Genomic DNA, 72,089 nt, shown 5'->3' on the forward strand with positions numbered 1-72,089 from the left:
GCTTGCAAAGTATGGTGTCAACTACAAAGTTTCTTCTCCCTATCATCCTCAAGCAAGTGGCCAAGTTGAAGTCTCAAACAGGGAAATCAAGAGTATATTGTCAAAGATGGTCAATGCAAATATGACTGATTGGTCAAAGAAGTTGGATGATGCTCTATGGGCTTATAGGACTGCTTACAAGACTCCGTTAGTATGTCTCCGTATCGGTTGGTGTTCAGGAAAGCTTGCCATCTACCAGTTGAGTTAGAGCACAAGGCCATGTGGGCTTTGGGAAAGTTAAATCTTGAATGGGATGTGGCAGCAAATCTTCGTGTGGAGCAGCTTAATGAACTTGATGAATTCTGATTCCATGCCTACTCCAGTTCATCCTTGTACAAGCACAAGATGAAGAACCTTCATAATAAATATGCTCGTAGCAAGGAGTTCAAAGTGGGTGATTTGGTTATGTTGTTCAACTTTTGGTTACGTCTGTTTTGGGGAAAGCTTAAGTCAAAATGGAGTGGACCTTTTGAAGTGGTATTGGTGACCGCGTTTGGTGCACTTGACTTGAAGAACAAAAATGGGGAAGATTTTAGAGTGAATGGGCATAGGGTCAAGCACTACTTGGGAAATATTGATGACAGCCACGTGGTGGCACTTCTTCACCTCAAATGATTTGATGGTAACCTGCGTCGTGCCGCGACGTCAAATCAGGAGCTTCTTGGGAGGCAACCCATGTGTTTTTCTTCTTGTTTTTCTTTGGTTTTTATTGTAGTGTAGGATTTATTTTTGGACCGACTGGTTGTGAGATGATGTAGGATTGTGTTGATGCAGTGCAGGAAAAAGTTGGGAAATAATCACTCTGTAAAGTTGTCAATGCGGACCACACTCATTCTATGCGGCCGCAAAGACCCTTGTACGGGGGCAATAAATCAATGCGGACCGCATTGGTGATTTGACAAAAGTTGGGGTTCTCTGAAGTTTACCACCGTGGCCACATTGCATTTGTGCGGTCTGCGGTGGTCGACTGCGGCCGCATTGCACTTTGTGCGATTCACAGTGGTCAATTTGTCAGTGCCCTTTGGTTTCGAGCACCGCGGACTGCGGTGCCATTTTTTACGGTCCGCGGTGGGTAGGTGAACTGGGGCCCAGGACCTTTTTCTATAAAAAGGACCTGAGGCCCTCCTTTTGAACTTTTCGAACTTTCTACTCTCAGAACACAAAAAATTCACTGTTCATCTCTCTAATCTGCACGTTTCTAATTGCTCAAGTTCATTACTCAGCATTTCATCTATTTTCTGGTAACATTAACTTCTTCTTAGTGGTTTAATGTATTTATTTTCTTTGAATTTTTATTTTTCTTAGTTCTTCTTCTCTACCTGTCCGTATTTCTTTCAATTTTGTGGCTTAGGTTAGTTAATTTTTGTTTAAAGTAGGACTAGGTAGTTAAAACACTGAACCAACACTTAGGGACTCATCAATAGGTGTAAAATTGGACTAAAATTGAACAAATCAGGAACCCTAGGTTGGTGTTACTGTTGGGCATTCAGTGCAGACCGCGGTGGATTTTGCGCGGTACGCGATGCCTCTGTGGGGTCCGCAAAGGTATTTGTGCAGACCACAATGACAAAGTCTTGAAAGCTGAACAATTGAGGACCGCAACCGCATTGGATTGTGTTCGGACTGCGGTGTCTCAATGCGGACCGCATTGCCATTTTGTGCGGTCCGCAGTGCATAGATTCAGAAAGTGGGTATTCTGAACCGCACCTCTGTGTTTACCGCAATGGTTTTGTGCGGTCTGCAGTGCATAGATTCAGAGAGTGGGTAGTGTGAACCCCACCTCTGTGCGGACCGCAATGGCTTTTGTGCGGTCCGCAATGGCTTCTTTGTGGTCGCACTGCATTTTGTGCAGTCCGCGCTCTGCAATAAAACTGTCTGCAACTTTCTTTTTCTGCAACTTTGAAATTCAGTGTTCCTATTGATACTAACAAAGCATGAATGAATGTTATTTGCAGATAATGGTGAGATCAAGAGGAAAAAGTGGTAAACAAACAGGAAGAGGAGAGTCCTCCTGGGGTGGGAAGCAAGGAATGATAAAATTAACCCCACAAGCCCGACAAAACATAAAAAACACAAGGAAGATTATAAAAGCTGCAGACATGGCCATTGACCAGTTGGGGAGTGCCAGAGTTTGTTCCTGATTGGCCGGAGAGGAACCGATTGAGAGATACACCTCCAACATCCCCCACTGCCCAAGCCTCAGTTCATATATCTTCTAAGTCGTCTAAAGGCTCAACTGAAGGCAGTGGGGATGAGTACTCCACCTCTCTTATAGCTTTATTATCCGGAGAGGATGCAGTAGCAGAAAAAGGGGAAGAAGCAGAAGGGGGTGAGCCTCATGTTTGTGGGGTAGAGCAGACTAGGAACCCGGAGGCATGGGAGGACCGGTTTGTCAGTGAGATTACCTACCACAAATTCAGAGAGTGGTGGCCAAAAAAGAGGTTAATACTTGAGAGAAAAATTATCACCCGGGATCTTTTGCCTCACAATCCCAATGTGCTGAGGCAATTCAGAGAAAGATCTGGATGGGTCTACTTCATAGGGCAGGTGGATAACGCTAATAAGCACTTGGTGAAAGAATTCTACACCAACGTGGCCCACATCAAAAAGGGTACCACGGTCACCGAAGTGCAAAATCTGAAAATGAAGTTTGATGGCAAGACCATCAATGACTATTTGGGCTTCATGGAGGAGGATGAGTCCGTGTACTTGGACAAAATGAAGTTGGGTGAAGAAGCTCGTTCGTGGTTGGCGGAGTACTTGGCAATCCCAGGTGCCACCCCCGAGTGGTTGACTGTGGGGGTGAAGATATTGAGGAGGACATTGAACTTCGAGGCGAAGGGGCGAGAGATATTTGTGTACAGTAGGCTAGATCCTACCACCCATAACAACTCTCTCCCAATTCACCGGGCGATCATAGTGGCATCTATCATGGCGGGGTACCTAATTAATGTCGGGAATGTGATGTTCCGGGTCATTACACGGGTAGTGAATGAGGGTGATAGGTCTTACCCATTCCCCAACTTCCTAACCATGTACCTGAGGACCAAAATGTGGAGAAGCGCAGATTTGACGTGAAAGTAAAGGCAAAGGCACCCTTCTCGTGGTATAGCCTACAAGGTGATGACAACCCTAAGGGGAAGCACTTCAAGGGAAAATCCACTACTTCAATTGGCCAGTCTGAAGAGCCAGTAGTGGTAGTGACTACTTCGCAGCCTTCCTCCACTTCAGCAGACATGGCCCTAGGCCCATCCACTTTAGCAGATCCAGAGATATCCTCCACCACTGCCTATCCATTGACTGCCCACTATTTGAGCCAGGCCCTCACCAGCATCAACAACTGGATGCAGACAGCTACTTCTAAGCTGTCTGTATTATCTACTACTATGGCAGCTCAGTCAGCACCTTCTCCTCCACAGGTCCTACAGTCCATTGAGGACACTCTCAAGGATCTTCTGGACAACCAGAATAAGACCATTGAGAACTAGAAATTGCTCATGAACGCTGTTGATTCACATGAAAAGGCTCTCAAGGAGCTTGTTAGGGAGACAAAGAAGTTGAGGAAGACTCGGGCTTCCAAAGAGTCAGTGAAGGAGTTACGGGTCGAGGTTGAGAGATTGAAGGCGGATCACCTGCCTTTAGATTTGCTACTCCATGACCAGCACCAGCAGCCCATCCCCAGCCAGAGCAGTCCGAGAGGCTTCCTAAGAGGAAGAGGGTGATCCCCCAGTCCGATGATGTAGTCATTCAGTTGGCAGACCCACTGGAGACTTCCTCCAGTCAGCCTCAGGATGTAGCCCAGGAGCCAGTCCAGGCCCAGGTCCCAGCAGTAGAGCCACATATCATAGGATCTAGTCTCAGGTTCCCGAGCATAGATAGGACCCCATGCAGACGGACGACCCATAGGGAGTTCCTTTTTCCTCTTTACTCTATTTTTGTGCTTATTTTGCTTAGTTGGCATTGAGGACAATGACAGCTTTCATTTGAGGGGGTATGCCCTATTTGGATTTGGATGACTGTATATATATGACAGATTTTATGATTTCTTTCTTTCCTTTTTATCTTTGGTACGTATATAATTTCAGCATTTCATTACATTTTTTGTACTTTTTTTCCTTGGGTCTGTATATAAAAGTTACATTTCATTGTATATATTCATCTCCCCTATTGTATATTCGATTAAATCCCTTCTTTTACATATTCATTATACTTTCCACATTTTTCTATTTCTTAACTTCTTAATTTATATTCGTAGCTTCTTGTTTTGAGTTTTTGCAAAAAACCTTTGGTTTTCTTAATGTCACGATTCTTTCCAAAGGTGGAATATGTGTGAACCGGGTGGCTCTTCCCGATGATGGATGGCATGAAAACCTTCTTAACGGTTTGAGTCTATTTTTTTTTATTTTTAGTGGTTAGTGGTAGGGGTGCCTTAAGCAAAGCTTCACTTGGGCCTAACACATTTGCCTTTGATCCTATGGTCAAAAACAAATAGTTGTGTTTTGGATGGTGAAAGTTGTGACCTTGAGACTCTTGTGTTGGCCGATAATCATCAAGTGGTTTTTCAGGACCATTGTGTTCTCAAATCTTATCTAAGGTTGTTGTGGGCCCCCGACTCTGTGTCTTTAGCGATCTCATAGCTTGTGTGGTGAGAAATTGCATTGCAAGACCAAGTCCCGATCCATTGGTCTAGAACTTGCCCTGAATGTTTGTCTATGCGAAATCCTAAGTGTAATTTGACTTGAGACATGATTATAGGCTCTCCTTGATCCAAATGATATCTTGAACACTTCTATATCCTACCAATGATAAAATCCCTAGCCAACCCTTTTGAGCCTTAGACCTTTTTCCTTCAAGAACCATGATACAAGCCTTTACCCGTTCTAAAGATACCCTCTCTTGGCACTCGATCTTTCCTTAGCACATGGAAAAAATATAAGTTTGGGGGGAGAGACGAGGATTGCAACAAAGTGGTAAAAGGGTACAAAATGAAGAAAATGAAGGCAATGAAAAAGAAAGAAAAGCAAAAAGGCAAAAAGAATGTTCAATGTAGAAATGAATAAAGGGATTCAATGAAAGCAAAGAATGAAAGGTGTGGAAAGTTGAGGAAGGAGAAAAGATTTGAAATGAACAAAAAAAAAAGAGTGACAGTGTGTCTCTCTAACCCCTTAGAAAGAAGTGAATTGACTTAAAAAGGCAAGTGAATGTGCACCAAAATGAAGCAAAAGAAGTGCTAAAGGGAAGATGGAACCTACTTAGACCAAACATTTCCTACCCTGAACCAAAAGCCTTTACCATGTCTCCACAAAAGCCCTATATGGTCTTGAGTTGAATGAAACTTTCATTAGTGGTGACTTACATAAGGGGAAAGCATATGGTACTTAGAGCAGGACTTGTGACTTTTCCTTGAGAGAGATGAGTGTAGTTCCATTAACCCCGTTCTGAGTGCCACTATCCTAAAGGTGAGGTCTGCTTAGGGAAAGTTGAGGATGTGTGAGTTTGGGTTCCACAATGACCAAAGTAATAGAAAGAGTTTCTTTGATATGTTGAGTCAACTCTTAATGCTCTTGTATCTCACTAAATCCATGGTGTTTAAAAAAAAGTGAATGTTGTTAATGATTCATTTGAATTGAGGGTATTGTTAGTCCAAATTGATGCTAGATGTGGTCACTTTAGGTCGGCTAAATTTTCTTGGATTGACTCTTAAAGGGTGGGTCTTATTTTGTTTGCTTGAGGACAAGAAAAAGCTTTAGTTTGGGGGAGTTGATAACGAGGGATTATGATGCATTTTACACTCCTTCTTGCTTAGGTTTTGATTAGAAATGTGTACAAAATAGTCCCAAAAGCTCACAAGTTGTATTTGATTGCAGGTAGCTGACAAGGTGTCAAATACCCGCTCAAAAAGGAGTGAAACTTGTACAAGTACCAAGACCAAGCTCAGTCCGCAAAGATGAAGATCAGAGAGTAGGCTTCTCAGTCATGTTGATACCCAATTTTTTCCTATATATTTTTTAATATACAAAATAACTTCAGTCCAAGTGTTTTATTATTTTTCCCATAATTTTAAAGGTTTAAATTGATTTATTTTCTCCATTTTATCCGTAAAATCCTCAATAATTATTTCCAAAATTATTGTTTTGATAATTCATCTATGGTATTTCTTTATTTATGCTAAAATATGGCTAAAGTAATTTTGTTTTTACACATTTGTACAATTATATTTAGTATTTTTAAAGCTAAATTGCACATAATTGCAATATTAGCCCTTTTAAGATTTAATTATATTTTTATACGCACAAAATTGGATCCGGTATTTTTAAATTGTTAATTATGTATTTTAAATTATTTTTGCCCTTTAAATTAGTTTTCAGAAACTATTTACTATTTTTTATAAATTAACTATGAAAAAATGGCTATTTAAATTATAGCCAAATTTGGCTTTTAATTATAGCCAAATCAAGACCTAATTCCCAGCCCAATTTTAATTAAAAACCAGACCCCAACCCAATTGAAAACCCACCGGACCCAAACCGAAACCCAGAACCCCACCTACCCTATTCGATCTTGACCGTTGATCATTTAGATCAACGATCCCCATTCCCCTTTCCTAAATTAAACCCAAACGACCCCCTAACCTAATTCATTTCCTACCAATTCACCGCCCTTGAATCCCCTTTCCTCTCCAATTCTCTCTGAAACCTAACTCAAACCCTAGCCGCCGCCACCCAAACTAACCCTAATCCCCTTTGATCCTCACTCAATCCATGGACTCCCACGGCTGTTTGAGACATGTACTTGTTTCCTACGTCTCCTGGTGGCCCGCTTTTGTGATTTCATGGAAAGATTTCGAAGAGATCTAGTCCAGACCTTGTTCAACTTCTATCTATGGTCTTTTTCCGGCCATCCATGGTCGTTCGAGTCAGATCCATGGCTATTCCGGCTAAAACCGGTAACGATCTAATGTTTTCTCATCTTTCTTAGTTTCTCTGAAACCCTAGCTCTTGAGACTTGTTATTTCTCTTTAGATCTGCCTTCGACCTAGGTGTATCCATGGGTTTTAACCGATCTTTTCTTCCTCTCTTTTATTTTTCTGAAAAAACCTAGTTAAAAATCCTCTGATCTTTTTAGATCTATGATGGATCTATGGGTTTCATAAGGTTTTCACTTGTTTTCCTAAAAATGTTTCTCCGATTTCAAAGAGTTTCTTCATTTTCCAAACTAGGGTTTCAAAACCTTTTTGCAAAAATGATTTCTTTCTGATTACTGTGATTTTTAGCATGTTTAAACATTACCTGAGTCTTTCCTTTTGGCTCGATTCATTTTTTTGTCAAGAAGCCCTAATAATTCTGGGTTCGATTCGAAGTTTGAATTTGTTTGCGGTGTGTTTGCATGACTATCATGAATATTCTGGGCTTTATGTGTGTTCTATATGCTCTTGTGCTTCTTGTTTTAATTTGTTCTTAGGGTTTCTTTGATTTCGTCCAAACCCGTGTCATTTATGGGTCCGACCATTTATTTTACTGATTGTTTACATAATTTATAGTGATTCTGTGTTATCTCCTTAAACTTACAGCTTTGATTTTGTGTATTTTCTTTGTTATTTTGTGTTGATTTTTTCGAAATTGCTTCCTCACTTTTGTGATACTTTCCTTAGTTAGAATTGATTCCCTATGATTTTCAATCTCATCCGTGATTCTTTGAACTAATTTTCAGAATCAATTTGTACTCTGCCTTGTTTATGTGCACAAGTATGCTGTTAGTTAACGTGTACCTTCCTTATGTTGAAACTATTCTATACTTAGTCCCTATTACATGCTGCATGCTTTTACTATTCCTATTATGGTAAAATCAATCTTACAAGTAGTTCTTTTCCTTATTTTGATACAACTTGTACCCGTTTGAACTATGACTCTCTAATTGAAGGAAGTCCGAGTCTTTAATTGATTCTGATTTGTATTATTTCTATAATTGTGCTAGGTCAGTACTTATTACCTTATTTTCCTGCCTGTTTTCAAAACTATAAATACTCTACCCTCTCTGTAGCATGACACACCAACATAAAGTTCAAAACACACATATACACACTCAAACTCTCTCTCCTTTCCCTACTACTTATGCTACTGCTTTGCCTAGACGGCTGAAAGCCAAGGCTAGACTGTGGAATTCTACTTGCTTTACTTTTTTGCTCTTTGCTTCTTTTAACTGGTATGTCCTAGTTTAATTTCAAAGCTTCAACAACAACATGTTTCTCTTATTGTTTCAGTTTCTCTCATTTCTGGTCTACTTCTACTTGTGGTTCTGTTGTGGAACCTGTAGTTGAGTTACATTACTAGCATGCTATAATGTCTCCCCTTCCCCTTTAGATTAATGCACTCCCCTATGTGTGTTTCAAATCATGCATTGTCAATCACTTACTGTGTACTTATCATCTTATGAATCCCAAATCCCTATCCCCTCCATGTGCTTATGTTCTTTCTAACTGGTTTGTGATCATGCCAGTATCAACCATTACTGAGCATGTCCAAACCAGTCCTAAGACCCTTGATGGGGTTATGTGTTTACAGTCAAATGTCTGTGTATCCCAAATCCCTTGACCCCCCGTGTGACTACTGATTCTGTGGGTGTTTGAGTTTTGTTTACTACTACAATTGCTTTCAATCATCTCTGTTACTTATTGCTTTCAAAATGGACTTGTCAGTCCAATTTTTTTTTTTTAAAGAAACTTCTTTCAAACTATGTCAAGCACTCTCATATACTCTTAGGTTACTAGGTTCTGCCTCTTTTGTGTGAGCCTTGCTTTGGGACTCTTGATCTCCCTCTAAACCTGGACACATAAGAGTCGGCCCTTCCATACTGCACTTACTCTTGGTTAAGCAATCTGGGTGTGAGCACTGTCCGGGATCCCTTAAGGTCCTTAGGGAACTCTGAAATATCCAGATATGAGAAAGGTTATGGAACAATATTGACATTTGAGGTGGTTTATTACATAACTCGGAAAGGAAGTCCTAATCAGGCTTCCTATAGTGTAGCTTCTTATTTTTTCACTTTTATTTGTGTAATTCATTCGCATGGCCTGTAATAATTTGTGAACAAGTATTGGGGTGGCTAGTGAAAAAGGATGGGGTAAATATTCATGCTATAGTCTGTTAAGGGCAGAAACCTGTCATTAAGTTTATATTCCTAATTGTGCAATAGAAACCATGTTTAGGATTCATACATGCATTAGAAATCATGTTCTTAGGACCTATGTCTCTTGCTTCAGCACCTCATTCGTTAATCTCTGCTTTATGTCTATCACTTAGAAATCCTGCCCCTAGGACAAATAACAACATTGGCATAAAAATTGTTACTCATGAAGTCGTATTTCAATAATTCTACAACTCTTGTGTGCATTTAGAAATCATGACTTAGAGGCTCTATTTTTCAATAACCCTGCCATTCGCATGTGCATATTAGATATCATGTTCTAAGATCCTATTTGCATTCTGTTTAAAACGCCTAGTTAATTACTGATTCATGAAAAGGTAGTAAAGTAATAATTTTCACCTTGTGAAGTTTCTGAATACATTTGGCAACAATCTCTGCAACTAGGACAACATGTTTTAGGTAAAAAATAATCTCCAAACTGTCTTAATAACTTGGAATAACTACTGTATATTGCTTTACGCCTAGGCCAACCTTAGGTAATGACTTAAATAAAACTGGAACTGCATTTGTTTAATTATCAACTGTCAAAATCTGTAGGCAAACCTAATTCAGACTTCTTTTTTGAGTCATGTAATAAATCTGGTTTTGATGTTATAACTTAAACACCTTGCTTTAGGATTTTAAATTCAGACCTTAACTGTGTATAAGTAATGTTGTCTATGTGCATTATTTGTGGAGGTATATCTGAACCTTCTGCTTGTTTCTGTGTTTTCCCCTTTTAAATGCAGTCCTACCTGTTTTGTATGCCGCCTTAGTATTTTGCCTTTAAACCTAATGGTCTGCCTAGAACATCCCTCTTATAGGATAAGAGTCCTAAATTCCTCCAAGACTGATAGGAAGGGATGGGTAACAGCATGCAAAAGGGGTCGAGACCAACCTTCGCTCTAATTACCTTCACAGGGTGGAAAATTGTAGATATGGATATGATGAACAGTGCGCTAATATGACGTGTAGCCCCTCTTTTGAGGAGTGTCATACCGGGCATTGCATCGATGTGATCCATATTACCAAAAAACCTAGGACACACCCTTTACATTCATAAGCCTGTTTAGATTGTAACTCTTTTCAAAACTTCGCTTTTGTTAATCGTTTTCAAACACTTGTGTATTTAAATCCTCTATTATTTGACCCCTACTTGTTTATTTGCTACTTGCATAAATTCACAAAAACTGTCTGGCCGGGAACCACACTAGTGGATCCTGATAGGTTCCTAACACCTTCCCATTAGGATAATTTCAAGCCCTTACCCTATCTCTTGTTATCAAACGTAGTTGTAGATGAACCTTATGGGTACCCTAACGCACCCTAAAATCGATAGGTGGCCACTCTTCAAAAAATGCAAACCCCGTTCCCAAAAGGAATGAGTTGTCCCATACTAAAAATGTCATGAACCTGATTTCTGTGGAGGGAAAAGGGGGGTGCAACAACATGGCGACTCTGCTGGGGATTTTTAGGCTTTTACCATTTCAGATTGTTCTTATAAATTTGTACCTCCCTATGAGTAATTACTTGTTCAAATTTCTTTAAGCATTTAATTTCTTCTTCAAAAGCAAAACTGACATATCCTTTCTTGTTTTCTTCCTTTATAACTGCTTTAAATTTATGAAACTACTGTATTTATCGCTTTCTTACCGTGCAAATACATGTCAACATGCTTTTAATTATTGCATAATCATACTCAACATCATACTCCACTCATGCCAAACAAATACTATAGCAACGCTTGATGAGTGGTTGCGCTCTTCCTATATCATTACCCCTAAATTCGGAAAGGCATATTTGCGGTAAAACTAGTCGATCAGCAGTGCAGTCAACGGTTCCATGCCTCCCCCTTGAGTTGTCCTCTTAATGGTACCAGTCTAAAACCCTATAGATACCTTACTCTATTTAAATTATGCATGCTTCATGGTCAAATCTAGCCGGGTCAGTTATGTTATCCGCATAATGATCCTTTAAGATAGCCTTGTCTAAAGTCCACTGGGTTTCCCTAAACCCAAACAGACATCATCACATTCTGTGCATTTATTTGGAGAACTAAATGCTTCATGCTAATTGTTGATGTTAAATAGTCGGGTCTAGTAGGGGTAAGGGCCTAACCTTGTTTGTCTTGCAGAAATATGAGGCACGAAGTCCCCAGATTCGGCATGGTCACCAACATCCACCCAAGATTGCTATGCTTGTGGAAAGATTTATATTCTAGTGACCAAACCCTCGTCAGAAAATATCTGGGCAATCTACCATCCCTCCTAGAGGTCCAGCCTAACAATATGATAATAAAAGCTGATACCTTATTTTGGGATTATGAAAGGGTCGTGTTCCGCTTTGGGGACATCGAAATGACACCTTTGCTAGAGGAGATAGGAGGACTGGCCAGTCTAGTATGGAAAACTCTGGGTTTTCTAATCCCTGAGAATCGCAAAGGCAAGGGTTTCCTTAAAAGGCTGTTCGACATAGCCAAGGAGGCCAAATCTGGGGAAGGTCCTTCTGGGACCAAGTAGATAGGAGTTTATCTTTTTCTCTTTATAAATATAATAAGGCCAATGGCCATTAGTGACCTTTATTCCTTGCTTATTTAGTGTCGTTTTGGGATTCGTCTATTTTATCAATAAAATGAGGCATTTAGCATTCTAAGTTCTCCAAATCAATTTGTCGCTAGGCCTACCTCGGGCACAAAGAGGTTCCCAAATTAGAACATGCTTTACATTCCTGCACTATGTATTTAAATATTGCAGTACTTTTTATAATCCTTACTGACTCGATTACCTTTTGTTTTTATTTTTGTTTTTTATTATTCCTCCCCTAAAGGTTAGTTCGTGCACTCTGGCATCATCATCTTATTTCACAAGATCCAAGGGCTCTCCACCCACTCCTCCTCTTAGTCCTATCAAAGGCAAGAACAAAGGCAAAATAGAAGATTGAAGTAACATTAGGAAAGAGAACGCAGCTGAACGGGTTGAGGCCACTGATGGCCAGGGTATTTGGGTTCCAAACTAGAATGTGTCACAACTTGAACAGAAATTGTTGAAGTTCCAAGAAGAGCTCGATCAGGTTCGTAATCTGGCAAGCCTATCATTTTCCCTCAGCACCCCAGATGTAAACTTCCCCAACACTCAATACCCTACACCTCCTCAAAATATCGCAAAATAACAGAATCATTCCGCTCATCAACATCATATTGCTCCATCAAAGAGCCAATGTAACACCTGTCATACCCCAAACAACACTCCACTACTCATCCCAGAACCTCAGAACCCCACAAACGACCATTTCCACACCCATACACCAGGCCACCATAACACTCATATCTACGTGGAGACCATGCCACACTCCACCCAACCTATCTCATTCACACCTGAGTCTAATGAGAAGGATCTTCTTATCAGGAACTTAGCCGAGGAACTTAAGAAACTGACCAGCCAGATTCAGGGCATTGAGGGAAGCAAAGGAATCGAGGGGCTGAACTGTGAGGATATTTGCATACAACCTGATGTCGAACTGCCTGAGGGGTACAAACCTCCTAAGTTCGAGATGTTTGATGGTACAGGTGATCCACGGGTCCATCTGAGGACATATTGCGACAAGCTGGTTGGAGTAGGGAAGCATGAAAGGATCCGCATGAAGCTGTTCATAAGGAGTCTGAAAGGAGATGCATTATCTTGGTACATCAGCCAAGATCCCAAGAAGTGGTCAAACTGGGTAGGTATGGCATCTCACTTTATGGATAGATTCAAGTTTAATACAGAGAATGCACCATACGTGTTCTATATTCAGGATTTGAAGAAGAAGCCCACTGAGACATTTTGCGTCCAAAGCTGCTAAGGCCAGACCTGCCTTAGAAGAGGAGCAAATGAACAAGTTCTTTGTCCGGGCCCAGGACCCGCAGTACTATGAGCGGCTGATGATGATTGAGAACCACAAGTTCTCCAACATTATCAAATTGGGTGAAAGAATTGAAGAAGGTATCAAAAGCGGTATGGTTACAAACTTCGAGGCCTTGCAAGCTACAAATAATGCTTTACAGTCTGGTGGTGTGTCCAAGAAAAAGGACGTAGGGGCCGTGATGGTTGCATAGAGGACCAAATCTCCCCTCAAATACCAAACTTACGCAATACCTCCACTCACATACCAGCCAACCCCAAATTACCAAGCACCCTAACCCTCACACCAAGCTCCGCCACCAACTTATCAGTCATCTCCACCTCCTACATATCAACCTACTTCACCTAGATACTCCCAATACGCTCATGTCTACCAAACTTACAATGCTCAACCATCCCATTATCAATCACCCCCTGCACGCCAAAATTTCTCTAGACCCCGACCGAACTTTGATCGTAGACCTCAAATAAAATATACAACCATCGGTGAACCCATCAACCAGCTGTATGAGAGGCTCAAAGCTGCTGGTTATGTAACCCCCATCCCTACTGCAACCCTTGAGAATCCTTCTCAGTGGGTTAACCCAAATAAATCCTGTGCATACTACTCTGGCATGAACGAGCACACAATCGATGGGTACCATTCCTTGAAAGACAAGATACAGTCTTTGATTGATAACAAGATCATTGTGGCAAAAGAACCCGCTCTAAACGTCCACAACAACCCTTTTCCAGACCATAAAGGTAGAGGTATCCACATGATTGAAATAGAAGATGACTGGGATCCCGAGGGATCAATCGGGTTGATCGCAGAAGGTGATGACCCTAATAAGCCAACAATTACTCTCAATCCAATCATAGTCCAGATGCAACCGTCTGATGACACTGAGGTGAATATGTCTGTACCACTAGAGTTTGAAGCAACACCATCCGCAAAGATACCAGCACCAATTGAGGTTGAATTTGTGTCACCGGCAGATGCACCCGCACCATTTGAGGTTGCAGTCTTGCCACCCAAGGCACATGTTCCGTTCGGAGTGAGGATAGCTGTGCCGATCCCAGTGGCGATGTAAACCATGATACCATTATATAAAAATGTTGTACCATGGGACTACATAGCCAAGGCAAGAAGGAAGGGCAAGGTCAAAATTGAAGAAACTATCGCAGCACAGGGTATGACAAGAACTGGTAGAGTCTATACCCCTGAGCATCTAGCTGAATCAAGCAAGCAGGCCTCCAATCGGCCACCCCTCATTGAGATAGGTTCGAACGGCTTTTGTAGGAAAATACAGGCTAAGGAATATTCGGTCATCGACCAGTTAAACAAAACGCCAGCACAAATATCCATTCTCTCTTTGCTGCAAAATTTTGAGGCGCACAAAAATGCTTTATTAAAGGTGCTGAATGAGGCATACACACCAAGTAACATCACTAGCGGGGAAGTGGATAATATGGTAGGACATGTTCTAGAAAGCCATAAGATCACCTTTCATGAGGACGAGCTGCCACCTGAAGGGCTGGGGCACAACAAGGCACTGCACATCACCGTGCAATGTGAAGATTATTTCATCACCAGAACCCAAATCGATGGAGGTTCCAGTCTTAACATTTGTCCACTGGTAACACTCAAGAAGTTGGGTAAAAGGCTGCATAAGATAAAGGATAGAGCGATCGATGTGAAAGCCTTCGACGGTCCTCAGAGGTCCACCATTGGTGAGATTAGTCTGTGCTTGCAGATGGGACCGACTTGGCTCGAGGTTGATTTCCAGGTAATAGATGTACCAGCATCTTACAACCTGCTATTGGGACGACCATGGATTCATGCTGCTGGGGTCGTAACATCAATGCCACATCAGGCAATAAAGTTCGAACGGAATCACCAGGAAGTGATCATTCATGGTGATGGTAGCAGTCCTATATACAGTCGCCAGACCATTCTGACAATCGAGGGAAGAAGGAAGCTGGGTGGAGAAACTTACCACCACATTGAACTGGTCAGTGCTATCGACAAAGACAAATAGTGGGATAGCAAAATCGAGAGTATACTAAGTTGGAGTGGGTACAAACCTGGCAAAGGGCTCGGCAAGCACCTCCAAGGAATCTCTAAACCTATAAAACTCAAGAAACATGGCACTACCTTCGGTTTGGGATATGAATACACCTGGGAAGAATTCAACAACTTGTCGCCACTATGGTGCTGTCCTTACTATCCACTAGAGCAGTCAATACCGCATTTGGAGCAGACTTTCCAATAGGCGGACATTATTTATGGGTTAGACTAAGAAGAAGTACTTGCAGCGGTAAAGAACTTGTTTCTAGAGTACAATGATATGGACTGTTGTGTTATTCTCAAGGAGGAGGGGGAGGAAGGCCCTTCCATATAGGCTGTGAGTAGAGGGGACCATCTCAAGAATTGGACCATCAGGACAAACAAAGCCTGACGTGCCTTGGGGTAGCAAGGCTAAAACAAGCATTATTTATTGTATTTACTAAATGATTTTCTTTTCACATTTTCAATTCCCGCAATAAGATTTTCAATGTTCAAAACAGTTATTCAACTTATCAAAAGCATTTTGATTTTCTTATTAATTAATATTTATTGCTATCATTTTCTCTCCTTACTTTACCAATTCATCCTTACTATTACTTATCTTGATGAACCGATGACTGTGACATGCAATGAGACAACACAACAAACAAACATTGATTCATAGGAAGATGACATACCTGACGAGATTGTCAAAGAAGTTGAGAACTTTGAGAATAGACCTAAGTCCAACCTAGACGATATCGAAATTGTCAACCTAGGAGATGCAGAAAACATCAAGGAAATGTGAAGAAGCATTCACCTATCGCCATCAGAGAAGGCAGAATACACAGAATTTCTAAAAGAGTATAAGGATATATTCGCCTGGTCGTATGATGACATGATTGGTCTGAGTACGTCTATTGTGGCTCACAAACTCTCAACCATTCCAATATGCCCACCGGTAAAGCAAAAGCTCAGAAAGTTCAAGCCTGATATGAGTTTGAAAATCAAGGAAAAAGTCAACAAGCAGTAAGATTCTCAGGGTAGTTGAATACCCAACACGGTTAGCCAACATTGTGCCTATGCCAAAAAAGGATGGGAAGGTCAGAGTCTGTGTCGACTATCGGGATCTCAACCGGGCCAGTCCGAAAGACAACTTCCCTTTTCCAAATATACACATCCTGATTGACAATTGCGCCAAGCATGAGCTATAGTCATTCGTAGATTGCTTTGCTGGTTATCATCAGAACTGGATGGATGAGGAAGATGCTGAGAAAAAGGCTTTCATTATTCTGTGAGGAGTGTACTATTACAAGATGATGCCATTTGTCTTGAAGAATGCAGGGGCCACCTACATAAGGGCCATGACTACCATTTTCCATAATATAATACACAAGGAGATAGAGGTATATGTAGACAATGTTATTATCAAATCCAAGAAGGCCACTTACAACATGGAAGGTCTGAGGAAGTTCTTCAATAGACTACGGAGATACAACCTAAAACTAAACCCCGCAAAGTACACATTTGGGGTTCCTACTGGGAAATTGCTTGGGTTCATTGTGAGCCGCCGAGGAATAGAACTGGATCCATCGAAAGTTAAAGCCATTTAGGAACTACCACTGCCAAAGAACAAGAAGGATGTGATGAGTTTCTTGGGAAGGCTTAACTACATCAGCCGATTCATAGCACAGTCTACAGTTATCTGTGAGCCAATCTTTAAGATGTTAAAGAAGGACTCCGCTACCAAATGGACTGATGACTGCCAAAAGGCCTTCGACAGAATCAAGGAGTACCTGTCAACACCACCAGTCTTAGTCCCTCCCAAGCCAGGTAGACCCTTACTACTCTACTTTGCAGTGTTAGATGGAGCTTTCGGCTGCATTCTGGGGCAGCATGATGAAACGAGAAGGAAGGAATAAGCCATTTATTATCTCAATAAGAAGTTCACCCCATACGAGGCCCGATATTCTCTATTGGAATGCACCTGTTGTGCTTTAACTTGGGTAGCTTATAAGCTAAGACATTACTTCTGTGCCTATACTACATATCTCATATCGAGAATGGATCCCTTGAAGTACATCTTTCAGAAGCCCATGCCCACCGACAAACTAGACAAGTGGCAAATCCTGTTGAGTGAGTTCGACATTGTTTACGTAACTCAGAAAGCGGTCAAGGGACATGCACTAGCAGACTACCTTGCTGAAAACCCCGTGGATGGAGGATACGAACCCCTGGAAACATATTTTCCTAATGAAGAGGTATCATTCATAGGAGAAGACATTGCAGAATCCTATGACGGTTGGAGAATGTTCTTCGATGGAGCAACAAACTTCAAAGGAGTTGGCATAGGTCAGCATTACCCGGTGTCTGCCAAACTCAGATTCCCCTGCACCAACAATATGGGTGAGTATGAAACCTGCATCTTAGGGCTCAAAATGGCCATTGACATGAACGTTCAAGAGCTGCTAGTGATTGGAAATTCAGACTTACTTATACATCAGGTACGAGAAGAATGGGCAACCAAGAACTCCAAGATACTCCCATATCTGCATATGTAGAGGAATTGAGAAAGAGGTTCACGAAGGCGGAATTCCAGTATGTTCCCAGAGTCCCGAATGAGTTCGCCGATGCATTGGCTACCTATAATCTATGGTACAACATCCAGACAAGAATTTCATTGATCCCATTTTAGTGAAAATCCATAATCAGCCAACTTACTGTGCCCATGTTGAAGAGAAAGCAGACGGAAAGCCTTGGTTTCATGATATCAAGAAATATTTGGCAAAAGGAGCGTACTCGGAGCTTGCGAATCCTACTCAGAAATTCACACTTCGGAGATTGTCCAACAACTTCTTTCACAGCAGAGGAATCCTATATAGCAGGACTCCTGATTTGGGACTATTAAGGTGTGTTGACGCAAAGGAAGCATCCAAGCTGCTACAGGAAATTCATACTGGGACTTGCGTTCCACATATGAACGGTTTTGTCTTAGCAAAGAAGATACTCCAGGCTGGTTACTTTTGGATGACTATGGAAACGGACTACATCCAGTATGTTGGGAAATGCCACCGCTGTCAGATACATGCAGACATGATAAAGGTACCTCCAAGCGAGCTCAACATAATAAGCTCACCATGGCCATTTGCCGCCTGGGGAATGGACGTTATTGGACCAATCGAGCCTGCCGCTTCCAACGGACACAGGTTTATCTTAGTAGCCATCGACTATTTCACCAAATGGGTCAAAGCAACATCCTACAGAGCAGTGACAAAGAAAGTCGTGCAGACTTTGTCCGTGACCGCATTGTTTGTCAATTCTGAATTCCAGAGTCAATCATTAACGATAATGGCTCCAACTTCAATAGCGACTTGATGAAAGATATGTGCGAAACCTTCAAGATCAGACACAAGAATTCCACAGCCTACAGGCCTCAAATGAATGGAGTTGTAGAAGCCACCAATAAGAATATCAAATAGATATTGTGAAAAAAGATAGAGAGGCACAACAGTGGCACAAGAAGTTATCATTTGCCCTTCTGGGATATCGCACCACAGTCCGCACATCAAATGGGGAAAACCCTTATATGCTGGTTTACGGTACAGAGGTTGTCATTCCTACAATCCGCACATCAACCGGGGCAACCCCTTATATGTAAGTTGAACTACGCTTGACCTGATTCCCATTTAAGAGGGGATACGTAGGCAGCCCTATGGGTTCGATCACAATTCAATAAAATTTTCATTTCCCCTCACAATTGGAAACTGGGGCAGAATTTTGAGGAGGACCCTCAAAATTCCAAAGTAATTTTAGCCAATCGCCGCACGAGAAACAGTCAAAAACATCAATCCATGAAACTAGGGCAGAATTTTGAGGAGGACCCTCAAAATTCCGTTGCAGGAGAGGTTGCATTGTCTCGGACTGCGTCACAGCTGTCGGTTCATCTAAAAGCTATTTTTAACTATACATTTATGTCATACTCTTACAAAATCATGCATGTTTATTATTGAAACTTCTTTGATTAGCAACGCTACCCCAATGATACAGACGGTATCGCCAGATCAAAGTCGAACGAGTCAAGCAAAGCCAGCGGGGGTACGAACTAACCTTCCCCCTTACAAAACTCATGATTTTTCTTTGGATACAGGTACTAGGACTACAAAAGATCAGTAAACACACTATATGTCATAGAACAAACATTGCTCAAGAATACGACTCTCCGAACCGTTGCACTTGCCAACATTTTCTATCATCACACACCAGTGATGTTCCGTATGTCACAATGCTCCCAATAATCACGACGCCACAATTTGCTATCAGCTAAGAAAACTCTACTATCATTTGTTATTTTATTTCTTGCTTGAGGCTACTATTCTGCCTTCCAATTTGTATAAGGCTACCATTCTACCTTCCGAGACTAAACACTGTCTCCATCTGCATTTTCATTGCATAAGGTTACAATTCTGCCTTCTAATTTGCATAAGGCTACCATTCTGCCTTCCGAGACTAAACGCTGTCTCCATCCACATTTTTGCATAAGGCTACCATTCTGCCTTCCGAGACGAAACGCTGTCTCCATTTGCATTTTTGCATAAGGCTACCATTATGCCTTCCGAGGTTAATCTTTACCTCCATATGCATTTGCATTGCAAAAGGCTACTATTCTGCCTTCCAATTTGCATAAGGCTACCATTCTTCCTTCCAATACTAAACAATGTCTCCATCTGCATTTTTGCATAAGGCTACCATTTTGCCTTTCGAGGTTAAGCTCTACCTCCACCTGCATTCGCATCTTTGCGTAAGGTTACTTTTTTGCCTTTCGAGGCTAAGCTCGGCCTCCAATTTCCTTCAAAACTAAGCACTATCCCAAGCACTATTTATCTCACTTCTCTTACGGGCTAAGCTCTGCCCTTCAATTCGCAAGACTAAGCTCTGTCTTGTCCGCATCATACTATTGCATCCTTCATGGGCTGAAATATCTCCAACTCATCCAAAGGCATCATCGTTCGGAGACACCATCTTCATAGCCCGAGAACACCATGTCATGGCCTGAGGATCCCTTTCAATCTTTTGCATATCATTATTCAATGGCGTCATGGTTCAGAGGAACCATCCTCATAGCCTGAGAACATCATTTCATGGCCTGCGAATCCTTTATCATACGCTTCATGGCCCAGGACATCATGGTCTAAGGATGTCATCCTCATTGTCCGAAGACAACCTTCACGGTCCGACAGGAATTTGCATCATGTTTAATTTTACGCACAATATATGCTTGTATTGCTTATTTGCAGGTAAGACGGCGAGCAAAGGCCATCCCGACAGAGCGATCCCACTCCAGTTCCCGCAGCCATATCAAACCTAACCATTCCTGTAAACCGTCCACTCACCCAACCCTAGATGTTGCGTTCGTTCTTGATATCGCCTCATCGGTATACTCCACCGGTGAATCCTGAACTACATACGACTTGATTTTTGTAAAACCAGGGATATGTAGGCAACTCAAAAGCCAGGGTGTAGCCTAAACTTCTTCAAACCGTTTCGCTTAGTCAAAATTGGCCATCATATCATTACCCGACAACTCTTTCATCCTTCTCGGATAAAGAGGGACAACTGTTGATACCCAATTTTTCCCTATATATTTTTCAATATGTAAAATAACTTCAAAATAGCATATGTATGCATATATAAGCCTGTCCAAGAGTTTTATTATTTTTCCCATAATTTTAAAGGTTTAAATTGATTTATTTTCTCCTTTTTATCCGTAAAATCCTCAATAATTATTTTCAGAATTATTGTTTTGATAATTCATCTATGGTATTTCTATATTTATGCCAAAATATGTCTAAAGTAATTTTTTTACACATTTTTACAATTATATTTAGTATTTTTAAAGCTAAATTGCACATAATTGGAATATTAGCTCTTTTAAGATTTATTATGTTTTATATGCATAAAATTGGATCCTGTATTTTTAAATTGTTAATTATGTATTTTAAATCTTTTTGGCCCTTTAAATTAGTGTTCAGAAACTATTTACTATTTTTTATATATTAAATAGGAAAAAATGGCTATTTAAATTATAGCCAAATTTGGCTTTTAATTATAGCCAAATCAAGACCCAATTCACAGCCCAGTTTTAATTAAAAACTGGACCACAACCCAATTGAAAACCCACCGGACCCAAGCCCAAACCCGGAACCCCACCTACCCTATTTGACCTTGACCGTTGATCATTCAGATAAACGGTCCCTTTCCCCTTTCCTAAATTAAACCCAAACAAACCCCTAACCTAATTCATTTCCTACCAATCTACCGTCCTTGGATCCCCTTTCCTCTCCAATTCTCTCTGAAACCTAACTCAAACCCTAGCCGCCGCCACCCAAACTAACCCTAATCCCCTTCGATCCTAACTCAATCCGTGGACTCCCATGGCTGTTTGAGATGTGTACTTGTCTCCTACGTCTCCTGGTGGCCTGCTTTTATGATTTCGTGAAAAAATCTCGAAGAGATCTAGTCCAGACCTTGCTCAACTTCTATCCATGGTCTTTTTCCGCCCATCCACGGCCGTTCGAGTCAGATCCATGGCTTTTCCGGCTAAAACCGGTAACGATCTAATGTTTTCTCATCTTTTTTAGGTTCTCTGAAACCCTAGCTCTTGAGACTTGTTATTTCTCTTTAGATCTGTCTTCGATCTAGGTGTATCCATGGGTTTTAACCGATCTTTTCTTCGTCTCTTTTATTTTTCAAAAAAAAAAACCTAGCTAAAAATCCTCCAAACTTTTTAGATTTGTGATGGATCTATGGGTTTCTTAAGGTTTTCACTTGTTTTCCTAGAAATGTTTCTCTGATTTCAAACAGTTTCTTCATTTTCCAAACAAGGGTTTCAAAACCTTTTTGGAAAAAATGATTCCTTTCTGATTATGTGATTTTTAGCATATTTAAACATTACCCGACTCTTTCCTTTTGGCTCGATTCATTTTTTTATCAAGAAGCCCTAGTACTTCTGGGTTCGATTCGAAGTTTGAATTTGTTTGCGGTGTGTTTTCACGACTACCATGAATATTCTGCGCTTTATATGTGTTCTATATGCTCTTGTGCTTCCTATATTAATTTGTTCTTAAGGTTTTCTTTGATTTTGTCCAAACCCGTGTCATTTATGGGTCCGACCATTTGTTTTACTGATTGTTCACATAATTTATGATGATTCTGTGTTATCTCCTTAAACTTACAGCTTTGATTTTGTGTATTTTCCTTGTAATTTTGTGCTGATTTTTTCGAAATTGCTTCCTCACTTTTGTGATACTTTCCTTAGTTAGTACTGATTCCAGTGATTTTCAATCTCATCCGTGATTCTTTGAACTAATTTTCAGAATCAATTTGTACTTTGCCTTGTTTATGTGCACAAGTATGCTGTTAATTAACGTGTACCTTCCTTATGTTGAAACTGTTCTGTACTTAGTCCCTATTACATGCTGCATGCTTTTACTATTCCTATTATGGTAAAATCAATCTTACAAAAAAATCTTTTCCTTATTTTGATACAACTTGTACCCATTTGAACTATGACTCCCTAATTGAAGGAAGTCCGGGTCTTTAATTGATTCTAATTTGTATTATTTCTATAATTGTGCTAGGTCAATACTTATTACCTTATTTTCCTGCCTGTTTTCAAAACTATAAATACTCTACCCTCTCTGTAGCATGACATACGAACATATAGTTCAGAACACACACATAAACACTCAAACTCTCTTTCCTTTCTCTACTACTCGTGCTACTGCATTGCCTAGCCGGCTGAAAGCCAAGGATAGACTGTGGAATTTTACTTACTTTACTTTTCTGCACTTTGCTTCTTTTAACTGGTATGTCCTAGTTTAATTTCAAAGCTTCAACAACAACATGCTTCTCTTATTGTTTCAGTTTCTCTCATTTCTGGTCTACTTCTACTTGTGGTTCTGTTGTGGAACCTGTAGTTTAGTTACATTACTAGCATGTTATAATGTCTTCCCTCTCCCTTTAGATTAATGCACTCCCCTATGTGTGTTTCAAAGCCTGCCTTGTCAATCACTTACTGTGTACTTATCATCTTATGAATCCCAAATCCCTATCCCCTCAATGTACTTATGTTCTTTCTGACTGGTTTGTGATCATGCCATTATCAACCATTGCTGAGCATGTCCAAACCAATCCTAAGACCCTTTATGGGGTTATGTGTCTATAGTCAAATGTTTGTGTATCCCAAATCCCTTGACCCCCCTCCCCCCCCTCCCCCGTGCGACTACTGATTCTGTGGGTGTTTGAGTTTTGTTTACTATTACCACTGCTTTCAATCATCTCTATTACTGATTGCTTTCAAAATGGACTTATTAGTCCATTTTTTTAAACAAAATTCTTTCAAACTATGTCAATCACTCTCATATACTCTTAGGCTACTAGGTTCTACCCCTTTTGTGTTAGCCTTGCTTTGAGACCCTTGAGCTCTCTCTGAACCAGGACACATAAGAGCTGGCCCTTCCACACTGCACTTACTCTTGGTTATGCAATCTGGGTGTGAGCAATGCCCGGGATCCCTTGAGGTCCTTAGGGAACTATGACACACCTAGATATGAGAAAGGTTATGGAACAATATTGGAATTTGAGGTAGTTTATTACATAACTCAGAAAGGAAGTCCTAATCAGGCTTCCTATAGTGTAGCTTCTTATTTTTTCACTTCTATTTATGTAATTCATTTGTATGGCCTGTAATAATTTGTAAACAAGTATTGGGGTGGCTAGTAAAAAGGGATGAGGTAAATATGTATGCTATAATCTGTTAAGGGTAGAAAACCTGTCATTAGGTTTATATTCCTAATTGTGCAATAGAAACCATATTTAGGGTTCATGCATGCATTAGAAATTATGTTCTTAGGACCTATGTCTCTTGCATCAACACCTCATTCATTAATCCCTGCTTTATGTCTATCACTTAGAAATCATGCCCCTAGGACAAATAACCACATTGGAATAAAAACTATTACTCATGAAGTCGTATTTCAACAATTCTGCTACTCTTGTGTACATTTAGAAATCATGCCTTAGGGACTCTGTTTTTCAACAACCCTGCCATTTGCATGTGCATATTAGATATCATGTTCTGATACTGTTTGCATTCTGTTTAAAATGCCTAGTTAATTACTAATTCATGAAAAGGTATTAAAGTAATAATTTTCACCTTGTGAAGTTTCTGAATACATTTGGCAACAATCTCTACAATTAAGACAACATATGTTAGGAAAAATATAATCTCCAAACTGTCTTAATAAATCGGAATAACTACTGCATATTGCTTTATGTTTAGGCCAGCCTTAGGTAATGACTTAAATAAAACTAGAACTGCCTTTGTTTAATTATCAACTGTTAAAATCCGTAGGCAAACCTGATTCGGACTTCTTTTATGAGTCATGTAATAAATCTGGTTCTGATGTTATCACTTAAACACCCTGCTTTAGGATTTTAAATTCAGACCTTAACTGTGTATAAGTCATGCTATCTATGTGCATTATTTGTGGAGGTATATCTGAACCTTCTGCTTGTTTCTGTGTTTTCCCCTTTTAAATGCAGTCCTACCTGTTTTGTATGTCGCCTTAGTATTTTGCCTTTAAACCTAAGGGTCTACCTAGAACCTCATTCTTATAGGATAGGAGTTCTAAATTCCTTTGGGACTGATAGGAAGGGATGGGTAACAGTATGCAAAAGGGGTCAAGACCAACCTTCGCTCTAATTACCTTCATGGGGTGGGAAAGCGTAGATATGGATATGATGACTGGTGCACTAATACTACGTGTAGCCCCTTTTTTGAGGAGTGTCATACCGGGTATTGCATCGATGTGATCCATATTACCAACAATCCTAGGACACCCCCTTTACATTCATATGCATGTTTAGATTGTAACTCTTTTCAAAATTTCGCTTTCGTTAATCATTTTCAAACACTAGTGTATTTAAATCCTCGATTATTTGAGCCCTACTTGTTCATTTGCTAATTGGCCAAATTCACAAAAACTATCCTGCCGGAAACCACACTAATGGATCCTGATGGGTGCCTAAAACCTTCCCCTTAGGATAATTTCAATCCCTTACCCTATCTCCGGTTATCAAACGTAGTTGTAGATGAACCTTATGGGTGCCCTAACGCACCCTAAAATCATTAGGTGGCGACTCTTCAAAAAATGCAAACCTCATTCCCAAAAAGAATATGTTTTCCCATACCCAAAATGTCATGAACCCGATTTCAGCGAAGGGAAAAAGGGGGCGCGACAAGTCAGCCAGGCAATGCGGCCGCAAAGGACTTTGTGCGGTCCGAATTGTTTCGACTGCAGCTGCACTCGATTTCGTGCGGTCCGCAGAGCCAAAGTTCAGAGAGGTGACATTTTGGGAAACCTGGTCAATGTGGTCCGCGGTCCATTTTGTGCGGTCCGCGGTGGCCAACTTCAGAGAGCAGATTAGTCAAGCCAAGAGCCTCAGTGCGCAGCACTCGATTTTGTGCGGTCCGCATTAGCCCCGCATGGGTATTTTTGTCCAGAATTTTCAGCCTAGTATAAATAGTTTCTTTTTCCATTTTTAGGTAATCAGATAGATTTTGGGACAGAGCTGCGCTCGTGACTTCTTCTCTTTTACCATTTTGAGTAATTTTAGCTAAGTATCAACATTGAATCTTCAAGTTTTATCTAGAATTAATTATTATGGATTTTTCTTCATATATTTCTTTATTTTCTTCTATAATTATGAGTAGCTAAACCCATTAGCTAGGGTTGTGGCTTAACCCTAGTGTGGGTAATTGATGGGTCTTGTATTTTGATGCTTGATTGTCTATAGGTGTTTGATATTTGGACTAATTTAGGGTTTTAATGTTAAATTAGTGGTTGCAAACACTAGTTTATGCCTAGTAGACGTTGGCTCTTCTTGAGAAAGAGATCCTAAGTCCATGAAATTAGTCCAACAAGGAATTGGAGTGTATTTAAGAGATTGATAGCCCCAATTAAAGGGTTAAACCTAGAGATAGTAATACCCGACTTGAACCTCAATTGCTTGTACAAATTTGCATACCTAATTGGTCTTGAGAAAGTCAATTCGGGCAAAATCACTCAAACTACCGAGAAGTATAGAGTGAATAAAATCATGCAATGGTTATATCATACTCCCCAAATGTTACAATCTAGCCTTAGACTCAAGAATCCGTCAATTAACCACCTAGGAGAAAGTCACTACCCTAGTGCCTTTTATCTATTTGATCAACTCTCAATAGTTTAATCTTAGCTTTACTTAGCTTAATTTAGCATCATAGTAATATAAAATTATAAGTAAAACCAAAACAAACAATATTTAGAAGTGCAATCAGGAACAATTACACAATTCCCATTTAGATAGAAACTCAACTCCAGTATCTAGCTTCTCGGGTAAAAGCTGCTTCGACCTCTCTTGCTACTTCATAGTAGTACAGGGTTGACATCGATCATACCTGTAGTTGTATCTCATCATATTGTTCCACAACGCACTTTAGCATATCCTCGATCTTTTTCAGGCCATCATCCCTGGATTCTTTGTTCCTATTAACTTCGCAAGAAAAAGAAGAACCATCAAAGTAAGGAGTTGGGGGAAGATAAGAAATATAAGCACAACCATGAAAGTGACCATCTTGACCACCACACACATCACACACATTCCACACATAAGATTGAGTTGGTGCACATAACTTGCTCTCGAGAATATTTTGATAATTTTGCCCTGGCGGGTTTCCTCCACTAAATGCATAAGGAGGATCAAAAGTGGAATTACCAACATCAAAACTCTCATAATTCCAAGATGCCATGTCTCTCAGATAAAAAATCAAATACAAGAAAACAAAAAAAAAGTTCAAACTTGCAACCTAGATATATGTACACCTACAGCTACACCGTTAGTTCCCCGACAATAGCGCCAAAATTTGATCACTCCTAACTATGCGTTATAAAAAGGTCTAAGCGGTCGTTGCATATATAATACGGTTTACAAGTCCTAAGTTGGATTCCACAGAGAACTAAGGCTTAGTTGCAGATGTTCACTATCACCAAGAAGATAAGCTTAAACAATTCCTAACTTGTTGATATTAAGATTCTTGTGTTTAGCAAATTAACTAACAGATTAAAAGAGTAAATTAACCACTAAAGATGCTAAGGGTTAGAGACAAGATTAAGGAGGTCTAGAGTTATTATTTCCCCTATTGTCGGAATCATTCTTACTATGTTTTCTATAAATTTGCCTAAGTATTCTCTACCGATCATGAGTGCTCTGACTATCGTAACTCTCTCCCGAGTAATTACCACAATTTATTAGACATATTCTCCCAAATTACGCTATCTGGCATTAAGTATGGCTCACTCGGATCGCACCCAAGGTTTCGTTATCCCTAATCCTACCGTTAAACCCTTTGTATTGATCCCTCATATACGTTAGGAGTGATGTTGTTCAACAACTATCTAAATATGCATTCTCTCCCGAGTAATACACAATAAATAGGCACAATCAATTGAGAGCTCTTCAACCAACCACAATAATAACGTAGTTGAACAAATAGAGAAAATACTACACAAAATTTATATTAACGTGACAAGCAAATCATCCTTCAATAAGTTTCATCAAAACCCTAGATAACAACTTAGCTATTCATAATAGTATGCATAATTACAATACTAGAATTCATAACCAATAATGAAAATAGGAAGAAGGAAGTGAAAAACTCATAGAAGAATTCTCCGCCTTGCTCCTAGTGTGTTATTGCCTCCTTAGGTCTAAATTATGTCAAAAGTATATCAAAGGTGCTTAAAATACCATTTTTACATGTATATATACCAAGTAGGGTCGGGTCCAAACAATTATACCTTCTCCTATGCTAAAAAGGACACTTTTCCAGGCCAGGATGTCCGCGGTCGCGGACCTGGCTGCGGATTTTGCATAGTGTTCTGTCCGCGAGATTTGACCGTGGACCTGACTGCGGACTATTTGGAATTTGGAAAAACGTAAAACATAAAGGTTGTAGCGCTTTGAATTAGCTTTCCAACCATAAATTGTGGAGCCCAAATGGAGTTCTGAACAAAATGTTATGTGCATTTTACTACATAGTGCAATATGCCTACTCGATTCTTTGTTCGTTCTTAACTATCATCCGTTAATCCCCGAACACAATCCTGGCTTAATTCCTTGGTGTTTTACTCAGACTTCAAAGCTCCAAATCACTTGAATTCATTCCATAACATCTACATAGCTTGGAATCACTCCTACAAGGCATAAAACACACCATTAGTGCAAAACACTAGCGATTAAAGCTAAAACTCAATTAAAGCACAGTAAATTAGAATGTAATAATCGACTAAAATACGTAATTATACATTATCATCACCCATTATCATAAAAATAAACCCATCGGATCAAGGAAGATGGAGAAATCAGGTCTGATTTTATATATGAATGGGTCAACAGAAATTGAAAAGCAAATACTGTTCGTTGCTTTCTAATTCGTTTAAATTATTTTCTGATTTGTTGGGAAAACTTTGGTCTAATTTCTATCATGGTCGCTGCTTTCTGATTTGCTGATTTGTTAGGAAAAGTTGTGTAACAACCTGACCGATCGTTTCATGAATTACCGCTCCGTTTCTCCATTTCTGCTTCTTTATGTATTGTTCAGTTGTATTATGTGGTATCGAGTGGGTTGGTTAGAGTTCGGAGTGGTTTTGGGGAGGTTGGAGACACTTAGTCTCTTTTGAGTAAGCTTAAGTTGGAAAAGTCAACCAGATGTTGACTTGTGCGAAAAAGGGTTCGGATGTGAATTTTGATAGTTTGGATAGCGCCGGGAGATGATTTGGGACTTACGAGCATGATCGGAATGAGTTTTGGAGGTCCGGGGTAGATTTAGGCTTGAATTGGCGAAATTGGAATTTTGGCGTTTTCCAATTGATAGCGAAAATTTTGATATATTGGTCAGAATGGAATTCTGGAAATTGGAGTAGGTCCATGGTGTCATTTGTGACGTGTGTGCAAAATTTTAGGTCATTCGGATGAGGTTTGATAGACTTTTTGATTGAAAGCGGAATTTGGATGTTTTGGATTTTCTTAGGCTTGAATTCGATAATGATTTGATGTTTTGATGTTGTTTTGAATGTTCTGAAGATTGGTATAAGGTTGAATAGTGGAATATGACTTGTTCGTACTTTTGGTTGAGGTCCCGAGGGCCTCGGGATGATTTCGGATGATTAACGGGAAGTTTGGAAATTAGTTTGAGCAGCTTCAAGTGCTGAGTTTCTGTCATAACCGCACCTGCAGATTATGGACAGCAGGTGCAAGACGCAGAAGCAGTGTATTGACCGCAGAAGCGGAGGTCAACTCTTTGGGCGAGCATCGCAGATGCAGATGGTATGTCGCACCTGCGAGCCCGCAGATGCGGAGATTGAGTCGCAAGTGAGGTAAGGGAAATTAAATGAAAAATCACAAGAGCGGTTAGAAAGTCGCAGAAGCAGTGACCGCAAATGAGGAAATAGACCACAAGTGCGGTATCGCTGGGCAGAACATATAAATATATGCTTTCGCGAATTTTTGCTAAGTTTCACCATTTTTGTTGACGAGAAGAGAGCTAGAGCAGTAGTTCTTTAAGGGAATCGAAGGGTTTCAGTTGGGTAAGCTTCTTAAGCATTATTTTTTGTGTTTAATGGCCATTTTCCATTGTTTAATCATGGTATTAGTAGAAAATTTGGCAAGAAAGTTGGGAGATTAAGGCTTGGAACTTGAGGCGTTGATTTAGGGATTTGAGGGGCCGTTTGTGGCCGGATTTTGGTGAATATGGTATGTATGAACTCGTGAGAGTGTAAGGATTCTAGTTTTTTGAATTTTATCAGAATTCGAGACGTGGGCCTGGGGGTCGGGTTTTTACCAATTTCGGGATTTGTGATGTAATTTAATTGTTTTCGAATGGGCTTTATTCCCTTAGCATATATTGATGTTATGTTTCTGAGTTAGGTTAGATTCGGGGCATTTGGAGGCTTAATCGAGAGGAAAAGGCATCACGGGCTAGGGTTTGACTTGGCTTGAGGTAAGTAACACTTTCAAACTTGGTTGTCAGGGTTCGAAACCCCGAACTACGTGTTCTATGATTGTTGTTGAGGTGATGCAATGCCAAGTGACGGGCATGTGGGCGTGCACCGTGAGAAATGCGGCCTGGATCATTCCATAGCACCACTTAGTGACTCTTTTATACTGATATATGTGTTGTAATCACGTGATTAAGTTAATGAGCTGCAAATCATGCTAATTATCATGTTAAGGCTTCACGCCAACACTGTTGAGACCCTAGAAGTCGTTTTTTGCTATCATGTCATTAGCTTCATTTATTTGCTATACTTAGTCCGTTCATGCATATTATATCATGCCTCAGTCTCGATTCTTGCTATATGACATACCATATCATTGTTCGAGCTAGTATCATGACATTTTTGAGCTCGTGTGTGTGAGGCTGGAGAGTATTGACTGAGTGAGGCTGAGAGCCTGATATTGATAGACAGTATGGGATCGAGCTATACGCCACAGCGAGATATTGATCATGCCTTTGCTGGCATTGATATAACGCTTGGGCTAAGAGAAGCCCCTCCAGAGTCTTTACATCCCTAGTGAGCGCAGTTGATGATATTGAGGGATGGATCTTACCTGGATATGGATCTTGTCCGAAGTATTGGTATGGAGATGGATCTTCTCCATGGGGTTGGATTGGCCTGTTTCCTCAGTACTGGGTGACTTATAGTTAGTGATGTATATATATATATATTCCGGGATGGATCTTCCTTGGGCCGAATGGGCCATATACAGTATCGAGTGGTTGAGCACCGCGAGTGAAAGTATTTTACGTAACATTGATCATGCTATCTGTGCATTGGTACTTCAAGGTTCCTAAGCTTTATACTCTGTATTGTTCATATTGTGTTTAATCACTGCTGAGAATTTACTTGAACTGTAAGTATGTCTACTTTTCTGTACAATAAAATATTGCTACCTGTTGAGGTTTGGTTCGTCACTACCGTCAGTCCTTAGTTTGGACTTGTTACTTATTGAGTTGGTGTACTCATGTTATCCCCTGCACCCCTGTGTGCAGATCCAGGTATATCGGGGCACGGTAGTTGTTGCTGATCTTACTAGTTGTAGACTTTTCTCTGGAGATTGCGAGGTAGCTGCCTGGCGACCGCAGTTTCGCCTTCTCCTTGCTTATCTTCCTTGTAGTACTTTTATTATATTTTCTCAGACTATGTAGTCTTGGTTATTTCAAATGGTTGTAGTATTTTGCTCATGACTTAGTGACACCCGAGGTCGGACTTGTATTTATTTCCTCTGGATTTGATTAATACATTTATCTTATTGAATTTCTGTTAAAAATATGATTTTTCTTAAGTTTTGAATTGAAAATGGAGTAAATGGGTAATAGTTGGATGACCTAGTATCTCATTTGGCGCCATCATGACCGGGTTAGTTTTTGGGTCATGACAGGTTAGTATTAGAGCCTAGGTTACATAGGTCTCATGGGTCATGATCAGGTTTAGTAGAGTCTCACGGATCGGTACGGAGACATCTGTACTTATCCTCGGGAGGCTGCAGAACCTTTAGGAAAAAATTCACATTCTTGAATTCTTGTTGTGCGAATCTGTTGATTCTGGAACTAAAAACTTCTGTTATTCTATTGTCTTATAGATGGTGAGGACACGCGCTACCGGTCAGGACGGACGACCACCAGTACCACTAGTTGGGTCCACTAGAGGCCGAGGACGTGGTCGAGGCTATGCTAGGGGAAGGAGTGTAGCCCGTATAGTAGCTAGGGAAGCACCTATAGATCCAACCGCCGCCCCAGTTCATGATCAGGCTCCAGCGGGGGATGCTCCAGCAGCAACAACTCAGGCACCAACTATGCCTATTGTTATTCCGAGTCTCCAGGAGACTTTGGCTCAGATTCTGACCATGTGCGCCAGTCTTGCTCAGGCGGTCGCAGTTTCTACTACATCAGCTACTTCTCAGGCCGGGAGAGGCACTCAAACTCCTTCCGCCCGTACACCCGAGTAGGTTGTTCAGGGACTCTAGACATCGGAGCCACTACCAGCCCAACCGATTGCACCTGCTCCGGATTTTGTGGTTCTAATTATGCCTGATGACGAGCAGCATCAATTGGAGAGGTTTGGTAGACTTCAGCCTCCAACTTTCAGTAGTGCAGAGGGCGAGAATGCCCAGGTTTTCTTAGATAAGTGTCAGAGGATGTTGCATACAACGGGTATTTTGGAGACTAGTGGAGTCTCATTTACTACTTTTCAGTTTTCTGGAGCTTCCTTCTCTTGGTGGGAGGCTTATCAGAGGCGTAGGCCTGTTGGGGCACCGCTTATGACCTGGCATCAGTTCTCCATTCTCTTCCTAGAGAAGTATGTACCGCACCCCCACAGAGATGAGTTGTGCAGACAGTTCGAGCAGTTACATCTGGGGGATATAACCATATCGCAGTATGAGATGAGATTATCCGAGTTGGCCCGTCATGCAATATGGCTAGTTCCCACTGATTAGGAGAGGATCAGGAGGTTCGTTGATGGCCTCAACTATCATCTACGGGCTTTTTTGACTAGAGAAAGAGTATTTAGCGCCCCTTTTGACGAGATGGTTGACATTGCTAGAGAGATAGAGTCAGTTCGCCGCCAAGAGTAGGATGAGAGAGAGGCCAAGAGGTTTCGGGGATCTAGTAGTTTCAGTGGTATTCCTTCGGGAGGTCAGTCTCAGCACGGCCGAGGTCGTCCATTCAGACATGCTCAGCCAGCCTGTGCAGGTCACCATGGTGGGTCATCTGGCCATGGTTCTCACAGTTCACATCAGGGTCACTCATCTCTCAGTTCCATCCAGCTCAGAGTTCGACTCAGGCACCATCAGTTTAGGGTTCATCTATGCCTGGTTTTTCTAGTGGGCATCCCGATACACGAGGCTCCTTTTAGTCCCCACCGCTATTTGTCGAGAGAGATTGCGTTGGGTGTGGAGATTTGGGCCATATCAAAAGGTTTTGTCCCGTCTTATAGAAGGTTTATCTCAGCAGAGGAGTCAACCTTCAGCTTCAGCACCAGTTACTTCCCCACCTGCCCAGTTAGCTTGGGGTGGAGGTCAATCAACTAGGGGTCGCCCTAGAGGGGGAGGTCGATCAGGTGGCGGTCAGGCCCGTTTCTATGCCTCCCAGCCAAACCAGATGCTATTGCTTCAGATGCTGTGATTATAGGTATTATCTCAGTCTGCCACAAATATACCTCTATATTATTTGATCCCGGTTCCACCCTTTCATATGTGTCATCATATTTTGCCCATTATTTGGATATGCCCCGCGAGTCTCTAGTTTTGTTTGTTCATGTATCTACTCTGGTGGGCTATACTATTATTGTGGACCGTGTATATATATCATGTCTAGTGACTATTGGGGGTTTGGATACCCGAGTGGATCTCTTGTTGCTTAGCATGGTTGATTTTGACGTGATATTGGGCATGGATTGGTTATCTCCGTGTCAAGCTATTTTGGACTGTCATGCTTAGACAGTGACGTTGGCTATGCCGAGGTTGCCACGGATTAAGTGGCGAGGGTCAACTGATTATGTTCCCAGTAGGGTGATTTCATTTTTGAAGGCCCAGCGGATGGTTGGGAAGGGTTGTCTTTCATACTTAGCCTTTGTGAGGGATGTTAGTGCAGAGACTCCTAGTATTGATTTTGTTCCTCTAGTGAGAGATATTCCCGATGTGTTTCCTGCAGACCTGTTGAGCATGCCACTGGATAGGGATATTGATTTGGTGCCGCACACTCACCCCATTTCTATTCCACCGTATTGTATGGCACCGACGAAGTTGAAGGAGTTGAAGGAGCAACTTCAAGAACTCTTTGATAAGGGGTTTATTCAGCCTAGTGTGTCGCCATGGGATGCGTCTGTCCTATTTGTGAAAAAGAAAGATGGCTCTATGAGGATGTGCATTGATTACAGGCAGTTGAACAAGGTCACAATCAAGAACAAGTATCATTTGCCTCATATTGATGATTTATTCGAACAACTTCAGGGAGTGAGGGTGTTCTCCAAGATTGATCTCCATTCAAAGTATCACCAGTTGAAGATTAGGGACTCAGACATTCTTAAGACAGCTTTCAGGACTCGATATGGTCATTATGAGTTCCTTCTGATGTCTTTTGGGCTAACCAATGCCCCAACAGCGTTCATGCATTTGATGAATAGCGTGTTTCGGCCTTATCTCGACTCATTTGTGATTGTATTCATTGATGATATTCTGGTATATTTGTATAGTCAGGAGGAGCACGCGGAGCATTTGAGAGTTGTGTTGCAGAGATTGAGAGAGGATAATCTTTATGAAAAGTTCTCCAAGTGTGAGTTCTGGCTCAATTCAGCGGCTTTCTTAGGGCACGTGGTGTCCAGTGAGGGTATTCAGGTTGATCCGAAAAAGATAGAGGCGGTTCAGAGTTAGCCCAGACCGTCCTCAGCCACAGAGATTCGCAGCTTCCTTGGTTTGGCAGGTTATTACCGCCGGTTCATTCCGGGATTTTCATCTATAACATCACCCTTGACAAAATTGACTCACAAGGGTGCTCCATTCATGTGGTCAGATGAGTGTGAGGCGAGCTTTTAGAAGCTCAAGACTGCCTTGACCATAGCTCCAGTATTAGTTTTGCCATCAGCTTCAGGTTCCTTGTGATGCTTCAAGAGTTGGTATTGGGTGTGTGTTGATGCAAGAGGGTAGAGTTATTTCTTATGCTTCTCGTCAGTTGAAGCCCCATGAGAAGAACTACCCCGTTCATAATTTGGAGTTGGGTGCCATTGTTCATGCTCTGAAGATTTGGAGATATTATCTATATGGTGTGTCTTGTGAGGTGTTTATTGATCATCGTAGCCTCCAACACTTGTTCAAGCAGAAGGATCTCAATTTGAGGTAGCGAAGATGGTTGGAGCTTGGCGTATATTCATGTTGGGGAGAGACCTCTTGCAGTTGATATTTAGGCCTTGGCCAATCGGTTTGTGAGGTTGGATATTTCGGAGCCCAGTCTGGTATTAGCTCGTGTGATTTCCCGGTCTTCCTTATTTGATCGCATCAGAGAGCGCTAGTATGATGATCCTCATTTGCTTTTCCTCAAGGACAAGGTTCAGCATGACGATGTCAGAGATGTGACTATTAGTGATGATGGGGTTTTTGAGGATGCAAGGCTGGATATGTGTGCCCAATGTAGATGGGCTTCGGGAGTTGATTCTAGAGGAGGCCCATAGCTTGCAATATTCCATCCATCCGGGTGCCGCTAAGATGTACCAGGATTTGAGACAGCATCATTGGTGGAGGAGAATGAAGAAGGACATTGTGTGAGTTGTAGCTCGATGTCTCAATTGTCAGCAGGTGAAATATGAGCATCAGAAATTGAGTGGCTTGCTTCAGCAGATAGATATTCCAGAGTGGAAGTGGGAGCAGATCACCATGGACTTCGTAGTTGGGCTCCCAGGGACTTTGAAGAAGTTCGATGCTATTGGGTGATTGTGGATTGGATAACTAAGTCCGCGCACTTCATTCATGTATGTACTACTATTCTTCAGAGTGGTTGGCAGAGATCTATATCCGAGAGATTGTTTGCATACCAGTATAAGAGAGGCTACTAGAGGCCTGGGGTGGTGGTGAGGAACATCATGAAAGGCAGCATACGACCGGTGATGTGGGTAGATTAGGGTTAGGTTTAAGAGCATTTGAGAGAGAAGAGGGGTTTCAGGGCGGCGGACGGTGGGCAATGAAAAGGTTTAGGGGGGGGGGGGTCGTTTGGTTTATTTTAGGTAAGGGCTGTTTGTGGCTGTTGATCTCTATGATCAACGGTCGAGATTGAAAGGGTTTTGGTGCCGGATCGAGTACTAGGGTTTGGGCTAGGTAAATTTAAATTGAAATTGGGCTGGTATTGGGTTGAAATAGGGCTAAAATTGAAATAACAATAGGCCATATTTTAAATAGCCACTTTTCATAGTTACATAATTTATAAAAATAGTAAATGAGTTCCAAAAATATTTTCGTGTACTAGAATGATCTAAAAATAGTTGTTTAACATTTTTAAAATATAAAAGACCATTTTATGCATCAATAATATAATTATACATTAGTATGTATTATTATTTCAAAGATGTGCAATTTAGCCTAAAAATGTAAATATAATTACAAAAAATGCACTAAAAATATTTAAACACCATGTTGGCATAAATAAATAATTAAGATGACTGAATCATCACAAAAGTAATTTGGAGGATAATTATTGGATATTTTATAAATAAAACGAGGAAATGAATTAATTTGGAGTTTTTAAATATTATAGAAAAATTATAAAAAATGTCTATGCATGCTTATAACTGCATAAGTGCTATTTTGAAAGTATATATATGTATTAAAAATATATGGGAAAAAATTGGGTATCAACAGCTGCCCCTCTTTATTTGGGAAGGATGAAAGAGTTTTCAGGTAAAGACATGATGGCCAGTTTTGACCGGTTGGGATGTTTCGAATCAGGCCATGTATAGTTCTGGTTTCGTTGGTGGAATATACCGATGAAGTCATTGCAAGAACGGATACGAGATGCAAGAGCGGTTATGTTGAGATGGTTTGAAAGAACTGGAGCGAGGTCGCTCCTTCTAGGATAGCGGTTGCTTGTTGTTCACCTGCAGATGAAAGATGCTACCGACATGTATTTGTACGGAAATTTAAACATGATGCAGATTCCCTTTGGACCATGAAGGTTGTCTTTGGACGGTTAAAGATAACATCCTTGGACCATGATGTCCTGGGCCATGAATTGTTTAGTGAAGGATTCGCAGGCCATGAAATTGTGTTCTCGGGCCATGCAGATGGTTCCTCCGAACCATGATGCCTTTGAGTAATGATATGCAAATTTGAGGGATCCTCAGGCCATGGCATGGTGTCTTCCGGCTATGAGGATGATGCCTTTTAGACTATGACGCCTTTGGATATATTGGCGATATTTCAGCCCATGATATGTGATAATATGATGTTAACAAGGCAATGTTTAGTCTTGTGAAATGGAGGATAGAGCTTAGCCCGATTGAAAAGCAAATAGTTAGTACTAGAAATAGAGCAATATTTGTGCAAAGAGGGACAGTGCTTAGTCCCATGCAAATGTGGAGGCAGGGACTAGCCTCATGCAGATATGGAGGCAAGGATTAGCCTCATGTAGATATGGAGGCAGGGATTAGCCTAATGCAAATGGGGAGACAGGGATTAGACTCATGCAAACAGGGAGGCAAGGATTGGCCTCATGCAAATATGGGAGGCAAGGATTGGCCTCATGTAAATGGGAGGCAAGGATCAGCTTCATGCAAGTATAGAGGCAAGGATTAACCTCATGTAGATATGGAGGCAGGGATTAGCCTCATGTAGGTGTGGGGGCAAGGATTAGCCTTATGCAAATATGGAGGCAGGGATTAACCTCATGCAAATATGGAGGCGAGGATTAGCCTCATGCAAATACGGAGGCAATGATTAGCCTCATACAAATATGGAGGCAGGGATTAGCCTCATGCAAATATGGAGGCAAGGATTAGCCTCATGCAGATAGGGAGGCAAGGATTAGCCTCATGCAAATGTAAAGGCAGGGATTAGCCTCATCCAGATATGTGGGATAGGGCTTAGTCCCATGCAAGGAGCAGGAAGCAAATAAGAGTAGCATATGTATTAGCTATAGATACATTCGGTGTTTGATGGCCTGATTGACAGTCATCTTGCTACGTGTATATATTTGTGGATGTTATTGTTACGTCAGATGTGCCTACTTCCAAAGAAAAATTGTATGTTTTGTGAGGGGATGTTGGGTCGTGCTTTAGTCCGCTGGCCTTGCTTTGCTCTGTTCTAGAGGCCTTTTCAAGTTTCCCTAGGTAACGCCTGACTATCATGGAAATAGAGTTTTCGAAAATATGCAATTATTGATAAAAACATAGTCATTTTAGAAACCCAATGGTATATCAAGTGATTTTAGATGAACTAGTAACTGTAACACATTTCAAAGACATTGCAATTCTCCTATGTTAGAATTTTGAGGGTCCTCCTAAAAATTCTGCACCAGTTTGGTAGATGATCCTTTGACCGTTTGCGGGTAATAGGCCTTGTTGAACCTTCTTCAGAATTTTGAGAATCCTTCTAAAAATTTTGCCCCAGTTTCTTAACCGATTTCTAACCGTCTGGAATATGTTGGCGTTGGATGGACTTGCTCCGGAATTTTAAGGGTCCTCCTCAAAATTCTGCCCCAGTTTCTGATCTTGGGGAAAATTGAAATTTTATTATGATATGACCGAATCCATAAGGCTGCCTACGTATCCCGTCTTAAACGGGTATCAGGTCAAGCATAGTTCAATTACATCAGATGAGGAAATGTAAATAATCTAAGCATAGTATCTCTTGACCGTGTCTCTTGACCGTATCTGAGTTTGGCAGATACTGGATAATGTTGACCCATTTTTTATACCAAAACTGCTCTGATGCCCACTCTTTTGAAATTTGCAGCTCCGTCAAAGAATATCCTCCAACTGTCGTATGTTTCGGTAATGTCTTCTCCTATGAATTACACGTCTTCATCAGGAAAATATGTTTTCAAAGGTTCGTATTCTCCTCCCACCGGATTTTCAGAAAGATGATCCGCCAATGTTTGTCTTTTGACCGCCTTTTGAGTTACATAGATGATATCGAACTCACTTAACAGTATCTACCACTTAGCTAACTTCCCAGTTGGCATGAGTTTTTGAAATATGTACTTCAAAGGGTCCATCCTAGATATGAGGTGTTGATGCCCAATTTTTCTCTATATATTTTAAATATGCATAAATGCCTTCAAAGTAGCATATATATATATATATATATATATATATATATATATAAAAGCATGCACAAGATTTTTATTATTTTTCTCATAATTTTAAGGGTTTAAATTGATTTATTTTCTCCCCTTTTTATCCATAAAATCCCCAATAAGTATTTTAAAAATTATTGTTTTGATAATTAATTTATTTGATTACTATACTTATGCCAAAATATGGCTAATGTAATTTTTATGTATTTTCATAATTACATTTAGTATTTTTAAGCTAAATTGCATATAATTGCAATGTTAGCCCATTTTAAGGTATAATTATATTTTATATGCATAAAATTGGTCTCTATATTTTTAAAATGATCATCATGTATTTTAATTCATTTTGACACTTTAAATTATTTTCTAGAAATTACCTATTATTTTATATAAATTAAAATAGGGAAAACTGGCTATTTAAACAAAAGCAAGATTTGGCTTTCAATTATTGCCCAAATCGGACCAATCCCCAACCCAATTTCCCATTTAATCACTCGACCCATGCCCCAATTATGCTTACCCGACCCAAGCCATCTGAAATCATAACCGTTGATCTAAAAGATCAACGACCCTCATTCCTCCTTTCGTTTTGTATTTCCAAACGACCCCCTAACCCTACACATTTCCAAATCCCCGCCGCCTTATGATGCTCTCATCTTCTCTCCTCTCTCAAACCTAACCCTAGACTCCGTCAATCGCCTCCTTCTCCGGTCATCTCCGGCGACATACCTTTCAACCCCAAGCCTCCAATGGGTCTCACCGCCTTGCTCATCATCTCTAAGACCTTCAGGGGTCCAAGGCCATGCCGATTTGGACCTAGGGTTTCTGCTTCCGGGTTCATGGCTTCTATGGTGTGATTTTGGGGAAAATCACACCATATGTGTTACGATTTGTGATGTTTACAACATGTTCTTTCGATTTCTATTTGTGTTTACTTTGAAACCCTAACTCTCGTCTGAATCTCTTAAGATGTGTGTTATTTTTAACACTTTAAGCCTATTTCCTTCTATGATTTGCTTATTCTCGAGCTTCTTCTGAAAGATCCTCAATTTTTAACATTTTACTTCCTTTAAAAAATTAGAGTTTTCTCGGAGTTCTTTTTACACTTGTTTTAACTGATTTCTTTATGATTAAACCTCTTTCCTTGCTTATTTTTGACTGATCCTATGTTCCTACTACTTTTTAACTCGACTCTGTTAAAAAGCCCTAATTTAAGACTTTCTTTGCTTTGGTTCTATGTGTCAGCATGACTATTTGATTTTGTTAAAGTTTTTATCGGTTACCATGCTTCGAATTGGTTTTCTACTGAATATTTAGCATACTTATGTCACTTCTGTATGACTATGCTCCTTTTGTTTGTTCATCTCTTGCTTCTTTTTGTTACTATGGCTAACCTTGTTTGCTTGCTACGCCTGTTCATTCGTCTCTATTTATATGTTGAAGATGCAGAATCATGACTCCCTCTTGATTGATTCTGATTTTCTTAATTGATAGTGATTTAAAGATTTTCTTTTGAAGCCTTAAAAGATTTACCCCGTCTATTTAAGCTGACTAATTTCCTTACCATATTTGCTATGATATTTATTTCTACTGAGTTGTGTCCTTAATTAAGGCTTTATGAATTTAGTCCTAATCGACTACTCTATGCTTACTGAACCTTGACTCCTTCCTTATTTAGTCATGCACTGATTTTTCTTCTTGCCTTATATGATATTGAATATTCCCGTTTGATTTGATTCCCTTAACTTAAGGGAGTATTTCCTTGATTCCCTAATTGATTGATTCTGAGCTCTTAAATTATTATACTACTATGTTTTTTTACCTTATTTCACTACCTACTTTCAACTATAAATACTCTAAGTCTTTCACGAACACAAGACACACGAACACTTGGTTTTCAAAACTACCTCTCTTACTAAAAAATCTCTGCTCTCTCTCTTGTTCTATTTGCCACTATTTGCCGGCTGCAAGCGAAGGCTAATCATCTATGCTCTTTGGTTCTTTCATTCTGCTTACTTCTATCTTCACTGGTATGTCCTAGTTTTGATTTAAAGCTCTAACAACAATATGCTTCTCTTATTGTTTTCGTTTCTTTTATTTCTAGCTTGCTTCTACTTGTGGTTTTGTTGTGAAATTTGTAATAGAATTACATTATCAGCATGCTAGTATGACTCCCCTCCCTTTAAATCAATGTATTCCCTTATGTAGGTTTCAAAGCGTGCCTTGTCAGTTGTCTTTCACTTATTGTGTGCTTACCACTCTATGAATCCCCAAACCCTTATCACCCCTTCTATGTGTCTGTATTCTTCTTGACTAGTTTGTGATTACGCTAGTGTCCACTATCTCTGAGCATGTCCAAACCAGTCTTAAGACCCTTGCTGGGTTCTGCAACCATATGTTTATGTATCCCCAAACCCCTTGACCCTGTATGACTGTTGAATTCTGAAAACTAGTTGTGTGTGATCTTTTCCTAAGGTGTTCAAGCTTGTTTACTACTCCAACCTCTTTTCAAGCACTCTCTGTTGCTTTACTAAGTGCTTTCAAAATAGACTTTCCAAAATAGTCTATAATATACATTTTCAACTTGGGTCCTGCACTTTCACTTTACTCTTAGTCAATAAGTTCTGCCCCCTCTAGTATGTGTACTGCCTTGGGATACTCTTGAGAGCCCTCTAAACTCTGGCATACTGAAGTTGGCCTTTCTACACTGAACTGGTTCAATGCTGAATTGCTATATCTAGGTGTAAGCATTGCGCGGGGTCCTTGAGACCCTTAAGGAACTTTGATGCACCTAGATTCTTATTTGTCTATGAAATTGAGGCTTATGAGACCATTGGAGGCTTTGGGAAACCTGGGCCTAATTGCAAGCTCCCTATAGAATAGCTTATTTATTTTCTATTTCATTATGTAATTCATTCGTTGGCCTATAATAATTTGTAAACAAATATTTGGGCATTTAGTAAAAATGGTGGGTAGATGTATACTTTATAGAGTAATATGGGTAGAGATCCTGCTATTAGGACCTTGTTATTGAAATTTGACCGCTTGTGCAAGTAGCAAACATGCTCATAGGTTTTGCTCTTTTGAATCTGATTACTTTTGCATAATAGAAACCATGCCTATAGGATTTCACTTCTAATTTCGTTTGCATCAAACAAAAATCATGCCTATAAGGTTTCACTTCCAATGTCGTTTGCATCAAGTAGAAATCATGTTCCCAAGGTTCTGCATTTTTGTCATGTTAGAAATCATGTTTACAGGTTCTAAACAATCATGTCTTAAATTAGTAGATGTCATGCTTATAGGACTTAATTCTGATTTAGTTCTAACAAGTCTTTCCATATGTTACTGCAAATTGACTAAAACCAGTAATACGCCTAGATACCATGCCTATAGGGATTTCTATTCGCAAGTATGTCTGATAATCTAATTAGCCTAATAAATCAATTTTATCACGCCTAGTTCATTTCAAAAGTTGGTCTTATTAAGCGATGACATTTCCTAAATCAAGTCATTGCAAAATTGCATTAATCTCATTAGATACCATGCTTATAGTTATTAAAGGAGTCTGTTTTGATAACATGTTTGTTTCTGCATTAATATAGACACAATATACTGCATATAGGCAAGCCTTTGGACATTTTTCAAAACCTGCATTTCCCTGAAGCTGTTTTCGTCATTTAATGTTTCTGATTCTAATAAGCTTTTAAACAAGTGAATCCCTAGGCAGCTACTAGGTTATAACTTCTGGGTATAAAAGTTTGGACTGTTTCTGCATATTCACTTAGAGATCCTGCTTTAGGACTTTAATTAATAAAGACCTTAACTGTGTTTGAGTCGTGCTGCTTGTGTGTTTGTTTGAGGAGAAAACTGTGAGCCTCTTAATTGCTCCCATTATGTGAAAGTCCTGAATGTTTTGACTGTCGCATGAGATTATTGCCTTTTAAAACCTTAGGGGTATGTATAGAACCACCTATAGGTAGAGGTCCTAACACCCTTCGGGACTATTCAGAAGGGATGGGTAGCAGCACGCAATAGGAATCAGTGACCAAACACTCGCTTTTCATATGATGACTACACGTTAATGTAACGTATAGCCCCTCATCGAGGAGTGTTTACCGGACATTGAGTATGGTGATCCTATAGGAAAAACAACATAGGACCCCTCTTTACCTAATCCTTTCTCTATTCAAAACTTTTGTCCTTTACAACTCATTCCAACCTTTATCTTACTACTTGAACTATCCAACATGCTTTATTTGCAACTTATTTGATTCAACTGTTTATATGGACTGATTTGTAAATATAAGTTCGGTCGGGATCCACAGTTGTGGACCAAGAGTGGTGCCTAACACTTTTCCTTCGAGGTTACCTTGAGCCCTTACCCTAATCTTTGGTAATGCAAACAAACTCAAGAATAAATCACTCTAGGTGCCCTAACACACCATAATCCGTTAGGTGGCGACTCTTCAAATACCCCAATTCCCAATAGGAAATAAGTTATTACCCCCATGAATGTCGAAACCCGGACTTCTCCCCGTGGAGGAACAAAGGGGGCGCGACAGCATGGCGACTCTACTGGGATATTTTTAGGCTCTTACCATAACAAACTTGCTTTAGAAATTAGTCCAAGCATGCTTATCCTATACCCTGCTCCCTTACTTGAATTTAACTGTCTATTTTTCAAGCATTTATGATTTCTTTATTACCCCGAAAACTGACTTGTCTCTTTGTTTTCCTTTTTCTGTAACTGTCTTTTAAATTATCTAAATGTTGTATTTATTTTTTCTTATGTGAAAATACTTGCCTACATGTTATTAACTGCTGCATAAATCATGTTTCACATCATATTCCACTCGTGCATCTCAAATCCTATAGCAACGCTTTAATGAGTGGTTGCGCTCTTCCTATTTATTACCCTTAAATTCGGAAAGGATTATTTGCGATAAACCAGTCGATCAGTGGTGCAGTCGACGGTTCTGTGCCTTCCCCCTCAAGTTGTCCGCTTGAGGGTACCAGTCTAAAATCCCAATAGAAACTTTACTCTATTTAAATTGTGCATGTATTATGGTCAAACCAAGTTGGATCAGTTAAGTTGTCCACATAATGATCTTTTAAGATAATCCTTATCCAAAGTCCATCGGGTTTTCCATAATCCCAATGGACGCAATCACGTTCTGTGCATTAATTTAGAGGACTAAATGCCGATATGCTGATCATAAATGTATAAATAGCCGAGTCCAGTGGGGTAAGGCCTAACCCTTTTGTTTTGTAGAAAATGAGGCACGAAGTCCCCAGATTCGGTATGGTTAGCAATATCCCTCCATTGTTGCTTGATTGGTGGGAAGATCTTTCCTCAAGTGACAAGAAGAATGTGAAAAAGTACTTGGGTAACTTGCCTTCCCTGCTAGCTAATGTACCAAACAAAAAGTTGATCGAGGTTGCTACCCTATTCTGGGATAGTGAAAGAGTTGTGTTCCTCTTTGGTGACATAGAAATGACACCGCTCCTAGAGGAAATAGGAGGACTTGCAGGGTTGACTTGGGACAGTCCCAGGCTTTTGGTGCCAGAAAACTGTACAGGCAAGGGTTTTTTGAAGATGGGGTTGAAAAAGAATGTCGACCTAGTGTGCCCGAAGGACTCCTACATACCTTTTGAATATCTCTACGAGTGGCATTGCCACTGCAAGTCTTTCCGCACTTATCATGATGAGATCGTCCTCACTTCACTAGGTCACATCCACCATAGAGTGTTCGTGTTCATTATGTCCTTTATAGGGTTGATAGTGTTCCCAATGAAAAAGGGAAGAATCCACACTAGGTTGGCCCTGGTTGCCAAAACTCTGCTGGAGGGGATTAATTGACAAACATATACCATAGTCCTATGATCATAGCTGGTATCTATAGGGCCCCGAAGCATTGTCAAAGAGAGGTCCAACATTTCGAGGGTTTCAACTTACTGCTGCAGTTATGGTTGTTGGAGCATCTCCAAAAGGGTCGCTATCGCCAAGAATTTTCGCGAAGGGCTTGGAACGACCACATTTCTTACCATCACCCTAAGCAAATGACCTACATTCCAGATAGATTTGCTCAGCCAGAAAGTGCCAACGAATGGGTATAGTTCTTCGACAATCTGACCAAGGAACAGGTGCAGTGGATGGTTGAATGCTTTCCAATGGACGAGTTCATTATCAGGTCCAGGGATGCTCCACATTTGGTGTTGATCGAGTTAAGAGGGATATATCTATATGTCCCTATGCGAGTTATGAGGCAAGCAAGCAAAAAGCAGGTTGTACCAAGGGTCGTCAAGATGAGTCATTTCAGGGGCATCTTTCCAAGATGATGACATACCTTACAAGTGCCAAGCTCAGCACATGTGGCACTGCAAAATCATTGTGGAGAAAAGCACTATTGAGCCAGACAGATATCGTGCGGGGTGCAAGCCTCTCTAACCTTCATGGTTGGAGGATAATCTGAAAGGAATAGTGGTCGAGGGAATAGAATCATAGAAGAGAAAGCTGAAGCCCAGGTCAAATACAACAGGCTGCGCAAGAGGGTACACGACTCTGAGAATGAGCATCGGGAGATACATGAGAGGAACGTGAAGTTGATAGAGGAATGGAAAGAGATAGCAGTCGTTTCCAATAGAAAACTGGAATACCTGGAGCGAGGAATAGTGGAACTAGAGGGCAAAGTCATAAAAAGGATTGAAAACTATCAGAATGTTGAAGGAGCCGAGGGAGGACATCTGGCCCGAGCTTACTTGCTGCTCGGACTGCGCGAGCTGGGAGATCTGTTTGATGGAGTTCGGAAGATTGAATCTGGGGAAGATCCTTCTGGGACCAAATAGATTAGATTTACTTGCTTTCCTTAAAATGAAATAAGGCCAAGTGCTAGTAGTGACCTGTTTTATTATTGTGTTAGTGTCGTTTTTGGATTCGTCTACTTTTATATTATGAAATGAAGCATTTATTGGCATTTGAAGTTCTCCAAATTTATTTGTCGCTAGGCCTATGTCGGGCACAATGAGGCTCCCAAATTAGGATACGAGTTTATATCTCGCACTATGTGTTTAAATACTGCAAACATTTCAGGATCTCCACTAACTTGTCACCTTTTGTTTTGTTTATTTTTTTATTATTATTCTCATCCCCATAGGTTGGTTCATCCATACTAGCCTCGTCAGCATATCATACCAGATCTAGAGGCCCTCCACCTCATCCTCCTCAAGCAACACAAAAAGTAGAGGGAAATCAAAGATGGACGACTTAAGTGTAATCCGAAAGGAAAACATTGAGAACGCAGAGACTTCCAATGGCCATAGTACTCCGGTCCCGAACGACCTGGTTTTGAGACTTGAACAAAAGATACTAGAATTGCAAAGAGAACTTGAGCAGGTCCGCAATTTGGCAAACTTGTCACTCACCCTCAATGTCCCTGATATCCACCAACAGAACACAAAGAAGCCAACACCTCCTTAAAACACACAAAACCAACAGCCACAAAATCCTACCATTCCAAATCAATACGCAACTCCACCTCAAAATATCAATCCATTGCCGGTACCAACTCCCCTACAACAACATCATCAACCAATTCCATACCCACCAACCACCACTTACCATACTCCCCAAAATACACCACCACTCATTCCCGATCCACAAAACTCCACCAATAACCATCACTATACCCAAATCCCTCGCACCCATCTGAGCAATCCCATATGTGTGGAAACTATACCACATTCTACCCAGCCAATCTCCTGTACACCAGAATCCTCTGAAAAGGACCTGCTCATTAAGAACATGGCCGAAGAACTCAAGAAGCTAACAAGCTGAGTTCAAGGTGTTGAAAGCGATAGAGGAATAGAAGGTTTGAACTATGAAGATCTGTGCATACAACCGAATGTGGAACTGTCAGAGGGGTACAAACCTCCCAAGTTCGAAATGTTCGATGGTACAGGTGATCCCAGGGTTCACCTAAGGACTTACTGTGATAAGCTTGTCGGGGTTGGAAAAGATGAAAAGATTCAAATGAAGCTCTTTATGAGGACCCTTACTAGGGATGCGCTGTCTTGGTATATCAGCCAAAATCCCAAGAAATGGTCAAATTAGGTAAGCACGACATTAGATTTCATGGATCGGTTCAGGTTCAACATAGAAAATGCACCTGATGTCTTCTACATTCAGAATCTCAAGAAGAAACCTACCAAGGCTTTCCGCGAATATGCTACTCGTTGGAGGTCGAAAGCCGCCAAGGTCAGGCCCGCTTTGGACGAAGAATAGATGAATAAATTCTTCATCAGAGCACAGGATAGACAATATTAGGAGAGTTTGATGGTCATCAAAAATCACAAATTCTCTGACATCATCAAGCTCGGGGAAAGGAACGAGGAAGGAATCAAGAGCGGGATGGTAACAAATTTTGAGGAACTGTAAGCAACGAACAAGGCACTCCAATCAGGTGGCATATCGAAGAAAAGAGATGTTGGGGCAGTGATGGTGGCCCAGGGCCCAAAAACTCCACTCACATACCAAACATCCCTACCCACATACCAGACACCTCCACCTACATATCAAGCATCTCCACCCACCTATCAAACACCTCCACCTATATACCATGCATCACCACCTACATATCAACCTTCATCTCCCAGATATTCCTAACCAGCCGCTGTCCATCATACCTATAATTCCCAACCATCCCACTTCTAGTCACCACCAACTCACCAAAATATTCAATACCAAGACCCAACTTCGACCGCAAGCCACCCAAATAATGCACCGCCATCGCTGAGCTTATCGACCAATTGTATGAAAGGTTAAAGGCCGCATTTTACGTCACTCTTATTCCCGTTGTGGCACTAGAAAATCCATCCCAATGGGTTAATCCCAACAAAACCTGTGCATACCACTCCGGTATGAAAGGGCACACCACTGCTGAGTGCCGAACATTGAAGGATAAGATCCATAAACTCATTAACAACAAGGTCATACAGGCAAAGAAAGTTGCGCCTAATGTTCGTAACAATCCCCTCCCTAATCATAGAGATGATGGTGTACATGTTATAGAAACAAATGAGGAATGAGACCCTGAGAGGTCAATCGGTCTTATTCGAGAAGGCGATGACTTTAAGGTTGCAGTCACACATACTCCTATCGTGGTTCAGACTCAAGCACCTATTGATGTTGAGGTAACTCCATCAACTCCATTTGAGGTGGAGATAATTCCGCCCATGGCCACTCCGGCTCTGTTTGAAGTAGAAGTGGTCATACCTTTTACTGTGATTGTGTCAACCACACCCCTATTCAACTCAAAAGCGATACTCTAGGATTATGTCGGCGAGGCTCGAATGGGAAGGGATGACTAGAACGGGAAGAGTCTACACACCTGAACACCTAAGAGGTTCAAGTAAGGATGTCACTGCTAGGTAGCCTGTCATTGAGACCGGACCGGATGACTTGTGGAGGAAAGTACAGTCGAAAGAGTATTCTGTTATTGATCACCTTAACAAAGTCAAAGAGTATTCTATTGTTGATCACCTTAACAAAGTCCCTGCTCAAATATTTATCCTATCACTATTGCAGAGTTTAGAGGCACACAAGAACGCCTTGATGAAAGTACTAAACGAGGCTTATATACCTAATATCACTGGTAGAGAAATGGCCAACATGGTCGGTCAGGTATTGGAGAGCCATAAGATTATCTTCCATGAAGATGAGTTGCCGCCCGAAGGTCTGAATCACAATCGAGCATTGTACATTACGGTACAATTTGAAGATAAGTTCATTGCAGGGTCATACTTAATGGAGGTTCGAGTCTAAACATTTGTCCGTTGGACACCCTGAAAAAGGTTGGATAAAGGTTTCCATGAAATACGGGCCAGAAGCATGAATGTAGAAGCTTTCGATGGGTCCTAGAGGGCCACAATCGTGGAAATCAACCTTTGCCAACAGATAGGACCAGCTTGGTTCGACGTTGAATTCCAAGTGCTTGACATACCAGCCTCATATAATCTTATGTTGGGCCACCCATGGATCCATGCTGCTGGAGCCGTGCCCTCCACACTCCATCAAGTCGTAAAGTTCGAATGGAACTATCAGGAGGTAATCATTCATGGATATGGGAGTAACCCCATCTACACTAGTCAAACCATCCCAACCATTGGACATAGAAAGAGGCTAGGAGGGGAAACCTATCATCACATTGAACGGGTAAAAACCGTCGAGAAGGATAAGTGGTAGAGTAACAAAATAGAAAGCATACTAGCATGGTACGAATATGAACCCGTCAAAGGGTTGGAAAAGAACCTCTAGGGTATCACCAAGATGATAAGGCTGAAAAATCATGGTACCACCTTTGGGATCGGATACCAGTAGAAATGGCAGGAGTACAGGGAATGGTTGCCTTCATGGCGTAGACCATATTACCCTCTTGATCAACTGATACCCCGTTTGGAATAGGCTTTCCATCAGGCGGACATAATATGGGGAACAACAGAAGAAAACAACACTAGTTGGACTAAAGGATTTGTTCTTGGAAGATGAGGATATGGACTACAGTGCCATAATAGAGGAGGAGGAGGAGGAGGAGGAAGAGGAAGAAGGACTCTCCATTCAGACCATGGTAAAGGGAGTTGTCCTCAGAAATTGGACCGCCACACCATCTCGAGCCCGTCGAGTCCCTAGGTAGCTTGACAGAATTTATGGTTGTTCTAGGCATTTAAATATTTCAGCAATTTTGGTTTAAGATTTCTTTGTTTCAAATAAGTTCTCGATCCATCGAGCCAAGCTTTGTTTGAACAATATTCTCAGTTTTATTCAAATGCATTTGTTCTTTATCATTATTCATTACTATTTTTATACTTTTCCTTTCTACAGTGTTATTACTACTTTTCCTGATGAACCGGTGATTGTGACATGTAATGAGGCAACGCAACATGAGAATAGTTACTCAGAGGAAGAAGATGAAATACCCGAGGAAATTCTCAGAGAAGTTGAGAATTTTGAGAACAAGCCTAAGTCCAACTTGGACGAAACAGAAGCAATAAATTTGGGAGACGTCGAGACTGTCAAAGAGACCTGCATCAGCATTTATTTGTCACTAACAGAGAAGGAAGAGTACGTCCATTTTCTAAAGGAATATGAGGATATCTTCGCATGGTCATATGATTATATGACCGGTTTGAGCACATCTATAGTAGCTCACAAGTTGCCTACCAATCCCATCTGCCTGCCAGTCAAGTAGAAACTCATAAAATTCAAACCAGGAATGAGTTTGAAGATCAAGGAGGAAGTTACCAAGCAGATCAAATCCAAGGTTCTCAAGGTGGTTGAGTACCCAACATGGTTAGCTAATATTGTGCCAGTTCCAAAGAAAGACGGGAAGGTCCGAGTATGTGTTGATTATCGGGATTTAAATAGAGCAAGTCACTAAGACGACTTCCCACTACAAATATACATATCCTGATCGATAATTGCGCCAATCATGAACTCCAATCCTTTATAGATTGCTTCAAAGGTTATCACCACATCTGGATGGATGAAGAAAATGCCAAGACAACTTTTATTACACCTTGGGGTGTATACTATTACAAGATTATTCCATTCGGTCTAAAGAATGTCGGGGCTACTCACATGAGGGCAATAACGACCATCTTCCATGATATGATACACAAAGAAATAGAGGTATATGTGGACAACGTCATCATCAAATCTAAGAGGGCTGCAGATTACATAGTAGACTTGAGGAAATTCTTCGACAGGATCATGAGGTATAATTTGAAGTTGAACCCCACAAAGTGTGCATTTGGGGTCCCCACAGGAAAGTTATTGGGATTCATCCTCAGCCCCCGAGGGATCGAGCTAGATCCAACTAAATTCAAAGCCATTCAGAAGTTACCACCACCTAAAAGAAAAAAAGGACGTGATGAGCTTACCAGGACGACCCAACTACATCAGCGGATTCATAGCGCAGTCCACGGTAATATGTGAACCCATCTTTAAGATGTTGAGGAAAGATGTCGAGACAAGTTGGACCGAGGATTGTCAGAAAGCTTTTGACAAGATCAAGGAATAACTGTCCACACTGTCAGTTCTGGTTCCGCCTGAACCAGGATGAACTTTGCTACTTTATCTATCTATGTTAGATGGTGCCTTTGGATGTATTTTGGGACAACATAATGAGACAGTAAGAAAGGAGCAAGCCATATACTACCTAATCAAGAAATTCACACCTTATGAAGCAAGGTATTCTCTGCTTGAACGCACTTGTTGTGCTTCGACCTGGACAACCCAGAAGTTGAGGCATTATTTCTGTGCCTACACTACATACCTCATATCCAGGATGGATCCTCTAAAGTACATATTCCAGAAGCCCCTGCCTACTGGGAAGTAGGATAAATGGCAGATACTACTGAGTGAGTTTAACATCGTCTATGTAACTCAAAAGGTAGTCAAGGGACAAACATTGGTAGATCACCTCACTAAAAATCCAGTGGGAGGAGAATACGAACCCTTGAAAATGTATTTTCCTGATGAATAAGTATCATTCGTAGGAGAAGACATTACGTAAGCATACGACGGTTGGAGGATGTTCTTTGACGGAGCCGCAAATTTTAAAGTAGTAGGCATTGGAGCAGTCTTGGTATCAGAAACGGGTCAGCATTATCCAGTATCTGCTAAACTCAGACTCCCCTGCATCAACAACATGGCAGAATACGAAGCCTGCATACTAGGGCTCAATATGGCAGTCGACATAAACATTCAGGAGTTGTTGGTGAACGGCGATTCGAATTTGCTTGTGCACCAGGTGCAAGGAGAATGGGCTACCAAGAGTTCCAAGATATTTCCATATCTGCACCATGTGCAGGAATTGAAAAGGATGTTCACGAAAATATAATTTCAACATGTACGAGTTCGGCAAAGCATTAGCCTTTTTGTCATCAATGATACAACATCCAGATAAGAACTATATTGATCCCATTCTGATGAGGATCCATAATCAGTCAGCATATTGTGTTCATGTCGAGCAAGAAGCAGATGGAAAGCCTTGGTTCCATGACATCAATGAGTACCTATCAAAAGGAGAATACCTGGAGCATGCAAATCACATTCAGAAATGCACGCTCCGGAGATTGTCAAATCACTTCTTCCACAGCGGAGGAAACTTGTACAAAAGAACTCCGGATTTGGGTTTGCTAAGGTGTGTCGAAGAAAAGGAAGCTTCTAAGTTACTTGTGGATGTGCATGCTGGGACATGTGGCCCGCAGATGAATGGTTTATGTTCTAGCCAAGAAGATATTCAGGGCAGGTTACTTTTGGATAACCATAAAGACAGATTGTATTCAGTATGTTCGCAAATGCTTTCAATGTCAAGTACATGCCAACATGATAAAAGTGCCACCAAATGAGCTCAATGCAATAAGCTCTCCTTGTCCATTCGCCGCCTGGGGAATGGATGTTGTTGATCCGATTGAGCCCACTACTTCAAATGGACACCAATTTATTCTGGTAGCCATTGATTACTTCACGAAATGGGTAGAAGCTGCATCTTACAAAGCTGTAACCAAGAAAATCATCGCAGATTTTGTCAAGGATCATATTGTATGCCAATTCGGAGTTCCTGAGTCCATTATCACTGACAATGCCACCAACCTCAATAGTGACTTGATGAAAGCTATATGTGAAACATTCAAAAATCAAGCATAGAATTCCACAGCCTACTGACCTCAGATGAATGGAGCCGTAGAAGCCGACAACAAGAACATTAAGAAGATACTAAGGAAAATGGTAGAGAATCACTAGCAGTGGCATGAGAAGTTACCTTTTGCTCTGTTAGGGTACCGCACCACAGTTCACACATAAACCGGGGCAACCCCCTACATGCTGGTTTACGGTACCGAGGCTGTCATCCTGGCCGAGGTAGAGATTCCTTCTTTAAGAGTCATACAGGAAGCTGAACTCAGTGAAGTGGAATGGATAAGAAATATCTATGAACAATTGGCCCTTATTGATGGAAAGAGAATGAACATAGTATGTCACGGCCAACTTTATCAGAACAAAATGACCAAAGCCTTCAACAAAATGGTCAAACCAAGACGGTTCGCACTAGGGCAGCTGGAATTGAAAAAGATTTTCCCACACCAAGATGAAGCCAAAGGGAAATTCTCTCCCAACTGGCAAAGTTCGTATATGGTTCATAGAGTACTAACAGGAGGAGCACTCATACTTGCAGAGATGGATGGAGAGATCTGGCCAAAACCAATCAATTCAGACGCAGTCAAGAGATACTATGCCTAGATTATTTCACATTTCTTTTATGATGTAATTGAACTATGCTTGACCTGATTCCCATTTAAGAGGGGATACGTAGGCAGCCTTATGGGTTCGGTCATATCATAATAAAGTTTTCATTTCCCCTTAGAATCAGAAACTGGGGCAGAATTTTGAGTAGGGTCCTCAAAATTCCACAGCAAGTCCAGCCAGCGCCATCACATGCTAGGAAGTCAGTCATCAGTCAAGAACTAGGGCACAATTTTGAGAAGGATTCTCAAAATTCCAAAGAAGATTCAACAAACTGGGGCAGAATTTTGAGGAGGACCCTCAAAATTCCAACATAAGAAAGTTGCAATGCCTTTGAAATGTGTCACAGTCGCTAGTTCATCAAAAGTTACTTGATAAATCAATACGCTTCCGAAACAATTCTATTTTTATCAGTGAATGCATATTTTTCGAAAATTCTATTTTTTTCCATAACAGTCAGGTGCTACATAGAGGAACTCGAAAGGGGCTTCCAGATCGGAGCAAAGCAAGGCCAGCAGACGAAGCAAGAACCAACCTCCCCTCATGAAACTTACGATTTTTCTTTGAACTCATGCACATTTGATGATAGCATTCACACACAAAGCAAATTCACCATCCATCCGACCATCAGACATTGAACATATCCTAACTAAGACATACTCTACCCTTATCTGCTATTCTCTCATTGCATGAGTCTAAGCCCTGACTCTATATTTGCATGAGTCTAAGACTTGACTCCACATTTGCATGAGTCTAATCCTTGACTCCATATTTTCATGGGACTAAGCCTTGTACCGAATCGTGCATGAGGCTAAGCCCTGCCTCCATTTTGCATAAGGTTAAGCGTTGCCTTCCATTTTGCATGGGACTAAGCCTTGTCCCGAATCTTGCATGAGGCTAAGCCCTGCCTCCATTTTGCATAAGGCTAAGCATTTCCTTCCATTTTTGCATGGGACTAAGCCCTGTCCATAATCTTGCATGAGGTTAAGCTCTACCTCCATATTTGCATAAGGCTAAGTGATGCCTTCTCTTTGCATGATACTAAGCTCTATCTCCAATCTTGCATGAGGCTGATCCTTGCCTCCATACCTCCATAAGTCTAAGCTTTGACTCCATATTTGCATGAGTCTAATCCCGGACTCCATATTTGCATAAGGCTAAGCACTGCCTTCTCTTACATGAGTCTAATCCTTGACTCTATATTTGAATGAGGCTAATCCTTGCCTCCATACCTGCATGAGTCTAAGTCTTGACTCCATATTTGCATGAGTCTAATCCTTGACTTCATATTTGCATGAAGTTGATCCTTGCCTCCACCTGCATAAGTCTAAGTCTTGACTCCATATTTGCATGAGTCTAATCCCGGGAAGTCTAAGCCTTGAATCCATATTTGCATGAGTCTAATCCCGGACTCCATATTTGCATAAGGCTAATCACTGCCTTCTCCCTGCATGATTCTAAGCCCTGACTCCATATTTGCATGAGGCTAATCCTTGCCTCCCCGTTTCAATAAGGCTAATCCTTGCATCCTCACTTGTACGGGACTAAGCACCGTCCCTTCTTTGCACAAATATTTCTCTATTTCTACTACCATCTATTTGCCTTTCAAACGGGCTAAGCTTCTCCCTCTACTACGCAAGACTAAACCTTGTCTTGTTACATCATATTATTGCATATCATAGGCTGAAACATCGCCAATCTGTCCAAAGGCGTCATAGTCTAAAGGCACCATTCTCATAGCCGGAAGACACCATGCCATGGCCTGAGGATCTCTCAAATTTGCATATCATTATTCAAAGGCGTCATGGTTCGGAGGCACCATTTTCATGGCCCGAAAATATCATTTCATGGCCTGCGAATCCCTTATTAAACAATTCATGGCCCAGGACGTCATGGTCCAAGGACGTCATCATTAACAGTCCAAAGACAACCTTCATGGTCCAAAGGGAATTTGCATCATATTTAAATTTTTGCAAATACTATTGTAGCATCTTTTATCTGCAGGTAACCAGTAAGCAACCGCTATCCTAGCAGGAGCGATCTCGCTCTAGTTCCCTCTAACTGTCTTGAGCCTTAACCGCGTATCGTAGCCGCTTCCACATGTCGTGTCCATTCTCGCAATAATTTTATCGGCATACTCCGCAACTGAATCCAGAACTACACATTGCCTGATTCTTGTAAAACCAGGGATATGTAGGCAACTCGGAAATCGATGCTCGACCTCTGTCTTTCAAAACATCCCATCCGGTCAAAATTGGCCATCATTTCTTTAACCGAAAACTCTTTCATCCTTCCCGGGTAAAGAGGAGCAGCTGTTGATATCCAATTTTTCCCTATATATTTTAAATATGCATAATTGCCTTCAAAATAGCATATATATATATATATATATACGCATGCGTAAGGTTTTTATTATTTTTTTCATAATTTTAAGGTTTTAAATTGATTTATTTTCTCCCCTTTTTATCCATAAAATCCCCAATAATTATTTCCAAAATTATTGTTTTGATAATTCATTTATTTGATTTCTATGCTTATACCAAAATATGACTAATGTAATTTTTATGTATTTTTACAATTACATTTAGTATTTTTTTAAGCTAAATTACATATAATTGCAATGCTAGCCCATTTTAAGGTATGATTATATTTTATATGCATAAAAATGGTCCCTATATTTTTAAAATTATCAGTATGTATTTTAAATCGTTTTGGCACCTTAAATTATTTTCCATAAATTACCTATTATTTTTTAAAAATTAAAATAGGAAAAACTAGCTATTTAAATAATAGCCGGACTTGGCTTTCAATTATGGCCCAAATCGGACCAATTCCCAACCCAATTTCTTATTTAATAACCCGACCCAGGACCAATTATCCTTACCCAACCCAAGCCATCTTAAATCCTGGCTGTTGATCTAAAAGATCAACGGCCCTCATTCCTCCTTTCCTTTTTAATTTCCAAACGACCCCCTAATCCTACTCATTTCCAAATCACCACCGCCTTCAGATGCTCTCATCTTCTCTCCTCTCTCAAACCTAACCCTATAATCCGTCAATCGCCTCCTTCTCCGGCCATCTCCGGCGACCTACCTTTCAACCCAAAGCCTCCAATGGGTCTCTCACCGCCTTGCTCATCATCTCTAAGACCTTCAAGGGTCCTGGGCCATGTCGATTTGGACCTGGGGTTTATGCTTCCGTGTTCAAGGCTTTTATGGTGTGATTTTGGGCAAAATCACACCATATGTGTTACGATTTGTGAAGTTTACAACAGGTTCTTTCGATTTCTATTTGGGTTTCCTTTGAAACCCTAACTCTCGTCTGAATCTCTTAAGATCTGTGTTATTTTTAACACTTTAAGCCTGTTTCCTAATATGATTTTCTTATTCTCGAGCTTCTTCTGAAAGATCCTCAATTTTTAACATTTTACTTCCTTCAAAAAATTAGGGTTTTTTTGGAGTTCTTTTTACACTTGTTTTAACTGATTTCTTTATGATTAACCCTCTTTCGATGCTTATTTTTGACTGATCCTATGTTCCTACTTCTTTTTAACTCGACTATGTTAAAAAGCCCTAACTTTAAGACCTTCTTTGCTTTGGTTCTATGTGTCAGTATGACTACTTGATTTTGTTAAAGTTTCTATTGGTTACCATGTTTCGAATGGGTTTTCTATTGAATCATTAGCCTACTTATGTCATTTCTGTATGACTATGCTCCTTTTGTTTGTTCATCTCTTGCTTCTCTTTGTCACTATGGATAACCTTGTTTGTTTGGTATGCCTATTCATTCGTCTCTATTTATATGTTGAAGATGCAAAATCATGACTCCCTCTTGATTGATTCTGATTTTCTTAATTGATGGTGATTGAAAGATTTTTTTTAAAGCGTTAATAGCTTTACCATGTCAGTTTAAGCTGACTAATTTCCTTATCATATTTGCTATGATATTTATTTCTACTGAGTTATGTCCTTAATTACGGCTTTATGAATTTAGTCCTAATCGACAACTCTATGCTTACTGAACCTTGACTCCTTCCTTATTTAGTCATGCACTGATTTTTCTTCTTGCCTTATATGATATTGAATATTCCCGTTTGATTTGATTCCCTTAACATAAGGGAGTACTTCCTTGATTCTCTAATTGATTGATTCTGAGCACTTAAATTATTATACTACTATGATTTTTTACCTTAATTCACTACCTACATTCAACTATAAATACTCTAAGTCTTTCACGAACACTTGGTTTTCAAAACTACCTCTCTTACTAAAAAATCTCTGCTCTCTCTCTCTTGTGTTATTTGCCACTATTCGCCGGCTGCAAGCCAAAGCTAATCATATGTGCCCTTTGGTTCTTTCATTCTACTTACTTCTATCTTCATTGGTATATCCTAGTTTTGATTTAAAGCTCTAACAACAATATGTTTCTCTTATTGTTTTAGTTTCTTTTATTTCTTGTTTTCTTCTACTTGTGGTTTTGTTGTGAAATTTGTAGTTGAATTACATTATCAGCATGCTAGTATGACTCCCCTTCCTTTAAATCAATGTATTCCCTTATGTAGGTTTCAAAGCATACCTTGTCAGTTGTCTTTCACTTCTTGTGTGCCTACCACCCCTTCTATATGTCTGTATTTTTCTTGACTGGTTTGTGATTGTGCCAGTGTCCACTATCTCTGAGCATGTCCAAATCAGTCTTAAGACCCTTGCTGGGTTATACAGCTAAATTTTTACGTATCCCCAAACCCCTTGACCCCTGTGTGACTGTTGAATTCTGAAAACTAGATGTGTGTGATATTTTCCTAAGGTGTTCAAGCTTGTTTACTACTCCAACCTCTTTTCAAGCAATCTTTGTTGCTTTAATAAGTTCTTTTAAAATAGACTTTCTAAAACAGTCTCTAATAAGCCTTTTCAACTTGGGTCTTAACTTTCACTTTACTCTTAGTCAATAAGTTCTGCCCCCTCTAGTATGTGTACTGCTTTGGGATCCTCTTGAGAGCCCTCTGAACTATGGCATACTGAGGCTGGCCTTTCTACATTGCACTGGTTCAATGCTGGATTGCTAAGTTTGGGTGTAAGCATTGCTCGGGGTCCTTGATACCCTTAGGGAATTTTGATGCACCTAGACTCTGATTTGTCTATGAAATTGAGGCTTATAAGACCATTGGAGGCTTTGGGAAACCTGGACCTAATTGCAGGCTCCCTATAGAATAGCTTCTTCATTTTCTATTTCATTTATGTAATTCAGTCATTGGCTTGTAATAATTTGTAAACAGATATTTGGGCATTTAGTAAAAAGGGTGGGTAGATGTATACTTTTTGGGGTAATATCGGTAGAGATCCTGCTCTTAGGACCTTGTTATTGAAATCTGACTGCTTGTGCAAGTAGCAAACATGCTCATAGGTTTTGCTCTTTTGAATCTGATTGCTTTTGCATAATAGAAACCATGCCTCTAGGATTTCACTTCTAATTTCGTTTGCATCAAATAGAAATCATGCCTATAAGGTTTCACTTCCAATGTCATTTGCATCAAGTAGAAATCATGTTCCGAAGGTTCTGCATTTTTGTCATGTCAGAAACCATGTTTATAGGTTCCATACAATCATGTCTTAAATCAATAGATGCCATGCCTATAGGACTTAATTCCAATTCAGTTCTAACAAGTCTTTCCATATGTTACTGCAAATTGACTAAAACCAGTAATATTCCTATATACCATGCCTATTGGGATTTCTATTCGCAATTATGTTTGATAATCTAATTATCCTAACAAATCAATTTTATTACTCCTAGTTCATTTCTAAAGTTGGTCTTATTAAGCGATGCCATTTCCTGAATCAAGTCCTTTCAAAATTGCATTAATCTCATTAGATACCATGTTTATAGGTATTAAAGGAGTCTGTTTCGATAACATGTTTGTTTCTGCATTAATATAGACATAGTATACTACATATAGGCAAGCCTTAGGGCATTTTTCAAAACCTGCATTTCCCTGAAGCTGTTTCCGTCGTTTAATGTTTCTGATTCTAATAAGCTTTTAAACAAGGGAATCCCTAGGCAGCTACTAGGTTATAACTTCTGGGTATTATAGTTTGGACTGTTTATGCATATTCACTTAGAGATCCTGCTTTAGGACAAGAATTAATAAAGACCTTAAATGTGTTTGAGTCGTGCTACTTGTATGTTTGTTTAAGGAGGAAACTGTGAGTCTCTTAATTGCTCCCATTATGTGAAAGTCATAAATGTTTTGACAGTCGCCTTAGAATTTTCGCCTTTTAAAACCTTAGGAGTACGTCTAGAACCACCTATAAGTAGAGGTCCTAACACCCTCCGGGACTGTTAAGAAGGGACGGGTAGCAGCACGCAATAGGAATCAGTGACCAAACTCTTGCTTTGCATGACCAATAAGAGGATGGGAAGGGTAGACATGGGATATGATGACTACATGTTAATGTCACGTGTATCCCCTCATCGAGGAGTGTTTACCGGACATTGCGTGGGGTGATCCTATAGGACAAACAAACTAGGACCCATCTTTACCTAATCCTTTCTCTATTCAAAACCTTTATCTTTTACAACTCGTTCCAACCTTTATCTTACTACTTGAACTATCCAACGTGCTTTATTTACAAATTATTTGATTCAACTGTTTATATGGACTAATTTGTAAATATAAGTTCGGTCGGGACCCACAATTGTGGACCAAGAGGGTGCCTAACGCCTTCCCTTTGAGGTTACCTCGAGCCCTTACCCTAATCTCTGGTAATGCAAACTAACTCAAGAGTTAATCACTTTAGGTGCCCTAACGCACCATAATCCTTTAGGTTGCGACTCTTCAAATACCCAATTCCCAAAAGGAAATGAGTTATTACCCCCCATGAATGTCGAAACCTGGAATTCTCCCTGCGGAGGCAAAAAGGGGGTGCGACATGAGGTATGTAGTGTAGGCACAGAAGTAATGCCTCAATTTCAGAGTTGTCTAGGTCAAAGCACATCAAGTGCGTTCCAGCAGAGAGTACCGTGCTTCGTAAGGTGTGAACTTCTTACTCAAGTAATATATGGCTTGCTCTTTTCTTCCTGTCTCGTCATGTTGTCCCAGAACACATCTAAAGGCCCCATCCAAAACAGATAGATAGAGTAACAAAGGCCGTCTTGGTTCCTGCGGGACTAGAACTAGTAGTGTGGACAAGTACTCCTTGATCTTGTTAAAAGCTTTCTGACAATCCTCAGTCCAAATTGTCTCGGCATCTTTCCTCATCATCTTGAAAATGGGTTCACATATGACTATGGACTGTGCTATGAAGCGACTGATATAATTGAGACGTCCTAGGAAGCTCATAACGTCCTTTTTGCTCCTAGGTGGTGGTAACTCCTAAATGGCTTTGACTTTAGACGGATCTAGCTCGATCCCTCGATGACTGATAGTGAATCCTAGTAATTTTCCTACGGGAACCCCGAATCCACATTTTGCGGGGTTCATTTTCAAGTTGTACATCCTTAACCTATCAAAGAACTTTCTCAAGTCCGCTATGTGGTCTGCGGCCCTCTTGGATTTGATAATGACGTCGTCCATATACACGTCTATTTCTTTATGTATCATATCATGAAAGATGGTTGTCATGGCTCTCATGTAGGTAGCCCTAGCATTCTTCAGACCGAATGACATCATCTTGTAACAGTATACCACCAAGGTATGATAAAAGCTGTTTTCTCCGTGTCTTCTTCGTCCATCCAGATCTGGTAATAATCCGCGAAGCAATCTACAAAGGATTGGAGTTCATGCTTAGCATAATTATCGATCAGGATGTGTATGTTTGGTAGTAGGAAGTCATCCTTGTGACTTGCTTTGTTTAAATCCCGATAGTCAACACATGTTCTGACTTTCCCATCCTTCTTCAAAACTAGCACAATGTTAGCTAACCAGGTTGGGTACTCAACCACCCTGAGAACTTTGGCTTTGATCTGCTTGGTAACTTCCTCCTTGATTTTCAAGCTCATGTCTGGTTTGAACCTTCCGAGTTTCTGCTTCACTGGCAGACACATGGTATTAGTAGGCAATTTGTAAGACACTATGGACTTGCTAAAACCGGTCATGTCATCATATGACCATGCGAAAATGTCCTCATACTCTTTTAGGAAATGGATGTACTCTTCCTTCTCTGTTGGTGACAAGTAAATGCTGATGTGAGTCTCCTTGACAGTCTCGACGTCCCCCAAATTACTGTTTTGGTTTCGTCCAGATTGGTCTTGGGCTTATTCTCAAAGTTTTCAACCTCCTTGACAATTTCTTTGTGTATTTCATCTTCTTCATCTGAATTATTGTTCTCATGTTGCGTTGCCTCATTACATATCATAGTCACCGGTTCATCGAAAAAAGTAATAATAACGTTGTAGAGAGAAAAAGTGTAGAAAATAGTAATGAATAATAAAGAGCAAATGCATTTGATTAAAATTAAATAGCATACAGACAAGTGCGGCTCGATGAATCGAACATTTATTTTGAAACAAGTAAGTCTTTAAAACAAAATTGCTGAAAATCTTAACTGCCTGGAATGGCTATAGAAATAAAATCTACCAAGCTACCCAGGGACTCGGCGGGCCCGGGATGGTCTGGCGGTCCAGTTCCTAATAATAGATCCCTTCCCCACAGTCTGAATAGTGAGGCCTTCTTTCTCTTCCTCCTCAATTATGGCACTACAGTCCATGTCTTCATCCTCCAAGAACAGATTCTTTAACCCAGCTAATGCTTCCTCTTTCACAGTTCCCCACATTGTATCATCTTGGTTAAAAGCTTGCTCTAGATGTGGCACTGGTTGCTCGAGAGGGTAATATAGTCCACGCCATGGAGGCGACCAATCATTGTATTCTTGCCATGTGTACTGATATCCAAGCCCAAAGGTAGTACCATGACCCTTCAGCCGTATTGGTTTAGTGATACCCTAGAGATTCTTCCCTAGCCCTTTGCCGGGCTCACACCCAGATCATGCCAATATGCTTTCTATTTTACTGCTCCACCATTTATCTTTCTCGACGACATTGACACGTTCAATGTGATGATAGATTTCTCCTCCTAGCCTTCTTCTATGTCCAATGACCGAGATGGTTTGACTAGTGTATATGGGATTACTCCCATCTCCATGAATGATCACCTCCTGATGATTCCATTCAAATTTCATGGCTTGATGTAGTGTGGATGCCACAGCCTCGGTGTCATGGATCCATGGTCGGCCTAACAAAATATTGTATGAGGCATGTATGTCGAGCACCTGAAACTTGACATCAAACTAAGTTGGCCCCATTTGCAAGCACAGGTTAATTTCCCCAATCGTGGCTCTTTGGGACCCATCGAAAGCTTTCACGGTCATGCTTCCTACCTATATTTCATGAAAACCTTTGTACAACCTTTTCAAAGTGTCTAACGGGCAAATATTGAGGCTTGAACCTCCGTCAACCAAAACCCTGGCAATGAATTTGTCTTCAAATTGCACTGTAATATGCAATGCTCGATTGTGATTCAACCCATCAGGTGGTAGCTCATTTTTGTGGAAGATGATCTTATGACTTTCCAGTACCTACCCTACCATATTGGCCATTTCTCCGCCGGTGATGTTGTTGGGTACATAAGCTTCACTCAGCACTTTCATTAAAGCGTTCTTATATGCCTCTGAGTTTTGCAACAATGACAGGATAGATATCTGAGCTGGGGTTTTGTTTAGATGGTCAACAACGGAATACTCCTTTGCTTATACTTTCCTCCACAGGTCATCTGGCCCTGTTTCAATAGGCTGCCTGGTAGTGGCATTCTTACTTAGTCCTCCCAAATGTTCAGGCGTATAGACTTCCAATCATAGTCACTCCTTGTGCAGCGTCGGATTCCTCCATTTTTGCCTTTCCCTTTCGCCGAGCTTCGGCAACGTAATCCTAGGGTATTGCTTTTGAGTCGAAAGAAGTTGTGGTTGATACTATCACTGTGAAAGGTGTGACCACTTCTACTTCAAATGGAGTGAGGGTGGCCGCAGGTGGAGCTACTTCTACCTCAAATGGAACCGATGCAACTACCTCAACCTCGACTGGTGTCTGAGTCTGTACCACAATAGAAGTAAGTGTGACTGCAACTTTAAAGTTATCGCCTTCTCGAATAAGCCCATTCGACCCCTCAGGGTCCCATTCTTCATTCGTCTCTATCACATGTACCCCACCACCTCTATGATCAGGGAAAGGGTTATTGCGGACATTGGGTGTGACTTTCTTTGCTTGTATGACTTTATTTTCAATTAGCATCTAGATCTTATCCTTCAATGTTTGGCACTCATCAGTGTTGTGCCCATTCATACCGGAGTGGTACGCATAAGTTTTGTTTGGATTGACCCATTGGGATAGATTCTTTAATGTCGTAGCAGGAATGGGGGTGACATAACCAGTGGCTTTCAACCTTTCATACAATTGGTCGATGGTTTCATCAATAGCGGTGTATTATCTGGGTGGCTTGCGGTCAAAATTGGGTCTTGGTCTTGGAAAGTTTTGGCAAGTTGGAGGTGATTGAAAATGGGATGATTGGGAATTATAGGTGTGATGGATAGTGGCTAGTTGGGAATATCTGGGAGATGAAGGTTGATATGTAGGTGGTGATGCTTCGTATGTTGGCGGAGGTGTTTGATATGTGGGTGAAGGTGTTTGATATGTGGGTGGAGGTGTTTGATAGTTAAGTGGAGGTGTTTGATAGTTAAGTGGAGATTTTGGGCCCTGGGCCACCATTATTGCCCCAACGTCTCTCTTCTTTGATATGTCGCTTGATTGTAACGCCTTGTTTGTGACCTATAATAACTCAAAATTCTTATTATCCCGCTTTTGATTCCTTCCTCAATTGTTTCCCCAAGCTTGATGATATCGGAGAACTTATGGTTTTCAATAACCATCAATCTTTCATAATAATGCGGATCCTGTGCTCTGATGAAGAATTTGTTCATCTGTTCCTCGTCCAAAGATGGCCTGATCTTGGCCTCTTCCGACCTTCAATGAGTAACATACTCACGGAAGGTTTCGGTGGGTTTCTTCTTATGATTTTGTATGTAAAAAACATCTGGTGCATTCTCTCTATTAAACCTGAATCGGTCCATAAAATCAGATGCCATACTTACCCAATTGGACCACTTCTTGGGATCCTGGCTGATATACCAGGACAGAGCATCTCCAGTAAGACTCCTTATAAAGAGTTTCATCCGGATCTTTTCATCATTTTCAACCCCGACAAGCTTGTCACAATAGGTCCTCAAATGAACCCTGGGATCACTTGTACGATCAAACATATCGAACATAGGAGGTTTGTACCCCTCTAGTAGTTCTACGTCTGGATGTATGCATAGGTCTTCATAGTTCAACCATTCTATTCCTTTGTCGCCTTCGACACCCTGAACCCAACTTGTCAACTTCTTGAGTTCTTCAACCATATTTTTAATGAACAGTTCTTCTTGGTGGATTCCAATGTATAGGAGATTGGTTGAATAGAGTGAGGTACAGTTTCCACATATATAGGGTTGCTTTGATGGGTGCCAAGTACTTGGGTGTAATGATGGTCATTGGTTGAGTTTTGAGGATCGGGAATGGGTTATGGTGTGTTTTGGGGAGTGTGGTAAGTGGTGGTTAGTGGGTACTGAATTAGTTGATGGTGATGTTATGGCGAAGTTGGTATTGGTAAGGGATTGAGAGTTTGGGGGAGGGGGGTTGTGTATTGAGGCGGTACAGGAGGGTTTTGTGGATGTTGATTTTGTGTGTTTTGGGGAGGTGCTGGGTTCTTTGTGTTTTGTTGGTTGATGTCGGGGACATTTAGGGTGAGTGACAAGTTTGCCAAGTTGCAAACTTGCTCAAGTTCTCCTTGTAATTCCAATATCTTTTGTTCAATCTCAAGACTAAGTCATTCTGTGCCGGAGTACTTTGTCCATCTGAAGTTTCTACGTTCTCAACATTCTCCTTTCGGATACCACTTAGGTCATCCATTTTTGCTTTTCCTTTGCCTTCTATATTGCTTGGAGGAGGAGGAGGTGGAGGTCCTCTAGATCTAGTGTGATATGCGGATGATGCCAGTATGAGCGAACCAACTTTAGGGGATGGGAATAAAGAATAAAGAAAAAATAAAAAGGTGAACAAGTCAGCAAGGATTCTGAAATGTTTGCAGTATTTAAATACATATTGCGGGAATGTAAATTCGTGCCCTAAATTGGGAGCCTCGTTAGGCCTAGCGACAAATAAATTTGGAGAACTTTAGAGGCCAGTAAATGCTTCATTTCATAATGTGAAAACAGACGAATCCCAAAATGACACTAAGACAATAGAAAAGTAAGTCACTATTGACACTTGTCCTTATTACATTTGGGAAAGCAAATAAATCTTGCATACTTGGTCCTTCCCTAGATTCGATCTTCTTAACTCCATCGTACAGGTTCCCCAGCTCGCGCAGACCCAGCAGCAGGTAGGCTCTGGCTGGATGTCCTCCTTCACTTCCTTCAGCATTCTGGCAATCCTTAATCCTCTTTATGACTTTTCCCTTTAGCTCCACTAATCCTCGCTCTAGATATTCCAACATTCCATTGGAAGGGGCAACCATTTCTTTACATTCGTTGATCAACCTCATATTTCTCTCCTGTATTTCTCGGTGCTCATTCTCAAAGTCGTGGACCCTCTTGCGCAGCCTGTTGTATTTGACTTGAGCCTCAGCTTCTTCGTCTATGATCCTATTCCCTCGACCAGCTCTTGGCATCACCATCCCCTTTAGATTGTCCTCTAACCATGCTAGGTAGAGAGGTTCACACCCCGCATGATACCTGTCTGGCTCAATGGTGTTCTTTTCCATAATGATCTTGCAGTGCCATATGTGCTGAGCTTGGCACTTGTAAAGGACATCATCATCCTGAAAGTCTGCTCTGAAATGGCTCATTTTGGCGATCCTTGGTAAAACCTATTTCCTGCCTGCTTGCCTTATGACTCGGATAGGGACATAAGGGTATATCCTTCTCAACCCAATCAGCACCAAGTGTGGAGCGTCCCTCGATCTGATGATGAATTCGTTTGTTGGGAACTATTCAAAAATCCATTGCACATGTTCCTCGGTCAGATTATCGAAGAACTCTACCCACTCGTTGGCACTTTCTGGCTGATCAAACCTATCCGGAATGTAAGTCATCCGCTTGGGGGTGATGGAAGGCAATATGATCGTTCCAAGCCGTTCACGAAAATTCTTGGTGATAATAACCTTTCTGAAGATGTTCTAATAACCACAACTGCAACAACATATTACAACCCTCGAAATGTTTAATCCCCCTTTGACAGGTTTCCAGAGCCCTATAGATATCGACTATGATCATTGGGACTATAGTGTATATTTGTCCATTGATCCTTTCCATCAGAGTCTTCGCGACCATGGCCAACCTATTGTGGATTCTTTCCCTTTTCATTAGGAATACTATCAAGCCCAAGAAGCATATGATGAACACGAACACTCTGCGGTGGATGTGTCCCAGAGAAGTGATAGAGAGCTCGTCGTGAAAGGTACGGTAGGACTTACTATGACCATATCTCTCATACAGGTATTCGAAGGGTATGTAGGACTTCTCCAGGCATCCCAAGTCAGCATTTTTCTTCAATCCCATTATCTTTAGGATCCTCTTACCAGTACAGTTCTCCGATACCAACAACCCGGGGGTTATCTTAGTTCAATCCCGCAAGTCCTCCAATTTCCTCTAGGAGTGTATTCATTTCTTTGTCGCCAAAACGGAACACAGACCTTTCACTGTCCCAGAACAAAGTGGCAGCCTCGATCAACTTGTTGTTTGGATGAATGTCTAACAAGGAAGGCAAGTTACCCAGGTACTTTATTACATGTTTCTTGTAACTTGAGGAAAGGTCTTCCCACCAATCTAGCAGCAATGGTGGAATGTTGCTAACCATACCGAATCTGTGGAATTTGTGCCTCATTTTCTGCAAAATAAAAGCTTTAAGCCCTTCTCCCCCACCAGACTTGACTATTTATACATTCATGATTAGCATATTGACATTTAGTTATCCAAATTAATGCACAGAACGTGGTTGTGTCCGTTGGGATTATGGAAACCCCGGTGGACTTTTGGATAAGGTTCGTCTTAAAGGATCATTATATGGATGACATATAAATCCGCCTAGGTTTGACCATGATGCATGTACCATTTTAATCAGAATAAGGTTACTATGGGGGTTTAGACTGGTACCCTCAAACAAACAACTTGAGGGGGAAAGGCACGGAACCGTCGACTGCACCGCTGATCGACTAGTTTTATTACAAATAAGACTTTCCAAATTTAAGGGTAATAAATAGGAAGAGCGCAACCACTCATCATGTTTTTCTATAGGACTTAATAAGCACGAGTGAAATATGATGTGGAGCATGATTTACCCAGCAATAAATAGCATGTAGTCAAGTATTTGCACGTAAGAATAATAAATGCAGTATTTAAATAATTAAAAGACAGTTACAGAAAAAGAAAACAAGGAGACAAGTCAGTTTCAGGAATAAAAGAAATCATAAATGCTTTTAAAAAATAGACAGTTAAATTCAAATAAGGGGAAAGGGTACGAGATAAGGCATGCTTGGACTAATTCACAAAAGATAAGTTCGTCATGGTAAGAGCCTAAAGGTATCCCCAGCAGAGTCGTCATGCTGTCGTGCCCCTTTTTTCCCTTTTCGGAGAAAGCCTGGGTTTCAATGTTCATAGGGGTAATAACTCATTTCCTTTTAGGATTTGGGTATTTGAAGAGTCGCCACCTAACCGATTATGGTGCGTTAGGGCACCTAGAGAGATTAACTCTTAGACTAGTTTGCATTACTAGAGATTTAGGGTAAGGGCTCGAAATAACCTTGAGGGGAAGGTGTTAGGCGTCCCTCTCGGTACACAACGGTGGGTCCTGGACGAACTTAAACTATGTGAATTAGTCATTTTAACACATATATAGTTTTAATACGTACTTGCAAGTAAAGGCATGTTTTGACATTCTAAGCACATGTATGATTCAAGTAATGAATAAAAGAAAAGGCTTGAACAAGTTGCACATATAAAAAGGAAAGTAGATTTATTTAAACAACGGGAATTGGGAAAGAGGGGTCCTAGGTTGGTTAGCCTGCAGGATCACCCTACACAATGCCCGGTAATCACTCCTCAATGAGGGGATACACATGACATTAACGCGTTGTCATCATATCCTTACTACTCAACTCCCTCCCCTTGGTCATAGCCTAAAATGTTCTAATAGCCTTGATAGATGTACTATGCGTGCACTACCCATCCCTTCCTTATGGCCCCAGATGTATTTAGGATCTCTAATTTAGGTAGTTCTAGAAAATCCTAAGGTTTAAAGGATAAAAGTCTAGGCGTCAATCAAAAAACAATTAGGACTGCATTTAAAGAGAACAAATACAGGCTCACCTTCATCCCCACAAACATAACAAGTAAGTATACTTCTCAAACAACAGTTTCAAGTATTTAAGAGAAAAACCCTAGAACATGATATCTAGGTGAGCAGAGATTATACAACATTGAATTAAGACAAAGTGTCAAAGACCTATTCCTCTTGCCTACTAATTTTAGACTTGTTGAATGTGAGCAGTCATAAATAACAAAGCGCAGCTTTATAGTTGCACGATTTTAATTGCCCTATAGGCTTGCCTACGCACATAATAGGGACGCCCTAAGATCATGATATCTATATTGGTTAGGAATACAATAAAACAGTGATCAATTTTAAACGGACGACTTGAGATCCTATAGACATGCTTTCAAGCAGTATTAATTTAAGGTAGTCTTTGAAAACTTATTAGAGAAGTGGATAAATTAATTAACTAAACCAATTCAAAATATATAAACATGAATCAACGGACCTTTTAACCGAACTGTTTTAAGTCTTATAGGCATGACTTCTAATTAAGCATGAGGTAAAATAAACAGCATACATTTAACCAAAGTGAAACCCCTATAGGCATGATTTCTATAGAGCTAGTTTTTAATCCTATAGACATGATTTCATAGAGCTGGTTTTTAATCCTATATACATGTTCTCTATTACTGAAGCCATTTTAGATCATTTAGGCATGGTTTCTAATTGTGTGGAAGTATAACAAACATAACAAATACATTTGAATCAACATGGACCCTATAGGCATGGTATCTACCCAATTTTACCCACAATATATACTACCCTCCCTTTTTCACTAATCACCCCACTATTTGTTTATAATAATATTACAGACCAATGAATTGAAATAAAAAATTACATAAATAAACAGAAATTAATCTATAGGGAGCCTACAGTAGGCCCAAATGACTTCCAAGCCTCCAATAGCCTCAAACGCCAAAGTTCCATAGCCAATTTCATGTCTAGGTGTGTCAGAGTTCCCTAAGGACATCAAGGATCCTGGGCAGTGCTCACACCTAGAACTTTTTTCAAACAATAACTGATTTAGGTGCAGTGTGGAAAGGCCAGCTCTGACATGCCAGAGTTTAGAGAGATCTCAAGGATCATAAGGCAGTACACATATCAGAGGGGCAGAACCTAGCATTCTAAGAATAAAGTGAGAGTGCTTGACATAGTTTTGAGAAGGTTGTAAAAATAGTACATAGATGACTTTAGGAGTGAAAAGATTTTTTAGAAACAGGAAATAGTTTGGTGATAAAAAGGTAGTTTGAGAAGAGTACCAAAACTCTTTTGAAGACAGCAAACAGTCAATTGGTCATAAAACATCCAGATTCAGAAACACTCAACAAACAAATCTCACATGGGGATAAAGGGATTAAAGCACATGAGAGTCACATTGGTGTACATGGATAGGGTATAGAGGAAACATATAGTCAACAAACTACATGAAACACTTAGGGCCTTAAAGACTTACCAGGCTAGTCAAGGACAGTAGATAGTTAAGACATAGATCATAGTTGTAATACAGAAAGCCTGACATGCCTTGAATAGGATTAAACATATAGGCAGGGTCAATCACATACAACAAATAGCCAATATGATCACATAATTAGGGGATTGAACAGATATTCACAAGCAGACTGGTTAATTATCAAATAACTAGGTGAAGTGTAGATATGCTAATCATACATTGAATAGGACAGAGTTTAGACATGCTAGGCAAAGAAGTAAACAGGAATGCAAGTTGAATTCATAGCTGATGAACTAGTGCAGGAATGAAACACATAGGGTTTGGATTTCAAAATTTAACTAGAGACATACCAGTTGAAGAAAAGAGTGCAGAATATAAGGAAGATGTAGTTCCAATATCTAGCCTTGGCTTCAGCCGGCTAGATCAATGAATATCACAAGTAGCAGAAGAGAAAAAGAGAGCTTTAGAGTGTAAGTGTGCTGTTTGTGAACTAATGTTCATTGTCAGAAGTGAGAATAGGAGGGAGTTTATATAGTAATTAAAATCTCAGCAAAATAAGGTAAGGGATCAATTAAGCAGCAATTAGAGAAATTCAGAGAATCAATCACATGTAAAATCAGTAAGTCTTCCCTTTAATCAAGGGATAATCAATGGTAAAAGCAGGACATATACTTAAGGAAGGAAATCGAGTACAGAGTAGGTAATTAGGGGTGAATGCACATGGGTTTCAATTAAGGAAACAATCGGTAAGAATTAGCAAAATAACAAATAAGGCAAGGAAAAATTAATTAAGGTAAGCAGTTCAATTAAACTGAGTAGAGGTAAGAATCAAAAGTTTTGTTAAGGAAAAGTGCTCAAATCAAACCAGGAAATAAGGACTTCAAAATAATCAAGGGTTCAATCAAAGAGAAAATCACGTAAAGAGTCAACAAGTTTAGCAGATACAATAAGGTAAGAAATGAATAGTTAGGACTCGACATATAATTTAACAAAACAAATAGTTAAATCGACACTGATTCAAGGAGAAAGATATAGGTCTTAACATGAATAGTCATGTTGAACACAAACATATAGAATCAGTGAAAGGTTGGACTAAGAAATTTAGTAGAGGCATAGTAGGATTAGAAAACCACGAATAATCACACGAAACAAGGCAAGAACAACGTCAGCATACAAGTACTTAGAAACCAAACAAAGAATGTCGGAAAAATTAGGGCTTTTATTATAAACGAGTTGAAGTTAGAGCATACTTAACGAAATCGGTTAAAACATATAGAAACAGAAGATTAAACACCCAAATCATCAAATGTTTTGGAAAAAGAAACTTCTGGAAACCCTAGTTTAGAGAAAAATGAAAGATTATTCGAAAAGCAGATGATTATTGTAAAAATCAGAAGGTTTTTTTGTAAACAATCATATGAAATAGGTCCAAACATCTCAGATCTGTACAGATCTAAGAAGTTCAGAAGAAAGAGATTGGAGTTTCGAGAAGAACAAACACGGAGATGAAGAAACAAACCTAGAAACCCATAGATATAGGAAGATCTTACTTAGAATCACACCATAACAGCCTGAAACAGGCGAGAACATGGCCATAGATGCAAGCAAACTAACCCTGGTCCCTTGAGGACCCTGAAGATGGTCATACCAGTACAAGAGAGGCTACTAGAGGCATGGGGGTATGGTGAGGAACACCATGAAAGGCAGCAGATGACCGGTGATGTGGGTAGATTAGGGTTAGGTTTGAGAGCATTTGAGAGAGGAGAGGGGTTTCAGGGCGGCAGACGGTGGGA

The 72,089-nt window shown here is 40.5% G+C and overlaps 2 protein-coding genes across 2 annotated transcripts; both read left to right on the forward strand.

The window, feature by feature from the left end:
* Nucleotides 1-17,802: 17,802 nt before the first annotated feature.
* LOC138869250 (uncharacterized) lies at nt 17,803-19,323 on the forward strand. The gene is made up of 2 exons (XM_070146853.1): nt 17,803-18,166; nt 19,298-19,323. The coding sequence occupies exons 1-2, from the start codon at nt 17,803-17,805 to the stop codon at nt 19,321-19,323; spliced, it is 390 nt and encodes a 129-aa protein (XP_070002954.1).
* Nucleotides 19,324-32,337: 13,014 nt separating this feature from the next.
* Nucleotides 32,338-32,748, forward strand: LOC138869251 (uncharacterized). Its single transcript, XM_070146854.1, has one exon. The coding sequence runs from the start codon at nt 32,338-32,340 to the stop codon at nt 32,746-32,748; it is 411 nt and encodes a 136-aa protein (XP_070002955.1).
* The last annotated feature ends 39,341 nt before the right edge of the window (nt 32,749-72,089 follow it).

The sequence above is a fragment of the Nicotiana sylvestris genome, chromosome 5, assembly GCF_000393655.2.
Source record: "Nicotiana sylvestris chromosome 5, ASM39365v2, whole genome shotgun sequence".
In the NCBI taxonomy this organism is placed as follows: Eukaryota; Viridiplantae; Streptophyta; class Magnoliopsida; order Solanales; family Solanaceae; genus Nicotiana; species Nicotiana sylvestris.

Coding starts and splice junctions, on each gene's coding strand:
- LOC138869250 (XM_070146853.1), top strand. CDS start 17,803: ATGGTACAACATCCAGACAAGAATTTCATTGATCCCATTTTAGTGAAA. Junction 18,167..19,297: donor AAAGAAGATACTCCAGGCTG/GTTACTTTTGGA, acceptor CTTTGGATACAG/GTACTAGGACTACAAAAGAT.
- LOC138869251 (XM_070146854.1), top strand. CDS start 32,338: ATGCCTGATGACGAGCAGCATCAATTGGAGAGGTTTGGTAGACTTCAG.